The sequence below is a fragment of the Microcaecilia unicolor genome, chromosome 8 (genome assembly GCF_901765095.1).
Source record: "Microcaecilia unicolor chromosome 8, aMicUni1.1, whole genome shotgun sequence".
In the NCBI taxonomy this organism is placed as follows: domain Eukaryota; kingdom Metazoa; phylum Chordata; class Amphibia; order Gymnophiona; family Siphonopidae; genus Microcaecilia; species Microcaecilia unicolor.
Window position 1 is genome coordinate 123,615,185 of NC_044038.1, and position 72,089 is coordinate 123,687,273.

Below are 72,089 nucleotides of genomic sequence, written 5' to 3' on the forward strand. Positions count from 1 at the left end.
TCTTAGTCGCAAAGGGATATCTTCAAAAATATGGAGAAGATTTTGATGAAGTGTTTGCACCTGTAGTGAAACACACGACAATAAGAACACTTCTGAGCATTGCAGTCTCAAAAGGCATGCAAGTCAACCACATTGATGTGAAAACAGCGTTTCTTCATGGAGAAATAACTGAAGACTTGTACATGGAACAACCAACAGGTTTCATAAATACAAAACAAAGACAGCTAGTGTGTAAATTAAACAAAGGTCTTTATGGATTAAAGCAAAGTGCAAAATGTTGGAATGATAAATTGCATGAAATATTGACAAATTTAGGATTTAAGCAAGGTGAAGCAGATAAATGCTTGTACACTAGGTGCACAAATGGACAATATGCATACATTTTAGCTTTTGTTGATGATCTGCTCATTGCAAGCAAAAGTGAGCAAGAGTACAAGGACATTGTAAAGTGTTTAAACCTCAATGTTGAGATAAAAGAACTTGGTAATGTGTCATACTATCTTGGTATAGAAATTGAGAAACAAAATGATGGTTCTTATCTTCTAAGCCAGAAGCAGAAGATAAATGAGCTTATTGAAAGTTTAGGTATGCAAGATGCCCAAGTTGTAAGCACTCCCATGATCACTGATTTTCTGAAGGATGAAACAGTAAGAGAACCTTTACCAGATAACATCCAATATAGATCAGCCATAGGTAAGCTTTTATATCTAGCTACCACATACAGGGCTGATATAGCAAATGCAGTAGGAATTTTGAGCAGAAGAGTCAGCTCACCTACCAAATCAGATTGGACTGCAGTTAAAAGGATGGTAAGGTATTTAAAGGGTACCATTGATTGTAAATTAAAGATTTCAGCCAATAGTAATCCAAAACTAATATGTTACTGTGATTCAGATTGGGCAGGGGATCATTCTGATTATAAATCCACAAGTGGATATGTGTTTATGTATGGAAATGTACAAATTTCATGGGCCAGTCATAAACAAAGTATTGTGAGTTTGTCTTCTACAGAAGCTGAATATGTGGCAGTATCGGAAGCGTGCAGAGAACTGATGTGGATTGAAAAACTTATGCTGGATTTCGGAATAGCTGAAAAGAGACCAATCCAGATAATGGAAGATAATCAGAGCTGCATCCGACTGTCACAGAATGACAAGGTTCAGTCACGCACCAAGCACATCGCAACGAAATACCACAACGTGCGAGAGTTGGTGAAAGAAGGGGTCATCAGTCTACACTATTGTCACACCAGTGAGATGACAGCTGACATCATGACCAAACCGTTACCCAGAGAACATTTTGTGAATTTGCGTATAAAGCTTGGACTTTGTATGAATAAATAATTGCATGACAGTTATGCATGAGAAGGGGTTTGTTGGAATGTAATTGTATTTTACATGCATTGCCTGTCACCTATTATTTCTCTGTGATTACTCTGTGACCTCTGATGTGAATTACTTAGAGAGGTCACACAGCTATGTAACTTCCTGTGGGGTTAGATGCAGCAGATACAGCACATGCAGCACATGGAGCACATGGAGCTCATGATCTCTCCTAACCTGAGAGGATCTATGGTGGTGTGAGCATCCATTACCATCTAAGCACATGGAAGGAGCTGATAATACAAATGTATAGTAATATGTATATATAAGCCTGTCTGATTATAATCAAACTACAAACTGTGAGTAAACAGATGTTTTGTTACTTCAACTTTAAAGTGACTCAGCAGTGAATTATTCAGGGGTGAATGAGAGAGAGATGAAGAAAGAAATTAACATTTCTAAAGCTGAAGCTGTGTGTACTAAAATCTGCTAATTATTTACTACAAATAATCCAACAATAAGAATCCAAGGGAACAGTACAGTATATGGGGTGAAGTGCATCTGTGTACAAAAGAAGAGAGGGACTTGGGGTTGATTGTGTCTGATAACCTTAAGGTGGCCAAACAGGTAGAAAAGGCGACGGTCAAAGCCAGAAGGATGCTTGGGTGCATAAGGAGAGTGAGGACCAGCAGGAAGAAAGGTGATAGTGCCCTTGTATAAGTCTCTGGTGAGACCCCATTTGTAGTACTGCCTGCCAGTGGCGTACCGAGGGGGGGGGTGGGGGCGGTCCACCCCGGGTGCACGCCGCTGGGGGGTGCCGCGGCGCGCACCTATGGGCTCCAAGTTTGCTACTCTAACTTCGCTTGTTCGCTGCTGCTCCCTCCCTCTGCCCCGGAACAGGTTACTTCCTGTTACGGGGCAGAGGGAGCTGCAGTGAACCAGCGAAGTTAGCGTAGCGAACTCGGAGCCCACAGACGCGCGCCGCGGCACCCCCCCCCCCAGTGGCGTGCACCCGGGGGGGTGTCATTTCACCGGGGGGGGGCGCGCTGCACCTGGGGGGGGGGGCGCATCGGCGATCTGCCCCGGGTGTCATCGAGGCTAGGAATGCCACTGCTGCCTGCAATTCTGGAGACTGCATCTACAGAAAGATATAAACAGGATGGAGTTGGTCCAGAGGGCGGCTACAAAATTGGTAAGAGGTCTCTGCTATAAACGTATAGGGACAGGCTTATAAATCTCAACATGTATACGCTGGAAGAGAGGCAGGAGAGAGAAGATATGATAGAGACGTTTAAATACCTCAGTGGCATTAATGTACAGGAGGTGAGCCTTTTTCAAATGAAGGAAAAGTCTGGAATGAGAGGGCATAAGATGAAGATAAGAGGAAATAGACAAGAGGAAAGGGTGGTGGAGACGAGAATTTAAGAAAGCATGGGATAGGCACGAGGGATCCCTTAGGAAAAGGAGGAGTTATTGGTTGCTGAGGAAGGGCAGACTGGATGGGCCCTTATCTGCCATCATGTTTCTGTGTTTCTTATAGTACAGGAACAAACCCAGCAAATAGAATGTTAGGTATTATTAGAAAAGGAATGGAAAACAAAAATGAGGATGTTATAATGCCTTTGTATAGCTCCATGGTGCGACCGCACCTTGAATATTGTGTTCAATTCTGGTCACCGTATCTCAAAAAAGATATAGTGGAATTAGAAAAGGTGCAGAGAAGGGCGACGAAAATGATAAAGGGGATGGGATGACTTCCTTATGAGGAAAGGCTAAAGCGGCTAGGGCTCTTCAGCTTGGAGGAAAGGCGGCTGAGGGCAGATATGATAGAGGTCTATAAAATAATGAGTGGAGTTGAATGGGTAGACGTGAAGCGTCTGTTCACGCTTTCCAAAAATACTAGGACTAAGGGTATGCGATGAAGCTACAATGTAGTAAATTTAAAACGAATCGGAGAAAATTTTTCTTCACTCAACATGTAATTAAACTCTGGAATTCGTTGCCAGAGAATGTGGTAAAGGCGGTTAGCTTAGCGGAGTTTAAAAAAGGGTTGGACGGCTTCCTAAAGGAAAAAAGTCCATGGACCATTATTAAATGGACTTGGGGAAAATCCACTATTTCTGGGATAAGCAGTATAAAATGTTTTGTACTTTTTTGGGATCTTGCCAGGTATTTGTGATCTGGATTGGCCACTGTTGGAAACAGGATGCTGGGCTTGATGGACCTTTGGTCTTTCCCAGAATGGCAATATTTATGTACTTACGTATGTATATGGAGCATAACATCCAAAAACAAGTGCTCAGTATTGTTATAAACAGCCCCCAGATAACTTGAGAACTTATATAAAAAGATCTTATGAAACCAGATTTGGTGAAACAAGTCTTAATTAATTTATTATTTCAAAATACACCCTTGCAAGAATGGGTGCCTCTGAGAACAAACAGGCACACCCTTCCTTAATGTTTACAGAGCATATACCCTTTCGTTTTGGTGTATCTGCTCCTAAGTTTCTCATTGGATATTGATCACATTTACCAACCCCCAGTACATCATTGCTAATTATCATATGACAGTCCTCTGAAAATTTTCCATCGCCCAAGCAGCTGAGCCTCTATCCATTGTTAGTTCTGCTTGGTTTGCATTGTCTTATCTTCAAACCTTTATGTGAGAGCTTTGCATAGTTTAGCACATGGCATGTTTCACCTTCCCCCTTTGTCCATAGTTTTACAACTTCATGGTCTCATGCTTAGATACCGTATTTCAGCTCTTTGGGCTTCTTACCCCCCTTTCTTCTCTCTCTTCCTGTCTCAGCACTTTTATCACTTTGGACACATTGCTTTAAACTAACAGAGTTCCTTCTGTTAATGATTTTAGAAAACTATGATATGGTGATTTCTGTTAGAGAAGGCCTACTGAAGTATAGTTATACTTTCATCCCTAAAGAGTTCCTTTCTACCAGGGCAATTATGTTAAATGAAAAAGCAATATATTTACACATTTCTCACAGTATGAAAGTAAGATCCATCAGGGGCTGAATAAAATGTACAATCCCAATTATGGGGACTTAACTCTCTCTCCACAAGTCAAACAAGGCCAAATTCTGAACCAAATCCCTCAAAGCTTTAGAGTTACTACTCCCCTCATGGATGTAAGCTCCTGTACTATCCAGCTCCAAGTACATACAACTATTAAATTCCTCCACCCCCTCCCCTCCGACTATACAGAATGTCACCATACTCCTCAGGTGCTTTAGCCTAACCCCTGGTAAGCCTTTCCTTGGCTGAGCTCTACCACCGGCTGCCTTTCAGGTGCTGTGGAGGACTTGCAGGTCATCTGCATATCCTTACAGCTATCTCTGGGGTGACTCCCAGGTCCACTCCAATCCACTCAGGGCCTCTGCTCTAGGTGCCAGCGCGCAGGGCATTTTCTCTTTATATTTATTTTTCTCCCAGTTACTACTTATAGTAACATAGTAGATGACTGCAGAAAAAGACCTGCACGGTCCATCTAGTCTGCCCAACAAGATAAACTCATATGTGCTACTTCTTGTGTATACCTTACCTTGATTTGTATCTGCCATTTTCAGGACACAGACCGTAGAAGTCTTGCCCAGAACTAGCCCCATTTTCAGGACACAGACCGTAGAAGTCTTGCCCAGAACTAGCCCCACCACCCAAACACCAGCCCTGCCTCCCAATCTCGGCTAAGCTTCTGAGGATCCATTCCTTCTGCACAGCATTCCTTTATGTTTATCCCACGCATCAGTGGCGTAGCCAAGGGTGGGCATGGGTGGGCCCAGGCCCATCCACTTTGCGTTCAGGCCCACCCAGTAGCAACACATCTATAATGTGGCTGGCAGGGATTCCCAAGCCCCACCAGCCAAAAACTTCCAACTGTCCCTCCTGCATACCTTTTAAATAGCAGATCTTTGCCTGCAGCAAGCAGCGACTGATACATACTGTTCGCACCGGCCCCGCAACCTTCCATCTGATGTATTCCCGCCTATGTGGAAACAGGAAGTTGCATCAGAGGAAAGGCTGTGGGGCAAGCATGCGCAGTGTGTATTAGTTGCTGCTCGCTGTTGGTGAAAATCTGCTATTTAAAAGGTATTCAGGGAAGGGCGGATGTTTGAGAGACCATATGGATGTAGGCAAGAGAGGGAGAGAAATCACTTGTGGGACAAGGCGGAGTTTTGCCCACCCATCTTGGGCCCAGGCCCACCCAAATTTGGGTGTCTGGCTACGCCCCTGCCACACATGCTTGAATTCCGCTACCAGTTTCATCTCCACCACCTCCCACGGGAGGGCATTCCAAGTATCTACCACTCTCTCTGTGAAAAAATACTTCCTGACATTTTTCTTGAGTCTGCCCCCCTTCACTCTCATTTCATGTCCTCTCATTCTACCGCCCTCCCATCTCCAGAAAAGGTTCGTTTGCGGATTAATACCTTTCAAATATTTGAACGTCTGTATCATATCACCCCTGTTTCTCCTTTCCTCCAGGGCATATAAGTTCAGGTCCGCAAGTCTCTCCTCATACGTCTTGTAACACAAATCCCATACCATTCTCGTAGCTTTTCTTTGCACCGCTTCCATTTTTTTTTACATCCTTAGAAAGGTACGGCCTCCAGAACTGAACACAATACTCCAGGTGGGGCCTCACCAACGACTTATACAGGGGCATCAACACCTCTTTTCTTCTGCAGGTCACACCTCTCTCTATACATTGTTGTGTAGGTCGATGTCTGGGAGGGGAAATTGGGGAATAGGAGCCCAAAAAACTAACTGGTGGGATGGGAGTGTAAGACTGAAGGTTTGCCTAGTTTGCCCAATAACCTTGCAGCAGCTCTGACCACACCTCTGTAGCTTTTGGTACTAATATGTACTTATAACAGCCTGCAGTGTTGGGTAGAATGGGTAAACGTACCATAATTTCTTTCAAAATGTAATCAATAGAAATCAAACAAAATTAAAACATGGAAAAGAAAATATTTTTTTTTTATTAGACATAACTTAATACATTTCTTGATTAGCTTTCGAAGGTTGCCCTTCTTCGTCAGATCGGAAATAAGCCACCGCCTTGTCGTACTGTTTCGTCGCCTTCAGATCCTCAGATACTATCACCCCAAGATCCCTCTCCCCATTCGTAACTATCAGACTCTCCCCGTCTAACACATACTTCTCCCGTGGATTTCTACTCCCTAAGTGCATCACTTTGCATTTCTTCGCATTGAATTTTAATTGCCAAACCTTAGACCATTCTTCTAGTTTCCGCAGATCCTTTTTCATGTTTTCCACTCCCTCCCCGGTGTCCACTCTGTTACAAATCTTAGTATCGTCCGCAAAAAGGCAAACTTTACCTTCTAACCCTTCGGCAATGTCACTCACAAATATATTGAACAGAATCGGTCCCAGCACCGATCCCTGAGGCACTCCACTACTCACCTTCCCCTCCTCCGAGCAAATTCCATTCACCAGCACCCTCTGGTTTCTGTCCGTCAACCAGTTCCTAATCCAGTTCACCACGTTGGGTCCTATCTTCAGCCTGTCCAGTTTATTTAAGAGCCTCCTGTGGGGACCCGTGTCAAAAGCTTTGCTGAAATCTAAGTAGATTATGTCCATAGCACGTCCTTGATTCAATTCTCCAGTCACCCAGTCAAAGAATTCAATGAGATTTGTTTGACACGATTTCCCTTTGGTAAAACCATGTTGTTTCGGATCTTGCAACTTATTGGCTTCCAGGAAATTCACTATCCTGTCCTTTAGCATCGCTTCCATCACTTTTCCAATAACCGAAGTGAGGCTTATCGGCCTGTAGTTTCCAGCTTCTTCCCTATCACCACTTTTGTGAAGAGGGACCATCTCCGCCGTTCTCCAATCGCATGGAACCTCTCCCGTCTCCAAGGATTTATTAAACAAATCTTTAAGAGGACCAGCCAGAACCTCTCTGAGCTCCCTCAGTATCCTGGGGTGGATCCCGTCCGGTCCCATGGCTTTGTCCACCTTTAGGTTTCCTAGCTGTTCATACTTATGGCTCCGGTACACTTTTTCTTCTTGGTACTGTCCCTTCCTAATCTGTTTCTCCATCTGAAACCACTGTACACTGCAGGAACACATGGTCCACCCTCTGTATTCATCTCACCATCTCTTTTTTTCCTCTTCCTTTTTCTCAGCTCTCAACCTTCAATATTTCCTTATTTATTTATTTATGTATTTATTTATTTGCTGCATTTATATCCCACATTTTCCCACATATTTGCAGGCTCAATGTGGCTTACAATATAATACAACAACAACATCACATTGATGGGATAAGGAAATCAGAATATAAATAACAAATAAGGTGCATGAGAATATCATGGTAATCATATTAACGGAATTTCAGCCTTATTGCAGTTAAGGTGCATAAGAGAATTCTGTATAAGAGAAGTGGATAAGTAGATAAAACATAACATAATGATAACAGGACAAGATATAATATTCAATAATTAGGGTGTAAGTTAGAATAAACGAATTTGAAAAGTTTTATTAATCTTGTATCTGGTGAATTTAGGTGCCTGTTTTTATGGGGATCTTTTTTGTACGTTTTTTAAACAAATAAGTCTTCAGTAATTTCCAGAAGGTCATCAGGTCATGTGTTGTTCTCAAGGTGGTCGGTAATTCATTCCATAGTTGTGTACAGATGTATGAGAAGCTGGCTGCATGTATTGATTTGCATTTAAGTCCTTTGCAGTTGGGGTAATGGAGATTTAAGTAAGTGTGTGATGAACTTCTGTTATATCAGATTTGACATATAAGAAGGGGCATCTCCATAAATAATTTCCTTCCTTTCATCCATCTCCTTTCTGTCTGAGTACATTTCACCTTCATTGCTGTCATCATACCTCTCCTACTCTTCTCCGTACTCTCTTGCTCCTTCTCCTGCTCTCCGCTGGGGACATTAATCCCAATCCTGGTCCTCCACATCAGCTCTAATCCTGTTTGTGCAGTTCACACCGTGATATCTCCAATCTAATTTCTATTCCTCTCCTCCCGCCTTCTTCCCTGCCTTTCTCTTGCGCTCTGTGGAATGCCTGCTCTGTCTGTAACAAACTTTCCTACATCCATGACCTCTTTATCTCTCGTACTCTCCATCTGCTTGCCCTAACTGAAACTTGGCTTTACCCTGAAGACTCTGTTTCAGTCACGGCCCTATGCCATGGAGGTTATCTTTGCTGTTTTTCTTCCTTCAAAGTCCACTCCATCCATCTATTTGCTCCTCTGCCTCTCCAAATAGCAGTCATTTATCGACCCCCTGATAAGTCCCTTTCTTCCTTTCTCACTGACTTTGATGCCTGGCTTTCCTTCTTTCTTGAACCTTCATCTCCTTCCTTCATTCTTGGAGATTTTAACATTCATGCTAATGATCCCTCTGACTCTTATGGTTCGCAGTTTCTTGCTTTAACATCCTCTTTCAATCTTCAACAGTGCTCCACTGCCCCCACTCACCAGAATGGCCACTGTATTGATCTTATCCTCTTCTCAAACTGCTCACTCTCCAGTTTCTGTGCCTCAACCCTTTCTGACCATCATCTGATAATTTTCACACTTAAACACCCTCCTCCCCAGTCCCGTCCAATCTTAACCAATACATTTAGGAATCTTCAGGCTATTGACCCTTCTACTCTGTCCTCCAGTGTTTCAAATCTCTTCTCTACCACTATGTTATCCAAGTCTGTCAATGAGGCTGTCTCTTCCTATAATACTATTCTCTCCTCTGCTCTGGATACTCTCGCTCCTCCCATTCCCTGTTCTGTAAAACATACCAAACCCCAGCCTTGGCTGACCTCTAGAATCCGATACTTACTTTTCTGTGCCCGCTCTGTCGAAAGCCTTTGGCTGAAATCCCGTGCCCATGCTGACTTCATACATTTCAAATTCTTGCTGACCTCCTTCCAGTCTGCTCTTTTACTTGTCAAACAGGACTATTACATCCAGTTAACAAATTCTCTTGGCTCAAACCCTCAACGTCTCTTTGCCACACTGAACTCTCTCCTCAAAGTGCCCTCGCCTCCAACTCCCCCTTCACTTTCTCCCCAGACTCTGGCTGAGTACTTTCATGATAAGGTTCACAAGATTAAACTTGAATTCTCAACCAGGTCACCTCCACCTCTCCTTCCCTTAGTCCATTCTCTCAGCCTTCCAACCCCTGCCTCCTTTTCTTCCTTTTCTGAAATCACTGAAGAGGTAACTACACATCTTCTTTCCTCCTCTAAACTAACTACCTGTTCCTCTGATCCTATTCCCACCCATCTACTTAACACTATTCCTCCTACTGTCATCCTTTTTATCTGTCATATCCTCAATCTTTCACTTTCCACTGCAACTGTTCCTGATGCCTTCAAACATGCCGTAGTCACACCACTCCTTAAAAAATCTTCATTGGACCCTACCTGTCCTTCCAACTATCGCCCCATCTCCCTCCTTCCTTTCCTATCCAAGATACATAGTAACATAGTAGATGATGGCAGAAAAAGACCTGCATGGTCCATCTAGTCTGCCCAAGATTAACTCATATGTGTATACCTTACCTTGAATTTGTACCTGTCTTTTTCAGGGCACAGACCGTATAAGTCTGCCCAGCAGTATTTCCCGCCTCCCAACCACCAGTCCCGCCTCCCATCACTGGCTCTGGTACAGACCGTATAAGTCTGCCCTCCCCTAACCTAGCCTCCCAACCACCAACCCCTCTTCCCCCCACCTGCTCCGCCACCCAATTTCAGCTAAGCTTCTGAGGATCCATTCCTTCTGCACAGGATCCCTTTATGCATATCCCACGCATATTTGAATTCCATTACCGTTTTCATCTCCACCACCTCCCGCGGGAGGGCATTCCAAGCGTCCACCACCCTCTCTGTGAAAAAATACTTCCTGACATCTTTCCTGAGTCTGCCCCCCTTCAATCTCATTTCATGTCCTCTCGTTCTACTGCCTTCCCATCTCCGAAAAAGATTAATTTGCGGATTAATACCTTTCAAATATTTGAACGTCTGTATCATATCACCCCTTGTCACGTCTGTGGCCGTGACCACCCTCATACTCACCCTGTTTCTGGGAGTCAGTGGCTGTGCTGGCTTCTGCTTGTCTCTGTGTCTGTCTCTGTCTTAGTTTCTCTCTGGCTCTGTGTGCTGATTGCCCTACTGAATCTCACCTGTGTGGGCTTTGCCTCTTCCAAGATGGCTGCCGCCTCTTCGTCTCTGCCAGTATCCAAGATGGCTCCCGCTGTTACTTTCTATGGGATGCCTGCTCTGAGTGTCAAGCCTCTGTTTGGTTGCAAGGTGATTGCTGCACCTGTGGCTCTGGTGTTGAGGGGCTTTATTAGTGACTTGGAAACTACAGTCCTGGCCTTTGCATTGCCATTCTCTCCGCAGTGCTTTAGGTCCCGAGGTTAGTGTGCTGTTAGCACCGTTTACTTTCCTTGTCTTTTGCTCTGGGGGTTTTCAGCCCTTCTGTGTTTAAGGTTCTGTGGGCTTCCAGCCCTTCTGTGTTTATTGCTCTGTGGGTCTCCTACCCTTCTGTGGGTTTTCAGCCCTTCTGTGTTTATCGCTTGTGGGTTTCCGGCCCTTCTGTGTTTATGGCTCTGTAGGGTTTCAGCCCTTCTGTGTTTATTGCTCTGTGGGTCTCCTACCCTTCTGTGGGTTTTCAGCCCTTCTGTGTTTATCGCTTGTAGGGTTTCAGCCCTTCTGTGTTTATTGCTCTATGGGTTTCCGACCCTTCTGTGTCTAGCTCTGCTAGTTCTCTGTGTTTGTTTCCTGTGTATGACTTGTTAGCTTGGGCACAGCTTTGTTGTTAGCTGGTGTATAGCTTTACTAAGTCTCCTGAGTTTGCTCTGTGTATGTTTCCAGTGCATGACTTGTTAGCTTGGGCACAGCTGTGTTGTTAGCTGGTGTATAGCTTTTCTAAGTCTCCTGAGTTTGCTCTGTGTATGTTCCTGTGTATGACTGGTTGCCTGGGTATAGCGTTCCTATTAGCCTGGGTACAGTCTACTAGTCATTGTGTTGATTCCTGCTGACTGCCAGAACCCGGACAGTTCCTGCTTGTCTGCCTTGCCTTCTCCTAGGTGCCGGGGGGCACTCCTGGATCTTCATTCCTGCTGTTCCTGTAAGTCCTACCGGCTGCCAGAACCTGAGGGCTCAACCCGAGGGGGAAGGCAGTCAAGTGTAGGTGAAGCCTAGGTCCAGGGTGTTCCAGTTCCGCTCCAGTGTGTTCCAGTCCAGCGGGTTTCACTCCTGTATGTTCCTGTCCAGTGGGGCCACTCCAGTGTGTCCAGTCCAGCGGGCCCCACTCCAGTGCGCACCTGTCCGGTGCGTTCCAGTTCCGAGTGTTCCAGTGTAGAACTCCAGTCCGGAGTTCCGGTCCAGTCTTGTCTTATCTCTACCTTGTAGGTGATCTTGCCTGCCACTGCCGCTCCACGGTAGTGGTCCAAGGACTCACGAAACCAGTGCTCCCGGAGAAGAAGCCTGACAGTGTGCCAAGGTCCCCGTGCACGTGACAGAATGCAAAGGCCATGAGTCCGGCAAGATCAGCCGTCCAGGTTGGCTACCTGTCCACAGCTTCGTTCCCTGTGGACAATCCGGGTGCAGTTTCTGATTTTGACTCTGATCTTTATGTCAGCCCAGTTTCTTTTTTGGGTCCTTTTATGACGCTTCGGGAGTACCGAGATAAACTTTTGTCTGATCCAGCCCTGAAGGCTACTCCTGAAGCAGCAGCTGAAAGAAAGCGTCTCTGGTGGCGTCTGGTCCGCCGTAGCCCAGTCTCTGACATGAATCCTGCTATCTCGCTCTGTGAGTACCGCCTCAGACTCCTGGAGGAGCCAGCTCTGCGGGATACTCCAGAAGCTGAGGCCGAAAGAAGACGCCGGGGAATTCCTCCGCTCTGGTCTCCTCAGCAGAGCAGCCTGCGGTACCATAGCGGGTTAGTTCCTATTCGGGATTCCAGTCCACCGGCGCTGAGTCCAGTCCAAGGAGAGTTTCAAGTGGAGCCTTCAATTCCGGTTCGAGTGAAGCCGCCAGTTAAGCCTCTGAGTTCGTTCCGAGGGACGGTCCTGACCAGGTCTCTGAGGACGGGCCGAGTGAGGCGTCGGACCAAGCCCCTGACCCCAGTTCAAGTAGCGCGGCCGCTTAAGAGCCTGAGTCCAGTCCAGGGGATGCTTCATACTGAACCTCCAATTCAAGTCCAAGTAACGATGCCACTTAAGGCTCCGAGTCCAGTCCGAGGGAGGCTTTCGATGGAGCCTTGGATTCCTGTTCGAGTGGAGCTCCAGGTCGAGCCTCCAGTCCTCGTTCAACTGGCACGCCCTCTGAAACCTCTGAGTCCAGTCCAGGGGGTGCTTCTGACGGAGCCTCAGATTCCTATGCAAGTGGCGCTCCAGGTCGAGCCTCCAGTCCTCGTTCAAGTGGCACGCCCTTTGAAGTCTCCGAGTCCAGTCCGAGGGAAGCCTTCGATGGAGCCTCAGATTCCTGTGCAAGTGGCGCTTCGGTTCAAGTCTCCGGTTCTTGTTCAAGTGACCCGTCCAGTCAAGCCACTGAGTCCAGTTCGAGGGGGGCTTCTAACCAAGCCTCCGATGCCAGTCCACAGGGTGGTTCAGGTGGCACCTCCGCTTCCAGTCTGGAGGGTACCTCCAATCAAGCTCCGAAGGCCAGTTCGAGTGGCGCTTCCGCTCGAGCCTCCGATCCCTGTCCAAAGGGTGTGTTCTGTCAAGCCTCAGTTAAAGTCCAGTTCGCGGGGCGCTCCCAGCCAAGCTCCTGAGTCCAGTTTGAGGGGCCCTGCCAGTCAAGCTTCTGATACCAGTCCGGGGCCCGGTCCCGGTTCAGCTCCTGTTCAGTCCGAAGCAATAGCTGAGAGAAGATGTGTTCAACGGCTTGGGGCCCGGAGAAACCCATTTTCTGCATTTCAGCCTGCTAGCATGCTCTGGGGATCCCAGGGCCGTCTCCTCTTGAACCCTGCTCGGCAGACGCTGCCTGAAGCTAATGTTAGAGAGACGTCCCAGTCCGGCCAGAGGGGGGCATCCAGCCTTGCAGCTGAATCTCTTCCAAGTTCCAGCCAAGATGCTGCACCTGCTCCGAGTTCCAGTTCCAGCCAAGATGCTGAGCCTGCTCCGAGTTCCAGTTCCAGCCACGATGCTGAGCCTGCTCCGAGTTCCAGTTCCAGCCACGATGCTGACCCTGCTCCGAGCTCCAGTTCCAGCCAAGATGCTGAGTCCGTTCCAAGTTCCACCTCCAGCCAAGATGCTGACCCTGCTCCGAGCTCCAGTTCCAGCCAAGATGCTGAGTCTGTTCCAAGTTCCAGTTCCAGCCAAGATGCTGACCCTGCTCCGAGCTCCAGTTCCAGCCAAGATGCTGAGCCAGTTCCAAGTTCCAGTTACGGCCAAGATGCTGACCCTGCTCCGAGCTCCAGTTCCAGCCAAGATGCTGAGTCCGTTCCTAGTTCCACTTCCAGCCAAGATGCTGAGCCTGCTCTGAGTTCCAGTTCCAGTCAAGCTTCTGACGCCCGCCTGGGTCCCAGTTCCGGTTTGCTTCTTGACTCTAGTCCGGGTCCCAGTCCCGGTTTGCTTCCTGAGTTCAGTCTGTGTTCCCTCAGAGAAGGGTCCCTTTTGAACATGGTTCCTCTTGATGCATCCAAGTTCCTGAGTTGGCCCAGCGGTGATTGGAAGGAGCCTCCTGTTGACAAGTTCCGCTCCTGTCTGCCAGTTTTGAACTTCTTTGTGACTTCCAGTCCAGTGATCCATGTCTGGGGGTTGAAACCGATCAGAAGGTTTCACCACAGTTACCCCTGGACACCTGACCTCCTCAGGGAGACCGAGAGGGGGGTCTTGAGGAGGGGGTACTGTCACGTCTGTGGCCGTGACCACCCTCATACTCACCCTGTTTCTGGGAGTCAGTGGCTGTGCTGGCTTCTGCTTGTCTCTGTGTCTGTCTCTGTCTTAGTTTCTCTCTGGCTCTGTGTGCTGATTGCCCTACTGAATCTCACCTGTGTGGGCTTTGCCTCTTCCAAGATGGCTGCCGCCTCTTCGTCTCTGCCAGTATCCAAGATGGCTCCCGCTGTTACTTTCTATGGGATGCCTGCTCTGAGTGTCAAGCCTCTGTTTGGTTGCAAGGTGATTGCTGCACCTGTGGCTCTGGTGTTGAGGGGCTTTATTAGTGACTTGGAAACTACAGTCCTGGCCTTTGCATTGCCATTCTCTCCGCAGTGCTTTAGGTCCCGAGGTTAGTGTGCTGTTAGCACCGTTTACTTTCCTTGTCTTTTGCTCTGGGGGTTTTCAGCCCTTCTGTGTTTAAGGTTCTGTGGGCTTCCAGCCCTTCTGTGTTTATTGCTCTGTGGGTCTCCTACCCTTCTGTGGGTTTTCAGCCCTTCTGTGTTTATCGCTTGTGGGTTTCCGGCCCTTCTGTGTTTATGGCTCTGTAGGGTTTCAGCCCTTCTGTGTTTATTGCTCTGTGGGTCTCCTACCCTTCTGTGGGTTTTCAGCCCTTCTGTGTTTATCGCTTGTAGGGTTTCAGCCCTTCTGTGTTTATTGCTCTATGGGTTTCCGACCCTTCTGTGTCTAGCTCTGCTAGTTCTCTGTGTTTGTTTCCTGTGTATGACTTGTTAGCTTGGGCACAGCTTTGTTGTTAGCTGGTGTATAGCTTTACTAAGTCTCCTGAGTTTGCTCTGTGTATGTTTCCAGTGCATGACTTGTTAGCTTGGGCACAGCTGTGTTGTTAGCTGGTGTATAGCTTTTCTAAGTCTCCTGAGTTTGCTCTGTGTATGTTCCTGTGTATGACTGGTTGCCTGGGTATAGCGTTCCTATTAGCCTGGGTACAGTCTACTAGTCATTGTGTTGATTCCTGCTGACTGCCAGAACCCGGACAGTTCCTGCTTGTCTGCCTTGCCTTCTCCTAGGTGCCGGGGGGCACTCCTGGATCTTCATTCCTGCTGTTCCTGTAAGTCCTACCGGCTGCCAGAACCTGAGGGCTCAACCCGAGGGGGAAGGCAGTCAAGTGTAGGTGAAGCCTAGGTCCAGGGTGTTCCAGTTCCGCTCCAGTGTGTTCCAGTCCAGCGGGTTTCACTCCTGTATGTTCCTGTCCAGTGGGGCCACTCCAGTGTGTCCAGTCCAGCGGGCCCCACTCCAGTGCGCACCTGTCCGGTGCGTTCCAGTTCCGAGTGTTCCAGTGTAGAACTCCAGTCCGGAGTTCCGGTCCAGTCTTGTCTTATCTCTACCTTGTAGGTGATCTTGCCTGCCACTGCCGCTCCACGGTAGTGGTCCAAGGACTCACGAAACCAGTGCTCCCGGAGAAGAAGCCTGACAGTGTGCCAAGGTCCTCGTGCACGTGACACCCCTATTCCTCCTTTCCTCCAGGGTATACATGTTCAGGTCAGCAAGTCTCTCTTCATACATCTTGGAATGCAAATCCCATGCCATCCTCGTAGCTTTTCTTTGCACCGCTTCCATTTTTTTAACATCCTTCGCAAGGTACTGCCTCCAAAACTGAACACAATACTCCAGGTGGGGCCTCACCAACGTCTTATACAGGGGCATTAAAACCTCCTTTCTTCTGCTGGTCACTCCTCTCTCTATACAGCCTAGCAATCTTCTAGCTACGGCCACTGCCTTGTTGCACTGTTTCGTCGCCTTCAGGTCCTCAGATACTATCACCCCAAGATCCCTCTCCCCGTCCGTGCCTATCAGACTCTCCCTGCCTAACACATACGTCTCCCTTGGATTTCTACTCCCTAAGTGCATCACTTTGCATTTCTTCGCATTGAATTGTAATTGCCAAACGTTAGAGCATTCTTCTAGCTTCTTCAGATCTTTTTTCATGTTTTCCACTCCCTCCGGGGTGTCCACTCTGTTGCAAATCTTGGTGTCATCCGCAAAAAGGCAAACTTTACCTTCTAACCCTTCGGCAATGTCACTCACAAATATATTGAACAGAATCGGCCCCAGCACCGATCCCTGAGGCACTCCACTAGTCACCTTTCCCTCCTCCGAGCGAACTCCATTCACCACCACCCTCTGGCGTCTGCCCATCAACCAGTTCCTAATCCAGTTTACCACTTCGGGTCCTATCTTCAGCTCGTCTAGTTTATTTAAGAGCCTCCTGTGGGGAACCATGTCAAAAGCCTTGCTGAAATCTAAGTAGATTACGTCCATAGCACGTCCTTGATTTAATTCTCCTGTCACCCAGTCAAAGAATTCAATGAGATTCGTTTGGCACGATTTCCCTTTGGTGAAACCATGTTGTCTCGGATCTTGCAACTTATTGGCTTCCAGGAAATTCACTATCCTTTCCTTCCGCATGGCTTCCATCACTTTTCCAATAACCGAAGGCTTATCGGCCTGTAGTTTCCAGCTTCTTCCCTATCACCACTTTTGTGAAGAGGGACCACCTCCGCCGTTTTCCAATCCCTCGGAACCTCTCCCATCTCCAAGGATTTATTAAACAAATCTTTAAGAGGACCCGCCAGAACCTCTCTGAGATCCCTCAGTATTCTGGGGTGGATCCCGTCCGGTCCCATGGCTTTGTCCACCTTTAGCTTTCCAAGTTGTTGATACACAGTCTCTTCCGTGAACGGTGCTCTATCCATCTCATTCTCAGGTGTACTTTTGCCAGTCCCTCTCGGTCCTTCCCCAGGATTTTCTTCAGTGAAAACAGAACAAAAGTATCTATTTAGCAAATTGGCTTTTTCTTCATCATTTTCTACATAGCGTTTCGCTGTATCTTTTAGTCTCACAATTCCCTTTTTAGTCTTTCTTCTTTCACTAATATACCTGAAGAAGTTTTTGTCTCCCCTCCTTACATTTCTAGCCATTTGTTCTTCCACTTGCACCTTCGCCAGACGTACCTCTCTCTTGGCTTCTTTCAGTTTCATCCGGTATTCCTCCCCGTGTTCCTCCTCTTGAGATTTTCTATATTTCTGGAACGCTAACTCTTTAATCTTTATTTTCTCAGCCACTTGTTTTGAGAACCATATCGGTTTCCTTTTTCTCTTGCTTTTATTTACTCTCCTTACATAAAGGTCTGTGGCCCTGTTTATTACTTCTTTCAGCCTGGACCACTGTCCTTCCACTTCTCATATGTCCTCCCAGCCCATCAGCTCCTTCCTCAGGTATTCTCCCATTTTGTTAAAGTCAGCTCGCTTGAAATCCAGGACTTTGAGTTTAGAGTGGCTGCCATCCACATGAGCCGTTACATCAAAACAAACCGTTTGATGGTCACTGCTTCCCAGGTGTGCAGCCACTCGGACATTTGACACACTATCCCCATTCGTGAGCACCAGATCCAACGTGGCTCCCTCCCTTGTGGGTTCCATCACAATTTGTCTGAGCAGAGCACTTTGGAAAGCATCCACAATCTCTCTACTTCTTTCCAATTTTGCAGACGGCATCTTCCAATCTACATCCGGCAGATTAAAATCTCCCAACAACAGCACCTCTCTTTTCTTCCCCAACTTTTGAATATCAGCGATCAGATCTTTATCTAGTTCCTCCAATTGTGTCGGGGGTCTATAGACAACACCCACGTGGACTAAGGTTCTATCCTCTCTTTTTAAGGTGATCCATATCACTTCTTCCTTTCCCCAGTTCCCTGTCATTTCAGTCGCTGCGATATCATTTCTCACATACAGAGCTACTCCTCCACCTTTACGTCCCTCTCTATCCTTCCTAAAAAGATTATAGCCTGGTATGTTTACATCCCATTCATGGGAACCATTGAGCCATGTCTCTGTGACTGCAACTATGTCCAAGTCAGCCTCCAAAATCAGGGCTTGAAGGTCATGAATTTTATTGCTTAGACTGCGAGCATTTTTGGTCATTGCTTTCCATCTACATTTCCTAGTATGTGTTTTGGTTTTAGTGATTTGTGAGGGTGTTTTCTCTTTGGGTACCTTCTCATCTTTTTGTTCCCCCTTCCTTGCTTTTTCTTTTTTTTCCGCTTCAGTTTTATTTTCAGGAACATCACAGTGCTGTAGTGGAGCAAAAGAGTTTTGTAGTTGCAACACTTGTGCGGGCGGATGCTTCTGTGTCACATGACGAAGTCTGCCTGAGCCTACTGTGAACCATCTGTTCTTATGTGGTTTTATTCTTTGAGGCAGTGGTGAGAAGTTATGATTTTGCACAGTCCTATAAGTTGCTTTAATTGCGTCTAATTCTTGCATTACTTTACAGAGCTCTTGTTTTAAAGTAGATAGCTGAAGACAGATAGGACAAGCTTTAAGTCTCCAGATGATTGGCCTTGAAACTAAAGCACCACAATTATTGCAGAGAATAAAAGTCATCCTGATTGGTTGAAATGGGGATGAACAGGTGTACTATGTTGGAGTAACAGCCTGCAAGACTGCCTGTGTACGATTGAGGAGTAAAGTTAATGAGGTTTGGTTTGTCTATAAATGAGTGGAAAACCCTGGGGTGGGTGGGATTATAAGTCCCAAAGTGTCAGCTAAATGCTGTTATCAAGGGAATTCTCTAGCTGAATGGACCCAAATGGTACAGTCTGGTCAAAGAATTTTCAATTGATTTAACTTTTAAAACTGCCCTAGATATTACTAACTTTCCTTTTAAATAAATCTAAATATTCCCAATAATTATAGCAGTTTCAGTAATGTAAAATGCCTCTCCTCTCTATCAGAGTTTGGCAGGAACAGAAAAAAAGAAAGAAAAAGAAAGAAAGAGAGGTTTCACAGTGCTAATTAAAATTATTAAGCAATAAGCATTAAAATTAAAGAGATTATCAGATATCTCACCTAAAGCCAGACAGTTGAGAAGTTTGGGATTTAGAGGTCAGAATTAAACCTTTCCTTTGCAGGAGTTTGGTTCAGTCCCAGCACCTGGAAAGTTAGAAATAAGTGGTATGCCCTTTTGTTTGAGCCCAACCCTGCCTCCAGCTGTGGGGGTGCTTATCTCTTGAACGTGCTGTTCACCGCCGTTGCCTTGACTTTCTTTCATCTCAAGCTATTCTTGATCCACTTCAATCTGGCTTTCACCCCCTTCATTCAACTGAAACAGCACTTGCTAAAGTCTCCATTGATCTGTGCCTGGCCAGATCCAAAGATCTCTATTCTATCCTCATCCTTCTCGATCTATCTGCTGCTATTGACACTGTTGATCACAGCCTACTCCTTGATACGCTGTCCTCACTTGGATTTCAGGGCTCTATTCTTTCCTGGTTTTCTTCTTATATCTCCCAGCGTACCTTTAGTATACTTTAGTGGATCCTCCTCTACTTCTATCCCACTGTCAGTTGGTGTACCTCAGGGATCTGTCCTGGGACCTCTTCTATTCTCCATCTATACTTCTTCCCTTGGTACTCTGATCTCATACCATGGTTTTCAGTATCATCTTTATGCTGATGACTCCCAGATCTAGCTCTCCACACCAGAAATCTCAGCCGAAATCCAGGCCAAAGTATTAGCCTGCCTGTCTGACATTGCTGCCTGGATGTCTCAGCACAATCTGAAACTAAACATGACCAAGACTGAGCTTCTTATCTTTCCCCCTAAACCAACCTCTTCTCCTCCCCCATTCTCTATTTCTGTGGATAACACTTTCATCTTCCTGTCTCATCAGCTCGTAACCTTGGGGTCATCTTCGACTCCTCCCTCTCCTTCTCTGCACATATTCAGCAGACTTCTAAAACCTGTCGTTTCTTTCTCTATAATATCGCCAAAATTCGCCCTTTCCTTTCTGAGCACACTACCAGAACCCTCATCCACACTCTTATCACCTCTCGCTTAGACTATTGCAACTTGCTTCTCACAGGTCTCCCACTTAGCCATCTCTCTCCTCTTCAATCTGTTCAAAATTCTGCGGCACGACTAATATTCTGCCAGTGTCTTTATGCTCATATTAGCCCTCTCCTCAAGTCACTTCACTTGCTTCCTATCCGTTTCCGCATACAGTTCAAACTCCTCTTATTGACCTATAAGTGCATTTACTCTGCAGCTCCTCAGTACCTCTCCACTCTCATCTCTCCCTACATTCCTCCCCTGGAACTCCGTTCACTGGGTTAATCTCTTTTATCTGCACCCTTCTTCTCCACCGCTAACTCCAGACTACTTTCCTTTTATCTTGCTGCACCATATGCCTTGAATAGACTTCCTGAACTGGTACTTCAAGCTCCATCTCTGGCCGTCTTCAAATCTAAGCTAAAAGCCCACCTTTTTGATGCTGCTTTTAACTCCTAACCCTTATTCACTTGTTCAGAACCCTTATTTTATCATCCTCACTTTAATATTCCCTTATCTCTTATTTGTCCTGTTTTTCTGTCCTAATTAGATTGTAAGCTCTGTCGAGCAGAAGCTGTCTCTTCATGTTCTGGTGTACAGCGCTGTGCACGTCTAGTATCGCTATAGAAATGATGAGTAGTAGTAGTGCTCATAAAATGCCCACTGACCTGCATTAGGAGCAAATATACTAGATACTGTGTACACCTCACTATTCAAATTCACCCGAATCAACAGGTATCTCACTTCTAAATCCCTTTTAACCTGCAAGATCTGAGCCAGTATAGCCAAAGCTATCAAGATAGCCACTCCCTGTTTAATACATTTGGAACTATCTGAAGCAAACAAGGTCATGTTTGTCCTGCAGCAACTGTTCATCATGATCCTTTTTTGAAATGAATCTCCTTGACGTGTACTCTGGAGGAAAGGAGAGACAGGGGTGATATGATACAGACATTCAAATATTTAAAAGGTATTCATTTACAAACAAACCTTTTCCAGAGATGAGAAGCTAGTAGAACTAGAAGTTGCAAAAGGGTGGGGGGGGGGGGGGGGGGAACTCAGGAATAATGTCAGGAAGAACTTTTTCACGGAGAGGATGATAGATACCTGGAATACCCTTATCGTGACTGGACAGAACAGATTCAGCTTCTGTAACTGGAGAACAAGGCCCATGCTGGGCAGACTTCTACGGTCTGTGCCCTGAAAATGGCAGAGACAAATCAGGATCAAGTATACGTATCATACCTTATACTATGAGTTTAACTTGTTGGGCAGACTAGATGGACCATAGAGGTCTTTATGTGCTGTCATCTGCTATATTACTATATGTTGCTTCTGACCTGGATTGGCCACTGTTGGAAACAGGGTACTGTCCAGCTTATTTTCGAAAGAGAAAAATGCCTATAGTGCGACCTAAATCGGGAGATAGACATTTGTCTCGCAAAGGCGCCCAAATCGGTATAATCGAAAGCCGATTTTGGGCGTTTTCAACTGCACTCCGTCGCAGAAACAAATAAAGTTGACGGGGGCGTGTCGGAGGTGTGGTGGAGGCGGAACTGGGGTGTGGTTATCAGCTGAGGAGAGATGGACGTCTTTAGCTGATAATCGAAAAAAAAAAAAGGCGTTTTTACCGCGATTTTGGGTCACTTTTTTTGGACCCTTTTTTTTCACGAACAAGTCCCAAAAAAGTGCCCCAACTGCCCAGATGACCACTGGAGGGAATCGTGGATGACCTCCCCGGACTCCCCCAGTGGTCACTAACCCCCTCCCACCAAAAAAACCCCACTTTAAAAACTTTTTTTCCAGCCTGTATGCCAGCCTCAAATGCCGTACCCACCTCCATGACAGCAGAATGTGTTCGATCCTGTCACAGCCTTTCCCTGGGTCAGATGTGGCTCTCGGGTGCACTACAGGGTCACATCAGCATTGCATTGTGGTGGGTGTAGGGTATTGGGCTCCGTGATTTCATTAGCTTGTGTTACAGTCTCACAATGTTGGTAGTTGGTAGGCTTTTCTCTCATAGTGCTTTTCCCCCTGCCTACTGGGTCAGAGTGTGCCCTGTTGTAGTCCATGCGGTAGTGGCCATTTTTGTAAGCCAGTTTTAGTTCCCTTTCCTGTGTTAGCCACGTTACAGAACTTAGTTCTTACCTTGAATGTGGCTGAAAGAGGGCATTGTACAGCATTCTGCCAGCTCTGACCTACTGCTCATCTCAGTACCAGGGAGACTCGTTGCCAGTGGGGCACAACCTCTGATCTGCAGTTAACTGTGAGTAAAGGCGGTTATTCCAATAAAGGACGTTTTCGGAGAGATTAGTCTTCAGGTGTCAACTGGTGTGCCAATGTTATATAGCAGCAACCAGTCCTAGAGGCCTGCGTGTATGCAGGTCCCTGGAGCACTTTTAGTGGGTACTGCAGGGCACTTCAGCCAGGTAGCCCTAGGCCCATCCCCCCCACCTGTAACACTTGTGCTGGTAAATGGGAGGCCTCTAAAACCCACTGTACCCACATGTAGGTGCCCCCTTCACCCCTAAGAGCTATGGTAGTGTTATACATTTGTGGGTAGTGGGTTTTGGGGGAGGGGGGTTGGGAGCTGAGCACCCGTGGTAAGGGAGCTATGCATGTGGGAGCTTTTTCTGAAGTCCACCGCACTGACCTAGGGTGCCCAGTTGGTGTCCTGGCATATCAGGGGGGGCCAGTGTACTACCAATCCTGGCCCCTCTCACGACCAAATGGCTCGGATTAAGACGTTTTTGAGCTGGGCGTTTTTAGTTTCCATTATCGCTAAAAAAAAACAAACGCCCAGCTCAAAAACATCCATTTTTTCGAAAATATGGTTCGGCCCGCCCCTTCACGGACCTGTTCTCGGAGATAAACACCCATGGAGATAGGCGTTTCCGTTCGATTATGACCCTCCACGTATGTTACTATGTTATACTGCTGAAATCAGATACCTCATCTCCTTGGGAAACGAGAAACTGTCTATCCTGCTAAAAAGAGGTGAACCAACTCAACACCTTATTTGAGATGCCAATTGATTGTAGTCTGTTCAATAATATGGTATGACTACTTGTGTGAAATGCTGCAAAAATGTCTAAATTGCAAGCAAAACGTGTTTATGTTCAATAAAGCCCATACGTATCACATCAAATAAATCATGATTAGAATGAAAATCAAATTGATTTACATCCAAAACGTTATTTGTTTCCAGAAAATCCAATAATCTGTTATATACAATTCTTTCCATTACCTTCACCATGAATGGCAGTGAAGAGAGAGGCCTAAAGTTCTCAACTTATTATTTATTTGTGACATTTATATCCCACATTATCCCAAACAAATTTGAGTTCAACATAGCTTACAATAAACAGTATAGGATACATATCAAAGAATAATGCATAAGAAAGTAATAAATAATTGTAATATTACAATACAGTATCATAAACTGTAAATAATAAACACGGTTATGCACCCTGGAGTACAGTCAAAGGGCAAAGGCCATAAATCGTGAGGCCCAGGAACATATGATCTGATATGATATCCTTACAGGCAAACAGGCCTGGGAAAGGAGGAAGCATAAACAAACATGGGAATGTGGTTTAGCTGGTGAGTGAAACCAGATGACTTTGAAAGAAGGTAGGATGATCCTGGGTAAGATAACTTGTTGAGGCATTATAAATCATTGTTAAACACAAGTGTATAAAAATAGCTGTTTCAGTCCAGTATGTTGGAGCGATAGATACATCCAGCATATTTATGCAGTAGTTCTATCCACCCATGAGAAAATTAATTGTATCAATACTTGGTAAGTGAATAAATTACCTTTCTCATATGCATGTAGCATTGGTCTTTTATCTCTGCAAATCGTGGGTAACTTATATATGAAGGTTTGGAGAGGTGGTAAAAAGACCTAAACATTTAGGGAGGTTTAATTCATTGGTGACTTCCCGCCATTGATTAGAGGGGAGCTTTACGGTGCTTGGATTCAAGCTGCAGGAATCCCGACACGCTGACTGTGTTGTTTAACACAAAAATTGATAAGTGACATCTTTAAATTATTTCCTGTTATTGCTGCTAGGTCCTAGGTCTGAACTTTGCACACAGGCTAGGTGCATTTAAAATAGCATTGCTAGGTCCTATGTCACTTTTGTCTGACTAGGTGTTTTAAAATAGCAGAAACCTCTGATAGGTCCTAGGGTCTGATCAGCCTTAGGTGTGAGTAAAGTACCGGGTTTAGAAAACAAGTCCTAGAAGGTCCTAAGTCTCGTTTGTCAGAATAGGTGATTTAAAATACTAGGTTTTTAATATAATGGCTACGCTAATTAAATCCTTTCCTCTAGAGAAAAAAGAACTTACTAAATTAAATCAAAAATGGTTTAAGTGGAACCATCAGCAAAGTAATTTTTGCTGAACATCATTAATAAATGGATTTTGGTGGGTGAAAACTTGCTTGAATTCCAGAGTCTACCTGACTCCTCTAAATTTCCACTACCACCACATTGATAGGATTACACATGATTGCCCCAATAAAAGAAGCCTGGGCTATCCCTGCAGCTGGTCTGTGGATACTTATCAATAGCTCAGAGAAGGGATCCTCTGGAGCTGACAAATTGAGAAGTGGAATTGAATCCTGTGGGGGAAGGCCACAGGGTGTGATAACGTTCACTGGCATAAAGCGGTGAGAGGTACAGACGTCGCAGATATACTTGAAAGTGTGCGTGTAAATAATTTTCAAGCCGGCAGCTGTAAGTATTGCTATGTTTTTTTATTTAGATTTTGAGTAATTCTTTATTAGAGAAAGAAGTTGTCAGTGATTTGTGGAAGAGGGAGTTGTTACAGCATTTATTACTGCTTGAATTTTGGAATAAAGTGAGAAACAGTGCTGGTGAGTTTCTTGTACAGAGAGGTTTCTTGTGATATCACTTAGCAGAGAAAAGAGGAATATTTTTTTTTTAGTTGCAAACAGTCTGTATTACTTGCGAGCTGTTTTGTGTGCTAAAATGTTTATTTTTTGGCAGTTGATCTGGGGATAGGAAAGTAATATCTTTTTGAATATTTGTTTCCTTTCTTCCTGGCACAGCGTGTCTGGATTGAAAGCAATGATCATTTCTTTCTTTTGCTATCCTTCATAAGTATGTGTGGGCGTGAGTGAAGTCCAGTTTGTGCTTTCTTTCAGGGAGATATCAGCTGCCTGTATATTTAGCCATGTTCTTTTGTTAATTGCCTTGTTTTAAGTTACGTGACAGAAACTTTACTTTGTTTGAGAGCACTAACTTTTGCGTTATAAGAGATTCCTGAACTTTATTGTACAGAGACTTTTTCTTTGAAATAAACTGTTTTCTTGTATTTCCTTTTGCAGTTTTCTTTGAGCTGTGCACATTTGTTTTTCTCATCAGTTATGTCCTGTATTGAACTTCCTCTGGGACAGTGCCCTTGTTTCCGTTATGATTTTTTTCTCGCTCAAGTCTTATGGGATTATTCGGCTGCCCCTATTATGGCTGATTTAATTGCATTTTATATTTAAATTACATTAAATTTGTTTTTCTTTTACAGTATGTAATACCATTCTTTCCCACTGCTTTTTGTTTCAAGGCCCAATTCACACCGCAGAGGAGGAATGTGATTTATATTTACAATACAATACAATCTTTAATTTCCAAATTTCTTCATAAGACTTGCACACGTGCTATTTCTTGCCTGCTCTATGAATCTTGTAAAGGTCAGCCAAGGGTGCACCTTTGTCTACCTCATTAGGATTTGTACTTTTTACTGCCATTAATTCTTCTGAATTCTCTGTTGTATGTTTTATAGCTAGGTAGCTTTTACATTAGCTATTAGATTTCCTGACATGCTCATGCCAACATTATTTTTTTCCTGTTTTGTCTATATGTTGCAAACAGTTTTCTTATTTCCAGATGGTTACAGTTGCTTGGATTGCTAATTTTAGTTGTAAGCAGCGTCTTTCTTTTTCTTCTGAGAGCATAGATGAATTGTTTCTTTTGTCTGGAATGAATGGTTTGTGTCTCTGTCATGTTTACTTAGCAACATTCCTTTGAAAATAACTTTGTCTTCAGTTAAATGATAAACTGGTTTTTCCAGTCTGACTTTCTCTTCGTATGAGCTTTGAAATTCAGCACTACTGATAAGGATTAAATTACTTTTTGTTCTTAGCCCAAAGCAATTAACTGCTGCCCTGGTGTCACGTTTTCAAAGCTGGAAACTGGGTTTGTGAGCCCTTGGGCCACTGCCGAGGAGCGGCAGTGGCAGGCAAAACCACCCCATGCTAGAGACAGGGCAGATCTCTGACAAACAGTTAGGCTTCACCTGCACCTGGCCACTTTCCACCAAGAGTTGAGCTCAAGGCTTCAGGTGGCCGGCAGGACTTACGGGACAGGGCAGGACTGGCTAACAGCTAGGCAGCACAGGGACAGCAAGGCAGGGAAAGGATAGGCTAAAGGACAGGACTGAAAGCTGCAAGCAGCCACTGAAGCAGGGAACAAACACAGATAAACCCAGAACTAGACAAAGACATACAAACAAGACAGAAGACTGGGAAACAAGCAATACAGTAAACAAGCAATACCCTAAACTAAACATAGACTAACTAGAACAGGCAAGACTTCAGGCAAGAACTAGAGCAAGGAAACAAACTCAGGCTGAAGTGCAAAAGCACCAACATACCAGGGCCTTAGACACAATGCAAAGGCAAAGCAGCAAGGTTTCAGAATGGCTAATAAGCCCAGCAGCTCCTGGAGCTCAGCTGCAAAAATCACCAGGAAACTACAGGTGCTGTGTAGGTTCAATCTAAGCAAGCAAGTCTGGCAGCCCGGAAGATCCGGACCGGACTGGGCTGAAATCTGGAATGGGTGACAGCACACAGACAATCTAATGCAGCCAGCACACAGAGACAGAGACAGAACTAACTCACAAAGGACAGAAGCCAGCTCAGAAGCTGACCACATGAAATAAGGTGAGTCTGAGAGGGGGCATGGCCACAGACGTGAGACCTGGCATTTCCTCTTTCTATGTTTTCTTTAGTATATAATTCTATTTTAATGTTTTATTTTGTGTGTATGATTTCTAGATAACAATTTTGTTTCCCTGCTAGGCTTGCTAAGAATTCTACAGTTTTACTTTCAGGATGTTTAAGCTATTAGGAAACGTGTCCACATTCCAGTATGAAACTTTATGGTATTTTTTCCCCTGCTTGTTTTAAGAAACTATGAATGAAACATGTACATGTGTATCCTAAAAATAGCTAGACCAGTGGAATATAAAGAAATATTTTCTTTCTTTTTAAATTATTTTAATGCACTCCACCGAGATTTCACCGAGCTGCAGAGATACAGAATCTCAATGGAGCAGTTAAACAGTATTATTGTACATTTTTCCTACCTCTGGAGTAGCTATCTCTTTGTCTTGCTAACTGTGATTTGTGCAAGGAAACGTTTGTCTGCTGAAGTACTTAATCTGTTTAGTTCATCACTCTTATGATAAATATTATTGTACCCCAGATAATTGAGATTCCAGAGAAATTACCCCACAGGAAAAGTGAATTTAAATGAATGTTTAGATTAAAAAGTTAAGATATTTTGTGTACCTTGAAAGACAATGTTTTATACTATCCCAGAACAAAGACCTAACCTTTCTAAGCGACTGCCTAGTTAGAGATTTAAACATTATGGCTTGAACTTTATGGAATAATACAATTGTGCAGAACTTATAAGCATTCTCTCATTCAATTTTGGAAATTTTGAGGGGCATAATCGAATGCGAACGCCCATCTCCATGGGCGTCTATGTCCAAAAACGGGTATGTGAAGAGGCGGGACAGACCGTATTATCGAAAAAGATGGGTGTCCATCTTTCGTTTTGAAAATACGGTTTGGACGGATCAAATGCCATGGATTTAGTCCCTTCTGAGAAGGGTGGTTTTTTATTTTTATTTTTTTGTGATAATGGAAACTAAAAACGCCCAGCTCAGAAACGTCCCAATCCAAGCCATTTGGTCGTGGGAGGGACAAATGTACAACACTACCATAGCTCTTAGGGGTGAAGGGGGCAACTACATGTGGGTACAGTGGGTTTTAGAGGCCTCCCATTTACCACCACAAGTGTTACGGGTGGGGGGGATGGGCCTGGGTCTGCCTGCCTGAAGTGCACTGCAGTACCCACTAAGAGTACTCCAAGGACAGGACTTGTTGCTTGTGTATAACCTTGGTACAGCAGTTGACACCTGAAGACTAATCTCGCTGAAAACGTCCTTTATTTGAATAAGCACCTTTACTCACAGTTAACTGCAGATCAGAGGTTGTGCCACACTGGCAACGAGTCTCGCTGGTACTGAGATTAGCAGTAGGTCCGAGCTGGCAGAATGGTGTACAATGCCCTCTTTCAGCAACATTCAAGGTAAGAACTAAGTGCTGTAACGTGGCTAACACATGAAAGGGATCTAAAAGTGTCTTACACAAATGGCCACTACCTCATGGACTACCGGAAACAAAACAGGGCACACTCTGACCCAGTAAGTAGAGGGAAAAGCACCATGGGAGTAGAGCTTACCAACTACCAACATCGTGAGCATTTAACACAAGCTAGCGGAATCACGGAGCCCAATACCCTACACCCACCACAATGCATTGCTGATGTGACTCTGCAGTGCCCTTAACAGAAAAGGTGTCACACTCACCCGAGACTCACATCAGAACCAGGGAAAGGCTGTCAGAGGATAGAACACATTCTGCTGTCATGGAGGTGGGTACGGCATTTGAGGCTGGCATACAGGCTGGCAAAAAAAGTTTGTAAAGTGGGATTTCTTTTGGTGGGAGGGGGTTAGTGACCACTGGGGGAGTCAGGAGAGGTCATCCTCGATTCCCTCCAGTGGTCATCTGGTCAGTTGGGGCACTTTTTCGGGACTTGGACCTGAAAAAAGGGTCCAAATAAAGCGGACCAAATTCTCGTCAAAAACGCCCTTCTTGTTTTGAATATCAGTTCTCTCCTCAGCAGATAACCACACCCCAGCCCCGCCTTCACCACGCCTCCGACACGCCCCGTCAACTTTGTCCGTTTCCACGTTGGAGTGCAGTTGAAGACGCCCAAAATCGGCTTTCGATTATACCGATTTGGGTGCCCACGGGAGAAAGACGCCCATCTCCCGATTTGGGTCGAAATATGGGTGCCCATCACTTTCGATTATAAGGCGGTTTATATACCAAGTTATAGAAATGTTTTAACAAATGAGAAAGTCTATTTGTAATAAGAACTGAAAATATGCATACGTACACTGAATCTAAGTAGAACTGTTTGTACAGGGACATGTATATGATTTCTGACATCATTTTTTTGATCAGACCAGTATGGCCATTGATTTTAATATCCTACATATACCTTGAACTGTACAAAGAATGAAATCTGAGAACACCCATCAGTTAATGACATGTTCCTCATGAATTGGACAACTATTATATGGACTGTTTACCTTTTTGGACACCATACGGCCCTCTAAATGGAAGTCTTCTAGATGCAACATGATGTCTGCCTGTGTGAGCCTCCCCACGGCATAATCTCTACACTGCACTACAACTTTCTAATCACATTTCTGTCTTGCATTTCACAGGAACTCAGCTTCAATAATGGTGTGTCCAATTGTGTATGCTAGAGACCACAGGATTCCTGTTTGAGCTGGTTTTTTCTTGACTTTTATGCACCATATTTGCCCCTTTACGAAGGTTTCAAATTAGCCCCTGACGCAGCCCTAGGTGGGCGAAACACAGCCTGTGTTGGGCAATTTGTTCATACACGGTATCTTCAATAAAATCTTTTTGTTGTGATATTGATCTGCTGGCTTTCTTTCCCATTTCACAGGAACTGCCAGACAGAAGGGGGGATGGTACAGCAAATACCAAGGCCTTGAAAATAGGAGATCTAGTACACCACAAAAGTTATAACTATACAACTTGGAAGGATCCTGTTTATGTTGGACCTTTCCGAATTGAGGCCCTGTCAGCCACAGCAGTGAAGTTACAGGACCGCAGTCTCCTACACAGACATCCTTGCCTCATGCAGCCCATTACCCTGAAACAACAGTGCCTGGAGCCACAGACTCTTAAGTTTACTATCTGGGGACTACTGTTTGTGGGCATAGCTGTGTTAGCCCCTGGTATTAATACTGCCAGAAAAACATTGTATTATCTTTTGTTAATTTTTCATATTGTATTATTTGTTGTTAATTTTTCTTTCTGTTTATGATTAGGGACTCACTGTTATAGGATTTATTATTAACCTACACCTTCCTATTAGCCATAATATTACTGTTATTAGAAAGGAACTGTATTATTTTTGTTTAGCATAAGCATTAATATGTATATCATCTATTGGCTTTTTATTATTCATACTTTTACATCTATCAGCACACATGTCTTCAATCTCCAAGACTTTTTTGGCAATAATAACTTAGATTCCCAAGACGTGGATAGGTACTACGCTCTGGGAAGATATCCGGTCAAGACCACAATGAAGTTAAATTTAACTGATGAGATAGTCACATTACAATTGGATGCACTTAGGGAGTAGAAATCCACGGGAGACGTATGTGTTAGGTGGTGAGAGTCTGATATGTATGGACGGGGAGAGGGATCTTGGGGTGATAGTATCTGAGGATCTGAAGGTGACGAAACAGTGCGACAAGGCGGTGGCCATAGCTAGAAGGTTGCTAGGCTGTATAGAGAGAGGTGTGACCAGCAGAAGAAAGGAAGTGTTGATGCCCCTGAGGTCCCACCTGGAGTATTGTTTTCAGTTTTGGAGGCCGTATCTTGCTAAGGATGTAAAAAGAATTGAAGCACTGCAAAGAAAAGCTACGAGAATGGTATGGGATTTGCGTTACAAGACGTATGAGGAGAGACTTGCTGACCTGAACATGTATACCCTGGAGGAAAGGAGAAACAGGGGTGATGTGATACAGATGTTCAAATATTTGAAAGGTATAAATCCACAAATGAACCTTTTCCGGAGATGGGAAGGCGGTAGAACTAGAGGACATGAAATGAGATTGAAGGGGGGCAGACTCAAGAAAAATGTCAGGAAGTACTTTTTCACAGAGAGAGTGCTGGATGCTTGGAATACCCTCCTGTGGGAGGTTGTGGAGATGAAAATAGTAACGGAATTCAAAAATGCATGGGATAAACATGGAGGAATCCTGTTCAGAAGGAAGAGATCCTCAGAAGTTTAGCGGAGATTGGGTGGCAGAGCCAGTGGTGGGGGCGGACTGGTGGTTGGGAGGCGGGGTTAGTGCTGGGCAGACTTCTACGGTCTGTGCTGTGAGGATGGCAGATACTAATCAAGGTCAGGTATACACAAAAGGTAGCACATATGAGTTTATCTTGTTGGGCAGACTGGATGGACTGTGCAGGTCTTTCTCTGCCATCATCTACTATGATACTATGAAACATAGCCAATTGTGGATCTTTAGACTGGCAACGATGGTATTGTCAACATCATGTTTATTTGTGTACTTATATTGAAATGAGTCAGTATACATCTCCTTGCACGACATGGGCTAATGTATGGTGGTATACTGGACCCATCTTTTCCATAGAAAAATACCAATTGGCTTGGAATAATCCCTTATGTTATAATATAACCCTTATCCGACAACCAGTAGACTGTAATACTGGTTCACTCAATCCCTTACTACCTCAAATTTCAGAAGCAAAGATTCCTATTAAGCTCCTCAATGTAACCAGCCTTAGGGAAACATTTGTTCTTGAGACTGGTTTCAGTGAAGCTAATGTGTGGCTAGACTGAATTTGGTATACTATCCAGAGTTTAAACGTATCTGATTGTTATGTTTGTTCTGCTTCTCGCCCTGAGCCTCAAGCAGTCCCTTTTGCCTTAAATTCGGTAAATGATTACAATGGAACCATGTGCATGTTAAAACTGCTCCAGGGTTCCAGTAAAACTATCGAACCACACTGCATTTCCCTCAGTCTACTGTTCCCCGACTTACCCAAGGGAGCAAAAACACCCCCGGTATTCAGACCACCAGTCCCTGGGACAATTTTTTTTATTAATTCATTTATATAGTTTACACAAGCATAAATCTTGTTACATGTAAATCAGGCAACAGAGAAAATACAATATACCAAACTCTTGGTATTTATCCAAAAGAAAAAATTTAAAGAGAAAAAAAATGTATTAAATTCCTTGTCCCTTCCTTAGACCACAAATCAATTGAAGGGGGGAGTAAAAGCAAAGATCAGGGAGATCTAATTTAACAACTAAATTATATAAAGCAATAAGGCTACCGCTCCACCAACTTATACTTAAATTTAAAGCCTTCTGATGTTATGACTTAGTTACTCTTTTCAAGTCTATGAAAGATCTCAATTGTTCTGGCATGAAGAAAACATATTTAAGTCCAAGATATTTAACTATACATTTACATGGATATGCCAATAGGAATGTAGCACCAAAGGACCTTGTCTCCTCTCTTAAATCCAAGAATTTCTTTCTTCTATCTTTTGCGACTTTGGTGACATCTGGAAATATCCATAATTTCTGGCCACAAAATATTTGGTGCATATTCTTAAAGTAAAGTTTCATTACTATGTTAAAGTCCTGTTCAAACACATATGAGACCAAAAGTGTGGCCCTATTAGTTACTTCGGTTAAAGAGTCCTCCAAGATCAAAGAAATATTTTTTAATTCGTCGGGTTTCTTATGTTTCACAGCCGCTTGGGTCTCTTCCTGGTATTTTGTTGGAAGGTAATATATCTTATTTACCGGGGGAAGATTTTGAGGCAACATTTTTAATATTTCAATCAAGTATTTTTTAAATAATTCCAGAGGAAGGACCCCAATTGGTCTGGGAAAATTTAGTATTCTTATATTCAGTCTCCTGTTATGATTTTCAATTTGTTCTATCTTTTGTCTAATATTTAAATTGTCCTTACCTGGGACAATTTTTGAGATCTGTCTAACCCGAGAGAAAAAAAAATCCTGAATCCTTACTCAATTGGTAACCTTTCACTATGTAACTATAACTTAACCTCTATCATTGACCTTCTGACTTTTCTTGTCCTCGGGCGGACAAATGGTGGTATTGTGGAACCAAAACATTATATTCAATGCTGGCCACCAATTGGCAGGGCAAATGTGGTCTAGTCCAATTAGTGATTCCACTTAAATAGTAACCCAATCAGTTGATAATCTAGTTCTTTCTAGAAAGAAGCGAGAAATCCCTGGTTCCTTTGATGATAGAATTTATATTGACTCTATAGGTGTACCAAGGAGGGTGTCAGATGAATTCAAGGCCTGCAACCAAATTGCTGCAGGTTTTGAATCCTCTTTGTTTTGGTGGTCCACTATTAACAAAAATGTTGATTGGATTAATTACATTTATTATAATCAAAAGCGCTTCATTAATTATATTCGAGATGCAGTTAAAGGTATTGCTGCTCAATTAGATGCCACATGAACTTGCCAAGAATTCTGGTAAAGACACCACTTGGACTGGGTGGATGACAATATTTTGGGGAAATGGAAAACTTTTATAGTATCTAGTTTAACCACAATGATAATTGTTATTGCTGTATTTGTACTTCTTGGCTGTTGTGTAATACCTTGTATCAGAAGCTTAGTACAACGTTTAATTGAAACTGCTTTAAGTAAGAGAGAACCCATAAGACACTATGTTCTGTATAAAAAACTACACATTAACACAGATTGAAGATGTATGTTGAAGATGATGTTTAAATCTTTTATGATTTCCTTTGCCTAGCATTGTTATCTTCCTCCGGGATCATTTAGATGAAAAGATAATGTAAGTAACATAAAGCCCGGGGAAGGTTAAAAGGGGGTAACTCACATCTCACTATAACCACATTGTCTTGTCACACTTAGCCCGATCCCTGCTCACGATTTTTCTGTGTGGATATGGAACATGACTTGTATCCATAATCTCCCCATGTACGATATAGGCCCATATGCTTCTTAATGCCCATACATGAGGTCATGTGGCCAGGACGGTTAAGACGGACCTTTTTCAGCCAACGGAATTTAAGTGGTTTGCAACCTAAGACAGCCTACGGCTGGGGCACTAACTATTGGGCATACACCTCATTTCAACCAGGTGAAGCCCTTACTCTCGAAAGGCCTTCAAGGGGGGACTGTAGATAATAAACACAGTTATGCACCCTGGAGTACAGTCAAAGGCAAAAGCCATAAATCATGAGGCCCAGGAACTTATGATCAGTGGTGTGCTGGTAAATTTTTAACAACAGGCTCTCTCCCCAGGTATAGCGAGCCCTGCAATTCTTTTTGTTGGGGGGGTGCACAGGCCCCAGTCTACCTCTGCGCCCCCCCCCCCCTAAATTGCAAGGCTGGCTAAACCCAGGGAGAAAGCCTGGGAGGGTGCCATGCATTACTCTCTCCAGAAAAAAGAAAGATTTTAAATGCTCCCAGGTTCCAATCTAATTCATGTTTAATGTGGGATAAAATGTGAAAAATAAGTAAATAGATAGATAGAAACTCTGAATATTGAGCACATGATTCTCATAATATGATGTCTGTTTTAGTGGACCTTTGACCAGGAGAAAAAAAATCTCTGCAAGTATATAATACATGCTAGGGTGTCCCTGTAACCAGCCCCTCCTCCAAATGACACACTAATTACGATTTATAACAAATTACTACTCTACCTATAAAAAGTCATACTTTCTCTAGTACATCCGTATGCTGCAGCAGCTGGCTGGTACGTTTGAAAATATAAATAAGATTAAATAAAAATGCTACCAACAGTTAAGCACAATGTGGTTGCAGCAGCTCTTATCCAATCCGATTTGCTCCGGCTCCCTCCATCTTCCATCCCCCATCCCAGACTCACACTTTCTGTGGCTCCTCCGGCTCCATCCTCTCTGGTGGCATTGCAGGTCCCTCTCTCCTGATGATCTGCTCTCTCTGACAATAAGAGCAGATCGGGAGGGGACCCGCCACCAGAGACACCTTCCATCTGATGTCTGTCTCCGCGCTGCAGCACAGCCAAGAGGACCAGGCAAGGCCACGTGAAAAAGCTGTGATCAGGGGGGCACAGAAACCACCACTAGCACTACCAGCAACAAGTCAAGAAGGCGCGCAAGCGAGCACACACTCGGCCACGGCGCAATCAGTTTTTTTAAAGCAGTGCTGGTATACATTGGCAGGGAACAAGCTACTTCAGCCAATCCCAGGAGCCTTCCTTCAGCCTGTCCCACCCCGGAGGGCTGAAGAAAGGCCCCGAGATTGGCTGAAACAGCCTGTTCCCTGTCGACGTATACCAGCACTGCTTAAAAAATATTAAGTGCTCTGCAGCCGGCAGTGCAAGAGGCAAGGAGGTGCAGGGGGACAAAATTTGAGCGCAGAAAGATATGGGGGGGGGGGGGGGGGAGAAGTAGGGAAAAAAGATGCCTAGCCTAAGCCACAGACATAGGGAAGGGGGACGCCGATGCCAGGAGGGTAATCAAACCCAAATTTTGGGAGCCGGTTGTTAAAGTAGCTACATTAACAACCGGCTCCCAAAATTCTTAAAAATTTAACAAATGGCTCTTGCAAGCCAGTGCGAGCCGCTCCAGCACACCACTGCTTATGATCTGATATGATATCCTTACGGGTAAACAGGCCTGGGAAAGGAGGAAACATAAACAAACATGGGTATGTGGTTTAGCAGGTGAGAGAAACCAGATGACTTTGAAAGAAGGCAGGATGATCCTGGGTAAGATAACTTGTTGAGGCATTATAAATCATTGTTAAACACAAGTGTATAAAAATAGCTGTTTCAGTCCAGTATGTTAGAGCGATAGATACAGCCAGCATATTTATGCAGTAGTTCTGTCCTCCCATGAGAAAAATAATTGTATCAATACTTGGTAAGTGAATAAATTACCTTTCTCATATGCACGTAGCCTTGGTCTTTTATCTCTGCAAATCGTGAGTAACTTATATATGAAGATTTGGAGAGGTGGTAAAAAGACCTAAACATTTAGGGGCGTTTAATTCAAAACATACTGGAATAACTATGGATGTTTAACATTTAGAAAATCTATTATGAATGAGAAATTGTACATGAAACAAAGAGAAAGTTAATGGTAAATAGAGTAATAACCAATTCAGGTAATAATTAATTGTTTTAAAATTTGGTTGTTCTTTGTCGGGGTTTGTTTGAATAGGAACAATTTGAGGATTTTGCAGCATCTAGTATATTTCTGTATGTTTCTTATTTTGGGTGGTAAGGAGGTCCACCATTTGCTTTCTAGGTAAGTGAAGTCTGTAGTGTGGATAGTTTTGTAGATTACTTTTTTGCAATTTGGAAGGTGTAGTCTGAGATAGCTTTTTGCCTCATATTTAGTGTTTCTTTGAGGTAAGTTTATTAATGGTACCATATAGTCTGGAGCTGTGCCATTTAGAATTTGAAAGATAAAGGTACACAATTTGAAGGTGATTCTTGCTTTGATGGGAAGCCAGTGTAAATTGATTAATAAATATGAGGCACTTTCAAAGCAAGAGATTTTATATATGAACCTGGCTGCAGTCTTTTGAGCTGTTTGGAGTTTTTTTGGACAGTTACTCCTTACAGCCAGCAATAATCAAATTGGGATAATCTCTATTCCCCTTTCTGTCTTTGAACACTACTGCTTTCTTCAGTTCAATTGGCATATTCCCAGAAGAAAAACTCTTGTTAAATATCTGCACAAAACCTGGAGCAACTATATCTTCAATGGTTTTTGAATAGCAGGCTGACACACATCTAGTTTACTGTTACTGACTTGAGCAAATGTTTTCTTCACCAAATTAACTGTTACCAAACAAAATTCACTCCACTGTACTTCTTCCCCCAACGGACATTCCAATTATACAGGCAACTGTGAGTAATCAAATTGTTTGACTATACTCTCTACTTTTCCAGTGAATCCATCTGCAAAATCATTACATGAAGTAGAAGAGGAAGGTCTACATTTGTTGCTCACATCCTGAGTTAGCCTAGAAGCAATAGCGAATAACTCTTTAGCACTAGAAGAAGCCTTCTCAAGCCACTCATTAAAATATACACATTTCACAGTGTTCTCTATACTCTGCTAATTTCTTCAAATAATTTTCTTTAGAACACCTAGAAGGATACTGTCTCCATTCCTTTCATTTCTTCTTAACTCTTATTCTAATAAGCGTAACTCCTCATTAAACCATGGTGCATTATTTCTCCTCTCTACTTTCTTCTTTTTCAAGGGCACATCATAAGAACATAAGAGTAGTCGTACTAGGTCAGACCAATAGTCCATCTAGCCTAGTATCCTGTTTCCATCAGTGGCCAAGCCAGGTCACAAGTACCTGGCAGAAACCCAAATCGTGGCAACATTGCATGCTACACATCCCAGGGCAAGTAGTTTTCCCCATGTCTGTCTCAATAGCAGACTATGGACTTTTCCTCCAGGAACTTGTCCAAACTGTTTTTAAACCCAGATACGCTAACCGTTGTTACCACATCCTCCAGCAAAGAGTTCCAGAGCTTAACTTTACATTGAGTGAAAAAATATTTCCACCTATTTGTTTTAAAAGTATTTCCATGTAACTTCCTTGAGTAACAATATATTATTCCATGTGACTTCTATAGATTCAACTGTATCTCCTTCACAAGCATGTAACATTTGCATCTTATTACCCAATGCTGATTTCAAGTCCGTAAGCTGAAAAGGTTTTCTTGTATTTACCCACACGGGTAAGCCATGCTTATCTAGATCCCTACCAAGTTCTATATTCACCAAAATGGATGTGTGGTCTGACCATGGAATAAATCATACAGAATCCACATACATATTTTTCCAACCTAAGAATCTAGAGGCAAATACTAAATCTAGAATATGGCTGGCTTTGTGGGTAGGTTGTGTAACCACCTGAGTCCAACCTAATGCCTCCAAAGAAGTTATAGCATTTGCAATCACATCATCTTCAGAACAAAGATCAACTTGCATATTGAAATCATTCAGTAATAGAGTTCTCGTCCAAGATAAATTGAAGGTCACTAAAAATTCCATAAGTCAAGACTGATCCTTATATAAATGCTGATCCCTCTCCCGGAACTCCTCCCCAGGTAACTGGCTTTGTGTTTGTCGCTAACCATGATATTCAGTGGCACTTAGCCAGTTAATTGCCACTGAATATTAGTGGCTAGCCCCAACCAGGTGATTTAACTGGTCAGCGGCTGGCTAAATCATTTTGAATATTGGGCCCTTAATCTTCGAACTGATAAAAGTCAGAAAATATGGAGAGTCTTTGAAGGAAGTTAAAAACACAGAATTGGTTCCCTCCATTTTCTAGCATGGTATACTACAAAGGAAGTGGTTATAGATGATAGTTTATTAAAACATTTTATAATGCATATACAGACTGGCAGATCTAAGCAGTGCACAGTAAGAAATAGAAAGTATAGCATTAACACACTGAAAAGAATACCAAAATTGGGATAGGAAAGATTACAACAAGTAAACATGATCAAACATATAAAATTAACACAGGTCAACAGTGTACTCGATCACCCAGACAAATCCAACTAGGGAAAGGTTGGTCCTTATGGTCACTCTGATATATCCTGCGCCTGGGATTTTTAAAGCAAGATTGAAAAAATAAGTCTTGAGTAAAGTCAAATATAGAGAATGATTGTTTATTACAAATAAGAGGAGGAAGATCATTCTATAGTTTAGGAGAAATGGAAAACAATGCTCAAAGTCTGATAGTTTTATAGCGTGCCATTTTTGGAATTGAATAAGGCTGTTGCAGTTTTCTCTGCAGTTCACAGTAGGCTGAAATTTAAAACCTTTCTTTTTTTTCTTGGGACTTTGCCCTTGTACAGATACAGTTGTGTCCTCCAGCTGCTGTGCTTGTTTGGACTACATCCTTACTTACCTCTTCAAACATATTGCAAAAGAAGGGGGAAAGGCACTAAGATGACGAGAACTCTCACAGGATGGACAGAGGCTGCTGCACTTCATGCAACAGAACCCAAATGTACTTCAGCAGGTAACCATAGCTTTCAATAGGGCTCACGGTTAATATAGAAAAAAAACCTTTTCTATAGGAAAGTCCAATTTTTTATCACCTTTTTATCCTATTGCCATTGTAGTTCCTTTCTAATTCTAGTGTTTTAGTTATTGTATATCGCTCAGATAGTGCATTTTTATGATGCTTATTCTTATATCAAGAATAAACAAAACTTGGAATATTTTACATTTTCTTATCAAGAATTCTCACATACTCAAATCTATTTATTTATTCTCCATCATGAAACTCTAACAACACTGAGTCTGGTTAATGGTAGTTATTTGAACAGGTCACTAATCTAGTAAACACACAATTAGATTTTCCTATGCAAGACAGTTCATTGCAGGAGTGAGACACCCCAACATGAAACATTTGTAAACTACCTTAAAGGTCTCACCATAGGACGGTATATCAAACTGATAATAAACTTGAAACATTTATAGAGATTAAATGGTTGAAGCCAATTGATCAGGTACTGCTCATTCAGTGTATTATAGAGTAATTTAAAATTACAGATGGGAAATAGTAATATGTATTTAACTCCTATGCAGATTAAGGGTGTACCTTTTGGTATTACAGAATCTAGGGAAATATCTTCCTGTGGTAAGGAGTACTTGTATTAGGGCCAGTGGAATTAGCACTCAGTTATCCAAAGTCCTCAGACAGAAAAGTGATTATTCCCAAACAAAATCAATTTAAGTGAAGAAGATAAAATACAAACAAAACAACACTCCAGATGTTTCAGTAGAAATGGAATTAAAGGATATGGGTTTTTAAAGATGCTTGAACAAATTGACAGGGATTTGGACTCCACAGGATCCTAAAAGTCTCAAAGACCTTATCAGAGGTTATTTATTTTCATTCAGATCTTTCAACACAGTCCCTGGTACAGCTGTTCACCTGAAAAGGACCCCCAACCCTTAGAACTGGAATGGTTGTTCCACTCCGTACCTTTGAGGTTTTCTTGGATGGTGTATTGAAATGATATGGTTGTTCAAGAAAAGAACCTGCAATCTCTTTTTCTAACTGGTCTCCAGGCCAGGGAAAGTGCCTCCCCCCCCCCCCCCCCCCCACACTGATTTCCATGATTCCTAGTCAATTTTTGAGCACCTCTAGATTTGGAAGAAAGGGTCCTCCTTCTGGTGATGTGCACTGTAGACAAATATATTCTTCTTACTGTACTCTTTCCCATAAACTTCCACATTGGTAAGAATCTGGTAAGTCTTCCATATATAAAGATTGTATTAGTAATATCACTAAGTTTATTTATTTTTTTGTTACATTTGTACCCTGTGCTTCCCCACTCATGGCAGGCTCAATGCGGCTTACATATTGTATACAGGTACTTATTTGTACCTGGGGCAATGGAGGGTTAAGTGACTTGCCCAGAGTCACAAGGAGCTGCCTGTGCTTGAAGTGGGAATTGAACTCAGTTCCTCAGTTCCCCAGGACCAAAGTCCACCACCGTAACCACTAGGCCACTCCTCTACTCCATGCTGTTCCCATGTACTGCAATTCACCCTTAGTCTTCCACATCCAAACTGTAGACACTTGTTAAATATAATTAGTGGTGTACAAGGTAACTACTTTAAGTAGGACCATGAGCTCTGTATTCATTAAAAATGTTGTATTTAGCTTGATATATTTGAAATTCTTTAAGTTATGCCCTTACGATCTCCCAATGTCCTTGGAGCACCTATATTCAGAATCCATCAGATAAGTTAAGGTACAGTACTACTATCACAAAACTGAAAGGGTAGTAAAAGAAATGTGAGGTTCACTAAAAGTAATTCCCAAATAACTGCTACCATCCCAAAGCTTCCAGTGAGAACTGTAGAATGGTTTATTTTTTTATTCTCATTTTCTTTACATTCACGAGTAAGTAACACTCTCCTTTTCAATAGATTAATTGTAGTCCCTTTGCAGATCATCAACAAACACATAAATTACACCAAATAAACTTAGAGCACTTTACATCAGTTTAAGCACTCCTTTCCAATTTTTAAAAAATTTTTAATTTATAAATTTATATTTTTTACAAGCGTTACAACTTGAACAGGAAAAATCAGACAAGCATAATATTAAGAAGCAAATCTCAATAAGGTATTATTTATACATCTTATATTAGATCACCGTAATGGGAGTGGGGAACCGTTATAAACTCAGGAGATGAGATTTAGACATAAGTTTTATATAAATAAGTAGAGGAGTGTGGTAGCCGTGTTAGTCCACTGTTAAGGTTATCAATAGAAATCAAACAAAATAAAACATGGAAAAGAAAATAAGATGATACCTTTTTTATTGGACATAACTTAATACATTTCTTGATTAGCTTTCGAAGGTTGCCCTTCTTCGTCAGATCGGAAAAAATCTGGAAAAGATCTGACGAAGAAGGGCAACCTTCGAAAGCTAATCAAGAAATGTATTAAGTTATGTCCAATAAAAAAGGTATCATCTTATTTTCTTTTCCATGTTTTATTTTGTTTGATTTCTATTGATATATAAATAAGAAAAGGCCTAACACATTATCCACCAAAATATCTATAATATTCATAAGTACATAAGTATTGCCATACTGGGAAAGACCAAAGGTCCATCAAGTCCAGCATCCTGTTTCCAACAGTGGCCAGGTCACAAATACCTGCCAAGATCCCAAAAAAGTACAAAACATTTTATACTGCTTATACTAGAAATAGTGGATTTTCCCCATCCATTTAATAATGGTCTATGGACTTCCTTTAGGAAGCCTTCCAAACCTTTGTTAAACTCCGCTAAGCTAAACACCTTTACCATATTCTCTGGCAACGAATTCCAGAGTTTAATTACACGTTGAGTGAAGAAAATTTTTCTCCGATTCGTTTTAAATTTACAACATTGTAGCTTCATCGCATGCCCCCTAGTCCTAGTATTTTTGGAAAGTGTAAACAGATGCTTCACATCTACCCGTTCAACTCCACTCATTATTTTATAGGACTCTATCATATCTCCCCTCAGCCGCATTTTCTCCAAGCTGAAGAGCCCTAGCCGCTTAAGCCTTTCCTCTTTCATGGATCATGATCATGTTGTTCCTGTAGGTCTCAAGAATTTTTTTTATCAATAAATTGTCTTAAGTGCTCTGGCATAAGAAAAACATACTTTGTTCCCATAAATTTAATATTACATTTACAGGGCTAATTTAAATTAAATAATGCTCCAAGAGCTATAGTCTCAGTCCTTAACGCCAAAAAACCTTTTCTTTTCTCTTGCGTTTGCTTGGTGACATCAGGAAAAACCGATATTTTTCCTCCATAAAATAATGTTTGTAGATTTTTTAAAGCTAATCTTCTCACTGCCTCTTGATCTTGTTGAAAAATAAATGAAACAAGTAAAGTTTGTCTCTCGGTTACTGATGTTAAAGATGTTTCAAGAATATCTAAAATATTTAACTCTCCTTGTTGTGGTAAAGTCTGTAGATTCTCTTTATTTTCTTTAGTAGGCAGATAGTATATCTTGTTCAATGGGGGAATTGTTTCAAGGGAAAATTTTAAATTCTCAATCAGGTACCGTTTAAATATTTCAAGAGAAGTATATACAGGCACTCGAGGAAAGTTAAGTAAATGGAGATTCAACCTTCAATTATAGTTCTCAAATTGTTCAATTTTATGATGTAGTAGAGTACTATCCTTTATCAGTTGTACTGAGGTTTCTTTAATTTTATTCACTTCTAAATTCATGAAGCCTATTTTTTCATTTACTTCAGTTTTCATCATTACAAACGCTGTAGATAAATTTTGAACAGTACTCACTAACGTCTCTATTCGACCAGCAGTATTCATCATGGTCTGATCCAAGTGCTGGAGTTTATCCCAGATGGACTTCAGCGAAACAGCCGTAGTTGTGGACTTTGCTGTTAGAAGTCCTGTCAAAAGAACCGCAACCTTGACCTCGGGTCCCCGACGCGGTGTACCTCCTTCCTCTGCATGGGCGGAAGTTCCGCCCCGATGGTCAAGTTTGGCTGGCTGCGGCGGTGGGAAAAGAGTCGGGGAGGACAATGTTATGTCCAGTCCCAGGGTCTCGGCTTCTCCTTGAGCCAAAGGCACAGCGGGAATCTCTCCAGCTTCAGGTATGGTGGATTGCTTCGTGGTAAATTTTTCTATGCTTTGTTGCGTGGGCAATGAAGTTCTGGTCGACGGGGTCCCGACCTTCACGGAACCTTTTCTTTTCATATGAGGCATTATGTTTTTGAAAAAAAAAGCAAAATGTGCATTTGAAATGCAACAAGTTCAGAAAGGTCATTCACGAGGAGCTCAAGGTGCCACCATCTTGCTCCGCCCCCCACCCTTTCTAATTTTAAATGAGTAATGCTTCACTGAAATTAAGGACTACTCAGTTTTTTTGTACTAAGTGCCTTGTCTTTAGACCCAATAGCGCTTGTGTGGAGTTGCGAGATCGGTGTTGGGAGAGCTGATTTGTTGGTTGCAGAGAGAAAGTTGAGTGTGTTGAGTACCTGGTACGTTCGTCTGTGTGGCCTGCCTCTTTTGTGACTGACCGTTTGACCTTTCCCTACTCCTGCTCCTTGCTCTATCAGTACCTTCCCCTTCCCCTCCCCCTATACCTCTCCAATCACTGTTCCCTCGTGTATATTGTATTCCCTGACCTCCGTTTGTCTCTGTGTTGCCTGTGTGAGTGGAAGAGGGCGTGGTGGCTGGCAGTGAGAGGTCTGTGTGTTGTGTGTGTGTTATTACTACTACTAATAATACTTGCACTGCTGGGAAAATGGATGCACTTAATGCACTGGTGTCTGGCATGGTAGAGGAAGAGGGCACACACCGCAGGACGTATGCACGGCCCCGAGTCTATAGGCCCCGCACCACCTTCCTACAACTCACTGACCAGCAGTGTCTTACAAGGTTCAGGTTTGATGGGGACACCATTGTGCAGCTTTGTGAGCAGCTGAAACTCCTCCTTCAGCCCCAGACCCGTAGGAATAACCCCATCCCTGTCCATCTCGAAATCACTTCCTCTCTCTCTGTCCTGGCCACTGGGAGTTTTCAATCTGTATTAGCTGCTAACACAGGGCTCATCCAGGCTTCTATTTCACACTGTCTCACCCAGTTCCTGCATGCCTTTCTAACTCACACCTCTCACTACATCACTTTCCCCACCACCCCCCAGGCCCTGCACACCAACATGGCTGCCTTCTATGCTGTTGCTAGATTCCCCTCAGTCATAGGTGTGATTGATTGCACACACATCGCCCTCAGACCCCCCAGGGCACACGAAGCCACCTACAGAAACAGGAAGGCTTTTTATTCCATGAACATGCAAGTTGTGTGTGATGCCCAGGGGGAGATATTAGACGTGTGTGCCAGGTTCCCCGGTTCCACCCACGATGCATACATCCTACAGCACTCGGGCATCTACCGCAGATTTGAGCGAGGAGAGTTCACCGGTGGATGGCTACTAGGTAAGTTCAACATGGATGGACCCATACCTATATCTCCTCCACTGGGCAGCCCTCCGCCCTGGCTTCCTCCACCTCACTCCACAACCCACTATCCTTATCCTCCCTTCCCCACCCCCCTGTACCTGCTCCAAGCAATACACACTCATCTATCTCATTCTGCTTTTCTCCAAAGGTGACCGGGGCTACCCGCAGAGGACGTGGCTCATGACCCCCATGGTGCATCCACAACCAGGCCCACAAGAAACTTACAACAGGAGACATCGGAGCACCCGGGGGATCATTGAGCGGACTTTTGGAATGGTCAAAAACCGGTTCCGCTGTCTGGACCGGTCTGGAGGGGAGCTCCTCTACAGCCCTGAAAAGGTGGCCAAGATGTTTGTTGCCTGCTGCATGCTGCACAATTTGGCTCAGCGCAGAGGACAGCCTCTCCCAGAGGAGGCACAGCCACCAGAGGAGGCCCCAGATGAGCAGGAAGAGGAGCCCCCTCCACCCCCAGCCCACAGAGCAGACCTCAATGCTTACCAGCTTGGCATAAGAGCAAGACAAAGACTCATTGAAACAAGTTTTGCGTGAAAGTAAGTGCACATTTATTGTGTATAACTGCATAAGTGCATGGGTGTTCAACCCTCCCCCCCTCACCCTCCAGCATGTGATGACATCACTTTCCCCGTCCCCTCCCCCATCCTCTCCTACCCCTCCCACGGATTTCCTGTGCAGCTGGTGCTGCAGGGGAAGTATCTTCACTCTCTGATGTGCTGCTCCCACTGTCCTCCTCCTCGGTATCCACAAAGGAGCCTGCGGCTTGGGCTACGGAGTGGAAATCTGGCCACTTTGTTGGGTGTAGCCTGGCCACAGGACCCAGAATGGGAGATGGTTTGATGGTTGGTGCTGCAGTAGTGGGTGCGGAGGCGGCAGATCGCAACGCCCACCTCTTGGCTGGTGGTTGCTGCCCACTGGAGGAGGAAGTGGAGGGCAGGTCTTGCTGCTGCAGCACGGCTGGAGTAGGTGGTGGTGGGCCCGGAGGGTGCAGCCCTTCAATGGTGTGCTGCAGCTGTTGGAGTTGGTGCAGCACCTCTTGGTGGGCTTCCTGCTGTGCCTGGAGCACCTCTCGGTGGGCTTCCCGCTGCGCCTGGAGCACCTCTTGGTGGGCTTCCCGCTGCGACTGGAGGGCTTGCCGCTGCACCTGCAGTGCTTCCCTCTGCAGCTGTAGTTTTTTCTGGCGGTACTCCTCCAGGCGCACATTGTGCCTCAGCAACTCAGTGGCCAGCCGCAACAGTTGCCTCCATTGGCTGGATGGCCTGTGACGAGGAGCTGGCCCCCTATAGGCATACTCATCAGCAGAGTCAACCAGTGGTGGAGGTGCCGCCTCTGCTGGTGGTGCTGGTGGAGGTTGAGCCTCTACTGCTGGTTCAGCTGCAGGTGGTGGTGGTGGTAGAGCTGTACTGGTGCAGGTGGTGGTGGTGGTGGTGGTAGAGGCTGTACTGGTGCAGGTGGTGGTGGTGGTAGAGGCTGTACTGCTGCTGCAGGCGGTGGAGGGTGAGGCTGTGGTGCTGCTGTAGGCCTTGGTTGGTCTTGCAGGCCACTAGGGCCAGCCTCCTCAGAGTCATCACCTGTATAGCACAAGGGTGAGCAAATGTTGGTGAAAATAACCCACTTTTGTCTTTCAGCATTCATATACATTGGCCCCCAAACTGCTGACCCAGCAAAGAGATGGTGATGAGGAAAGGAATTGACAGCGATGTGAAAGAGAGCCCCACAGCCAGCTGGGTAGAGGTGGTGGACGGCCAGCCAAGAGAAGGACACCGCTCACAACTTTGTGGACAAGCTGTTTGTTGTATATTTGTCAAAATGAAGGACATTTCAGCATGTCTTCTGTTACTACGGACTTGCTAGACTCTCTAGAACTGCATTATCACCCCCATTACAGGCTCCTTAAGTTGCGTGCATGTGGCCCACACTCAGTAGAGCACAGAGGTGATAGAAGGAAATAGGCACGGTTTGGTGATGGGAAAATAGGAGGGAGTAGTAGGGAAGTGTTAATCGCATCTCCTCCCTCCGTAGACCCCCGTGGGATCCGTCCACACGGAAGTGTAAAGAGGGTTTGTGCTTGCACTATTTGTTGGAATGCCTCCCTGAATTCCATTGATATCCCTTCCCAGGGATATCTCTGTTGTGCAGGCATCAGAAGGCGGAGTTCAAAACTTATTCCCATAACCACAATTTCCTGTCTATGAGGATTTAAGTGAATCTTTGGCCATTTATGCTCCCACATATATTCTATTGAAAATCTACTCAAAGTAGTTAGGGTCTTGTGTGTGGTTAACTTTGTAGAATAAATGACAGGTAAAGAATGATTAGAAATAAAGACAGAGTTTAGAAAGAGAGTTAAGTTTTATTTCTTACCAAATGTAAATCTTCAATTCAATTCAGTACATTCATCAGATTCTGGGTTCAATTGGACAGAGCTCTGCCGTCGGGGAAATGTTCCAAAAATCTGCCCAAATCTTCTCTCTTTTATAGGCACAAGTCTTAATAGAATTCACTGTTTATTGCACAACCTCTGCATTAATTTTTAATTCCTATCCGGTCAGGTGCACATCTCAACCCATCTGTTCTTTCCCTTTTTAGCTTTTACAAGACTTTGCAACATCCGGTCAGATGCCCATCTTAACCCATCTGTTCTTTCCGTTTTAGCTTGTACAAGACATTGCAACCTTTCCGCTCTTGTATACATCTTGTTTTTCTTTTTTTTTTCAAAAATATCCTAATATCTTAATATATCAGTTTCACTTCTCATAATCTGTGTGCCATCACATAGAAAAACAAACCCTATTTTAAAAACCAAACTTTTATCCATTTTTATCCATTTTTCCTACATTATAGGTGCTACATTCTATCAGAAACTTGTACCTGGTTTTGTCAAGACTCATCATTCAGACCTGCTTTTGCAGACTTTCAAATGTGAGGCCATTAGCTTGTTATCAGGCCTTGTCAGTGCTTTTCTGCTGTGTAAAGCTATGTAGCTTCGCCCACCACCATTCCAGTGGATAGGTCTCAAGCTAGAACACATATTAACATTCCCCTCTTCACCCTATCCCATAGGGTGACAACAGGGTTAATGTACCATGGTACCATCCATTCCAGAAGGTATTCTATAAAGCTATCGAATTTTCAGAGTCTTAAATGTAAACCGATACAATCAGATCTGTTTGGTGTGAGATTACCATCTTGGCACCAGTTCTATTATCTCCATTCTTCTTATCTATATCTATGGTTAAACAACAACCTATAATTACAGAAGGAAGGGTCCCAAAGTAGTGCCACAGTAGTACTCTACATACACCCATAGGAGCCAACTGTTATGCATTATTGGGGGTGAAGCCGAGTGCACAAAACTCCACCCTGGACACCTACAGTGGGGGAAATAAGTATTTGATCCCTTGCTGATTTTGTAAGTTTGCCCACTGACAAAGACATGAGCAGCCCATAATTGAAGGGTAGGTTATTGGTAACAGTGAGAGATAGCACATCACAAATTAAATCCGGAAAATCACATTGTGGAAAGTATATGAATTTATTTGCATTCTGCAGAGGGAAATAAGTATTTGATCCCCCACCAACCAGTAAGAGATCTGGCCCCTACAGACCAGGTAGATGCTCCAAATCAACTCGTTACCTGCATGACAGACAGCTGTCGGCAATGGTCACCTGTATGAAGACACCTGTCCACAGACTCAGTGAATCAGTCAGACTCTAACCTCTACAAAATGGCCAAGAGCAAGGAGCTGTCTAAGGATGTCAGGGACAAGATCATACACCTGCACAAGGCTGGAATGGGCTACAAAACCATCAGTAAGACGCTGGGCGAGAAGGAGACAACTGTTGGTGCCATAGTAAGAAAATGGAAGAAGTACAAAATGACTGTCAATCGACAAAGATCTGGGGCTCCACGCAAAATCTCACCTCGTGGGGTATCCTTGATCATGAGGAAGGTTAGAAATCAGCCTACAACTACAAGGGGGGAACTTGTCAATGATCTCAAGGCAGCTGGGACCACTGTCACCACGAAAACCATTGGTAACACATTACGACATAACGGATTGCAATCCTGCAGTGCCCGCAAGGTCCCCCTGCTCCGGAAGGCACATGTGACGGCCCGTCTGAAGTTTGCCAGTGAACACCTGATGATGCCGAGAGTGATTGGGAGAAGGTGCTGTGGTCAGATGAGACAAAAATTGAGCTCTTTGGCATGAACTCAACTCGCCGTGTTTGGAGGAAGAGAAATGCTGCCTATGACCCAAAGAACACCGTCCCCACTGTCAAGCATGGAGGCGGAAATGTTATGTTTTGGGGGTGTTTCTCTGCTAAGGGCACAGGACTACTTCACCGCATCAATGGGAGATAATGGATGGGGCCATGTACCGTACAATTCTGAGTGACAACCTCCTTCCCTCCGCCAGGGCCTTAAAAATGGGTCGTGGCTGGGTCTTCCAGCACGACAATGACCCAAAACATACAGCCAAGGCAACAAAGGAGTGGCTCAGGAAGAAGCACATTAGGGTCATGGAGTGGCCTAGCCAGTCACCAGACCTTAATCCCATTGAAAACTTATGGAGGGAGCTGAAGCTGCGAGTTGCCAAGCGACAGCCCAGAACTCTTAATGATTAGAGATGATCTGCAAAGAGGAGTGGACCAAAATTCCTCCTGACATGTGTGCAAACCTCATCATCAACTACAGAAGACGTCTGACCGCTGTGCTTGCCAACAAGGGTTTTGCCACCAAGTATTAGGTCTTGTTTGCCAGAGGGATCAAATACTTATTTCCCTCTGCAGAATGCAAATAAATTCATATACTTTCCACAATGTGATTTTCCGGATTTAATTTGTGATGTGCTATCTCTCACTGTTACCAATAACCTACCCTTCAATTATGGGCTGCTCATGTCTTTGTCAGTGGGCAAACTTACAAAATCAGCAAGGGATCAAATACTTATTTCCCCCACTGTACATGATAGTTGCTCAATATTGGGGGTGTTGAAAAACCCACAGCAGCCACAGAGTGTGCTCCTATGACACACCACTACTCAAAGAGAGCTTACAATGTAGTTAAGATGCACACACAGGACAAGTAAGAGGGAAGGTAAATGAGTACGGTAGGGATAGAGAGTAATGATACAGAGCAAGTGAGTAGGGGTAGGTAAGAAAGTCAGCACAGCATCATTAAGATGGTCATTTATTCTACATATTAGCACACCCGCCTGAAACTCCCTCCCACTTCCCGCTCACCCCACTCCCCACCTCCCACCTCCTGGTCCCAACTTGTATAACACAGTTTAGTGCAGCGGAACACATAAGCGCAGCTTCATAAAAAATGGTCAACCTACCTGAGTCCTCAGCCTGTGCAGAGGTGTCAAGGGACCCTATTCCATGGATGCCCTCCTGGGGTAGGAGGGAGTGGACCATCAGCTCCAGGGGGGTGAGGTTGGCAGTATCATGTGGTGGGGGATGGGCACCAGCCTTGCGCCTCACATCCCTCCGGAGCTTGCGCCACTTGCGCTTGCAGTCCTCCACGTCCCTTGCACAATGGAAGACTGCATTGACGCTGTCACGGACCGCCTCCCACTCCCTCTGTTTCGTGGTTGCAGCCAGCCTCTGCCCTGTGGGAGCAAACAGATGTTGGTGGTGTTGCTGGATCTCCTGCACCAGTAGCTCTATCTCTCCATCCGTAAAATTACCCTTCCGGGTTGGGGGCTGACGTGGCGGCATTGTACCAATGGGGTTTTCGAAAATACGGAGTGGGCGATTATATAGTCGCCAAGAACGCCCATTGACACGGGGGAATAGGCGTGTCTGATATGGGCGGTTTTTTTTCAATTATACACATAATTCCTAAGCGTGCCCAGCTCAGATAGCGATTTGGAACACATGATTTCGATTATGGGTAGATAAGTATGGGCGTCCCCACCTGCCTTCCCTTTCTTGATTGCCATTTAAACCGGCATTTCCTGCGCTGGGACGTTTCCGGTTGTTCGTAACATGCGTTGACAGGGTTTTACCCTCACTTATAATAAGGTTTGTGTTTGCCAATGTATGCTTGGGTACACCTGTGTATTTGGGGGGGGGGGTTGTGATTAGTGCTGGCCCTCAGCCACCACGCCCTCGGTTTCCAGTCTTCCACATCCCGTGAGCCTCCCTTACTTTCTCCCATTCTCTCTGGCTGGTAGTAGCAGGCAGTCTGTGGGAGCGGAGAGCTTGGTAGAATGGCACCAAAGGAAGCACCCATCTGTAAGGGTCATTTCACTGATGCTGAAATGGAGCTCATGGTCCAGGAGAAAGAAGCCCCAATACACAATGTTGCAACACACGTTCAAGGTAAGCTCAGTCTGCTCAGCCACCTTCTCTTTCTGCTCATAATCAAGGAGTGTCCATTCACTGTATGTAGTCTGCAGTCAACTCTTAGCTCTCTTTTCACCAGGTTCCTTTTGCACTGGTTGGAGGCCATCAGCGCTGTACTTTGTGGGGTTGCCAGGTCCTGAATGGTGTGGGCCAGCTGTTGGAGCTGCTGTATTGGTTGCTGGTAGGTTCCATCTTCCTTGTGTATGTGGTGAACCCCAGTCCCCATGTATGAAGTGGGCACCCATTCTCAAGGTCCATAGGAGGGGGAGGGGGAATAATATATGCAATGGATGTGTGTAACACATTATTGAACACCTTCCTCCTAAAATCCTCCCTAGTTAGGGAGCAAGAACATTTCTAACATTTGGTAGCCTGGGAAGTAGGCTGAAGGTGGCTATAGGTACTGCCTACTGAGCCCTTAAGACGTGGTGGTGAGGGAGAGGGTTCTGTGCACAGGTACAAACCCAAATTACCTGCAGGTGGCTACAGCCTGGTGGCTGATGTGGCCTAGTGGTTAGAGCACCAGCCATATAATCACAAGGTTGCTGGTTCAATTCCCACTGCTGCTCTGTGTGATCTAGGGCAAGTCACTTCAGTGGCAGTTGGCTCAGGGACAAACTTTGAGTCATCCTGTGACAGAGACACACCCAGAATACCTGAATGTAACTCACCTTGAGCCACTACTAGAGGACGTGTGATGAAACCTCCAAATAAGGAGCACCATATTTATTTGTGCCCTTCTGTAACTGTTGTATTATATTGCTACTGTGATGAAGTAAAGTAAGCAGCCATCTAATGGGTTTCCCATTGTTATCCCTTTTCTCCTCAGCACTATATACCATTTCTGATGTATTGAATGTGAAAAGATATTGCCAGCTGTTTGTAGGTCCTTCGTGGGCCTGCCACCAATGTGGCTTGTGGGTAAGGATGTGTGGCCATCAGAGAGCAAACATCGTCTATGTGCTACCTAGGATGATGTACAAGTTTCTACTTGGCAGATCACAAGTGCTAGACAACAAATGTCTTATTGATGGCACTCTGTGTTGTGGGTCAGTATGGTGGAGGGGAGGGAGGGAGAGAGGCTGGCTGGCCATTTGTGTTCATGAACACTAATATCCATCCAGCCTCCCCCCCCCCCCCCCCCCCCCCCCCCCCCTGCACATGTGGCCATGCAGGTTGGAATGAACAGGTGGCCTTCTGTATGGGCAACATTCTCAGACATACATCAACTTTCTCATTCACACTGCACATTTCATGCTATGAATATTGCTGCCTCCTTCCTCTCAACTCAACACCACCATTTGCTTATATGTAATGCACAAGGGAGAGAAACACACAGACAACCCTGATAGTTAAAGTGTAACAAAAACATTTATTCCCCCCCCCCACCCCTACAAAACAACCCCCAACAATGCCCTCCTCCCCCCCACAACTCCCCACAACCCCAACAGTTCCTCCCCCCTCCACACAGAACCCCAACAATTCTCTCCCCCCACACAGAACCCCAACAATTCCCTCCCCCCCACACACAGAACCCCAACAATTCCCTCCCCCCCCCAACTCCCCACACCCCCAACAACCCCCCCCAATGTACGTCAAGGGCGGGCACGCCCTCTGAGTAAGGCCCTCTGTAGCAGGGCAATGAGCAGCCCCAGCAGTACCCTTAGTGGGCCCTGGAGCTGCTCATTGCCCTGCCGTAGGGCTCGGACCTCCTGCAGCAGCTGGTGCTGGCCATCTACCAGCTGCTGCTGGCCATCTACCAGCTGCTGCAGGAGGGCCATAATAGCACCTGCACCAGGCGCTGGAGCTGGGCCAGGGGATGGCGCAGGGCCAGGGGATGGGGCACGGCCAGGGGATGGAGGAGGCCCAGGGGATGGAGCTAGCCCAGGGGCTGCAACAGGGCCAGGGGAAGACCTTGGGGCAGGTGATCGAGGTCCTGCCTCAGGGGATGAAGGTGGCCGAGGGGAGGGAGAGGGCTGTGATGGTGGTAGAGGTGGGGAGGGGTCCTCCATATCCTCATCGATAATGAGGACCCCCTCCTCTGAGGCCGACTCCTCCTCCTGCTGGGCCTCCTGTGTTGCCGCAGCCTCCTCCTCCTCCTGCTCCTCCTCCTCCTCCTCCAGGTCACCCTCCTGGCCTGGCTCCTCCTCTTCCTCCTGCAGGTGGTGGCCCTCCTCGTCCGCCTGCTCGTCTTGCTGGTGCTGGAGGCCTGTGTATGTAAAAGGAGTGTGATAGAGATCAGCACATGCAACATGGCTTGCATAGTGCAGTAGCTCGGTGGCCTGAGGCGGGGGATGGGCCAAGGTGTGGTGAGGCGTGGCCTATGCCCATGGGGAATGAGATGCATCAGATGACATGACAAGGAACCCTGGAACCTCCTCTGACACACACCACACAGGACATGTTGGCATACCACACTCATTGCTGACCAACATGTTTGCATTGTGAGATGCGACGAGGGGTTGATGGCCAGTTGTTGTTGCTTTTATTGGGGGGGGGGGGGGCCCAGTGGGAAAGGGTGTTGAGCACATAATTTGTATGTGAGTGAGGCCATGACATCCACTAAAAGTAGGGCTTCAGGCAGGTCTACCAGGAACCACTATCCACCCACCCCAGAAAGGGGGATAGTAAAGGGAGGCATGTCATCTCATTCATCTCAGGGGAATGGTCGGTGGAAGTTGCAAGCACAATAATGGGAGGGCACCTGCAACCTATGTCCTTGCTGTGGGACAGATCTGTTATTACTTACTACTTGGCTATTTGCCACATGGAAATTGATATTGTACAGGACATTAGCATTACTCAATAAATACATAGACAAATCAGTACAGGTGTCCTGTATTGAAAACGTACGTCGAGCCCTGAGGTGCCGTCGCACTGCCCTGATGACATCGGGCCTCTCCCGGCGCATGCGGTGGAATCTCCTCCGCAGGGACTCGAGGTCCCTGTGTACTCCGAACCGTCTGTAAGATATAAGTTTGTAGAGCAGAAGTCAGAGGATGGTCCTTCTTGCCCTCTACACACACATTCATTTGTCAATCAAATAGCAGAGAGGGTCAACACTGTTGGGGGGGGGGAACCACTTCCATTGGTACTGATTCATAGGAGCCAGCTTTTTTGATTATTGGAGGTGCTAGCCCCAGTGGAGATAAGCCCTCCCTGGACACATACAAGGAATTTAATGAATATTGGGGGTGCTGAAGCACCCACAGCAGCCTCTGAGTTGGCTTCTATGCAGATGATGGCATACAGGTGGCCATGAGGCCATTAAGTACCGTTTGTATGCATTATAATTAATGGTTGTTAAACTACTTTATATGTGTTCTCATGACCATGTTATCAAGTATGCAATATATTTATTTTTGTTACATGTTTCCACTATTCATGATGTATTGTAAGCCACATAGAGCCTGCAAAGAGGGGTGGGGAAATGTGGCCTACAAAAGCAACAAAGACTTATAGACAGAAATACATTATTGAGGGATATGGGAATGGTTGTGGCTTCAAATACATACTTTTAATTACTGATTGTGCATGTACCCATATTACTCATTATCCTTGCATGCACACTCCAGTTACTGGTTACATAGATGATGGAGCTATTATATGTGCAGGTACGGGGGGGGGGGGGGGGGGGGGGGGGGGTGGAGGGGGACAAACACATACCTCTCAAGCCGCTCCCGGATGCGGGACCAGGCTGTCATGGCCTGGATCCTGGGGGGCAGGTGGTGGTGGCTGATGAAGAGCCTGTGCCGGTGCCTCATGCACAGCCGCACCAGCAGCAGGCTCTCCCGCTCACTATAGTTTGGCTCACGTCGCATGTGCGCCATATTTAGGAGTGAGCAATAGGGGTTGGAAAACAAGCGCCTTATATGGACGCCCTTGCGTGACGGACGTCTTTTCGTGCACAGCTCCATATATGGATTCCCAACCCATATATGGGCCTCTCAGCACGTGGACGCCATCGTTATCATAGACGTGCGTGACGTGCATGAATGGTTGTTCTGCGTGTGGGCCCTTCTTGCGTGCGGAACTTGCCTTATATAGATCAATATGAAGCACGCTACCCTTTTCCCATATACAAAATAATATAGGTGCATCTTCAGTAGGTACAGTGCATGCAGTTCCGGACATGCAGATAGGGCACATATGAGGAATATTGGGTGGAGCAGCAGGATGTTCCTGTATTTGATGTGTATGAACGTCTCTCATATTTGCTGTACCTGGATGAGCGGAACAGCATGCACTGTACTTGCGGTACAAGTAATGTATATTGTTATACACGCTTTCTGATTTGGTCGTTTTAACCAGCGATAATCGAACGTGTTAGGGCGCCCAATTTAGTCAAGCTTATGCGCTCCTCGTTTGATTGTTTTGATACAGGGATAATAGATTATCGAAAAACGCCCATACTATTTTCCGATTATACATGCCTATTTTTGGACGTCTTCGTAAGAACGTCCTAATTCGTACGTGGACAATCTTTCAATTATGCCCCTCCATGTAAACCGCTTTGAATGTAGTTGCAAAAAAAAAAAAAAAAAACACAGAAAGGCAGTATATCAAGTCCCCTTTCCCTATTTAATAACATATATTCTGCTTTTGACAAGGGTAAGAGAGTCCTCCTGGTATCGCTGGATATAGAAGTTGTGTTTGACCTGGTAAGTTATTCTCTCCATCGCTTGCGGTTGGCCAAAATATGCATATCAGGTATGGTACTGAAATGGTTTCCTCTTTCCTGTCTGGTCACACATGTCAGATTATTCTTCCCGATCTGAACCCTACCCTCTCTCATGTGGTATTCCCCAAGGCTCATTTCTCTCCCCACTCCTTTTTAATATCTTTCTGAGCCCTCTAACTATTCTGATCCAGTCTCTCGCAACTAAATTTTTTTACATAGATGACATTCTCCTGGTTTCCACTCTTTGTCCTGTTTTGCATTCAGGGGAAACATCAACCACAGGGAGATTAAGGGGGTGACTTCACCTAATCCTTCCAGTGGAGTGCTGCTCAATATGAGTACTTTTCTAAAACCTAGATATCCTGAGTAGTAGGAGTAAATCTCAAAATCGATCATTTTGGACACAGACCTGAATTCCTCTTAGGAAACAGTTTTAGACATGTACATCCCATCTTTGTAAAACTGGGATTCAGACATCTAAATACCAGTTTATGCGTGTCTAAAATGCGAATGGTGCTTCTAAAATACAGACCTTAGTGTTCTATGTAGCTGATTCTCCATATATGTTCATTTCTCAAACATTGTGAAAGCATCTATATATGCAGTATTGTGTCTGTTTACAATATCTGTAAAATATAATACAATTTTGAATCATTTGTAATTTGCTTTAAATCTATTTATTTACTTACACTTAAACTGCCTTCTCTACATTAACCCCATTATATTCTTCCAACAGAAAGGACTTAACAAGGATCTGGGGTTCCTAGCCCATTATAAACCATAAAGCTGTATGTCTCTGTTGATCACCCTCCCCTCACCTATCCACACCCATCCTGTTAGAATATCAATGATATGCTTTGATGTCCCCATGCATACTTCCTACCCACCCCCCTCCTCCCACCCTGTCAGACTGTCATAGTAATGCTTGAATGTTTTCACTTATATACACTGTCAGCTAGCACATTTGCTTATTTCCGATCTGAGGAAGAAGGGCGACCTTCGAAAGCTAATCAAGAAATGTATTAAGTTATGTCCAATAAAAAAGGTATCATCTTATTTTCTTGTCCATGTTTTATTTTGTTTGATTTCTATTGATAACCTTAAGAGTGGACTAACACGGCTACCACCCACCCCTCCTAGAAATTCCAAGAAGTCGTCCCGTACCTATCTCAATCTCCACTTTCCTAACTGCAGGAACTTAAGATACAAACTACTCTTTGCCTCCTCTTTTAGCTTTATGTGTCCCCGTTACTGGAATGCTCTACCATCATCGTTAAGGGAGACAGCCAATCACAGTCTGTTCAAGAAGTCCCTAAAGACCTACCTCTGTGATCGTTCATACTCCTCTGCTGCTTGATCTCTTGCAATCCCGCATTCCTTCTCCTGCTGTTTCCCTCCCTCATCTGCCTTATTCTCTGTTTTGTACTAGAGTTATTATGTAGTTCTTTTCATCAAATGTTGTAAGCCACATAGAGCCTGCCTTGGTGGGATTATGTGGGATATAAATGTTCACAATAAATAAATAAATAAAATATAAAGCTAGTGGAAGATTGGGCATTTGCAAATTATCTTAACACACAGAAGACAAAACTTTGAAGACTATCAAAACGTTTCGTTGGAAGTAATAAGTCTTTCTTCAGGTATATCTCCAAAGATTGATTCCAAATCAAGAATTCTTGGAATAATTTTAGATTCTAGACTTACTTTTGAGTATCAGATTAATGCCTTAGTAAGAAAATGTTTTGTTCATTTGAGAAAACTTTGAGCAGTTCAATCATTAAGCTCTACAAGATTCTGAAAGGCAAATTAATGAGGAGAGGGCTCTATGAGCTAGTAGATTTAAGAAAAATGATAGAAACTAAACTAGGATTAAAATAGTTTTATTAAGGATGTGAGTAGTCTGTTTGAAAATTGGAATAATACTGTTAAAGACACGTTAGATGAAATTGCCCCCTTTGAATCGCGTAAAGTATTGCACATAAATCATGTACCTTGGTATAATGATCAGTTGAGAATGAAAAAGCGTCAGCTTAGATGAGCAGAGAAGGCGTGGAGGAAATGTCCTTGTTGTCCTACTTTAGAAGAGTATAATCTTCAGCTGCACTCTTATTATACACTAAGAACAGATGTTCAAAAATCCTATTATAATAAGAGAATAGCTGAAGCCCCTTCATCAGCAAAAGAATTGTTTGTAGTGGTAAGGTCATTAGCATTAGTTTCTCAGTCATCATTCGATCATTTCTCCACAGGATATTGCTATTGGTTTTTGTCAGAAAGTTGACAAGATTGACAGTTCGGAAATAATCCTCTTCCTGTTGAAATCTATATTCCTTTAAGTGATGAAAAACTGTGGTCTAAATTTGCTATAATATCATAATCATTAAAAAAAAATAATGATGACTGTCAATAATTCTTTCTGCAAATTAGATCATCTTCATTCTTCTGTTGTGAGAACATTAAAAGCCCCGTTTTTACCCTTGTATACTCAAATGGTTAATGCGTCTTTACAAGGGGGCATTGTGCCATTGGTTTTGAAATTGGCAGCTGTGAAGCGTTTGCTTAAAAACAAAACTCAATCAGACACAAATTGATAATTATCGTCTAATTTCTTCATTACCTTTTTTTTGCAAAATTGATTGAACATGCTGTGTTAACAATTTGATGAATTTTTACAGCAGCATGAAATTTTAGATCAACATCAATTTGGGTTCCAAAAGGACCATGATACTGAAACATTATTAATATCTTTGTTAGACAGTGTCAGGACAGGTTTTGATAAGGGTACTAAGTTTTTCTTAGTTACCCTGGATATTTCTGCAGCTTTTGATACCATTGATCATTCTATTTTGTTGAATCGATTACAATCGATCGGATTATCTGGCTTTGTATTATGTTGATTTAAATCTTTTTTGAAAGACAGGAAGTTCCATGTGTTTGAAGGAACAGAGAAATCGGAGTCTCTGGCCTGTTTGAGAGGTGTCCTGCAGGGCTTTCAGCGGTGTTATTTAATCTCTTTCTTTTACCTTTATGGACATTGTTGAGATGTTTGGGGGTGCAATACAAGTTGTATACTGATGACATACAGTTTGTATTGCCTGTCGAGAACTCTTTTGAAGATACTTTTGTTAAATTGAGAATTGCAATGGATGGAGGGAAATTGTTTGAAATTGAACATTTCAAAAACTCAAATTCTTTTCCTCTCTGGTACAAAAGGGGTGAATTGTCCTAAGATTTTTAACATTGACTCTGTTAATATCCCCATTGTCCATCAGATTAGAAATTTGGGGGTGCAACTTTACACTACATTATCTATGAAAAACCAGGTTGGAAATATAACATCAAAGGTATTTTATAAATTAAAAATTGTACGGCATATTAGATCTCTGGTTGTCCAGTCTGTAGTTTGTCCATTGTTAGATTATTGTAATGGTTTGCTAATGGGGATTACCGGTAACACGCTAAAAACGTTACAAGTAGTTCAAAACACTATAGCCCGAGTGATTAAAGGCGGTTCTCACTATGATCATACTACTCCAATTTTGAAATCCCTGCATTGGCTCCCTGTAAAATTTCACATTGAATTTAAAAATTTATTGTTAGTTTTTAAAATATTGAACAGTAATACTTCACCAACTCTTAGTGGCACTTTAAGATGTTATCAACCTACTCGCTCTCTGAGATCATCTCAGAAACATCTACTTGATGTGCTTTCATTTCATCAAGTTTATTTGGAAGAATGCAGATCATCTATTTTCTGCATCAATGGTCCGAAATTATGGAATGCATTGCCCAAGCAATACAAAATATGGACCAGTTTAAAAAAGAGTTGAAAACTCATTTATTTTTTCAGGCTTTTAGTTCCTCTGATGTATGATATTATTTTAATACCATGTAAATTACTGTATATTTCAATTTTAAGGTAATATAGTAATTTTTGTATAGTTTGTTCAGCAAATAAATCATTTTTAATGTTCTGTCCTTTTATATTTTGTATGTGATTTGTTCCCTTCTTATACTTTTATAGATATAGTGGGTTATAAATAAAGTTTTATTAATTATACTCCCATGAAACAGCAAAGCAGATAATCCGCAAACTCCAAAGTGGAACCAAAGAAAGCAGATCAGTGGTAGATGTAGGGCTGGTGCTAGGGTTCCTGGCACCCTCCTGCAGTCTATTAGTTGGTGCCCCCTACCCATATTAGGGGCAGAGTCACTATGGCTCCACCCCTAAAGTAGCCACACCCTGCAGTAGCCACACCTCTTTTACCGGCCATGGTGTCATTGCAAATATTACACCAGTATAGGAGAAGAAAAATAACTTGGGGTTTTTTTCATTATAAATAATTTCTGTAAGTTGTTACAGCTCCAGTATACTCAAAATGACCCAAACCAAATTAGCATACAGACCAGGAATTAGAACAGTCTTATCAAACCTGATAACAATATGTTATCAAAATCTCAGAACCTAACAAACAGATCCCTATTCAGACACTTGGCCTTGTAGTCACACATGCAGAACAGAGATAGCCCCACTTCAAATTTTAACCTGAAATCCTAAGAAGCTAGACTCTGCATGCAGCACAATACCAGAAAAACAGAAAGAAACACATTACTATACGTTGCAAAATAAAACAGCAGATGTAAATTGTCAAATTGGACATATTCCAAACACTAAAATGAAAATAAAATGATTTTTTCTATCTTTGTTGTCTGGTGACTTTGTTTTTCTGATCATGTTGATCCCAGCCTCTGAATCTGCTGCTCGCTATCTGTTCTCTTAACTCCGTTTTGAGGGCTTCCTTTCCATTTACTTCTTTACTTTCCTCCTTTCTTCTTCGTCATGCTCTACATCCATAGGTAAAAGCTGGGTCCTCCGCGGACTTGACTGGAGGAGTTATAGAGTGGATCCAGCTTTTGCCTATTTTCTTCATGCATGTGTAGTTTTCCTCCTCTTTTCCCTTTCCATCATCTCTGTTCAGTATGCATCTCTTTCCTTTTTCTTCCTTCTCCTTCATCCATTCCAGCATTTTTCCTCTCCCCCTCCATCCATGTCCAGCATTCCTCCTCTCTCCCTTCCCCTCCATAAGTGTACATCTCCTTTCTGTCTTTCCTTCCCTCCATCCCTGTCCAACATTTCTTCTATCTTCCCTGCACTGCACTCCATCTGTATCCAGCATTTCTCCTCTTTCCCCTCCCCTCCATCCATGTGCATCTCCTTCCTGTCTTCCCCTCCTCCATCCATGTCCAGCATTTCTCCTGCCCTTACCTCCCTCCCTCCATCCATCCATGTTCAGCAACTCTCCTCTCTCCCTTGCCCTCCCCTCCATCCATCCATGTCCAGCAACTCTCCTCTCTTCCCTGCCTTCTCCATCCATATCCAGCAATTCTCCTCTCTCCCCTGCCCTCCTCTCCATGTCCAGCGATTTCTCCTCTCTCCCCTCCCATCCATGTCCAGCGATTCTCCTCTGTCCTTCCCTCCCATCCATGTCCAGCGATTTCTCCTCTCTTCTCTGCCCTCCCCTCCCATCCATGTCCATTGACTTGCCCCAGCCCCCACCTGCCCCCCTTTTCAGCCCCCAAGTTCCAGTTCCATTCCCAGCCCTCACCTGCCTGCCCTCTTCTCCCACAACAGCTCTCCTTTCCTTCCTGCTACCCTGCGTTTAAAACTTTTATTTTACTTCGTTGCAGCGTAGGCAGCAGTGAAAACAGCAGTCTTGACTCCAGCCTTCCCTTCCCTCTTGGTGTCCCTCCTGAGGTCGCCCCCCCCCCCCTTCCATGCTTACCGCGCTTACCGGGTTGCGCCAGCCCTGTGTAGATGTACTTAAATTTTAATAGTAAAGTTGCCAACAAGTATATTGCCCAACACAGGCCGTGTTTCACCCAGAAGGGCATGCGTCAGGGGCTATGTTGTAATCTTCACAGTCAAGAACGTGTGAAAAGGTGTGTATATTATTCTCCAAAATAAAGTTTAAAAAACCAAAAGTCGGCCATACCATAGTAAACAAAACCCCCAAAAAACAGCACTGGGACAATTCAAAACGCCAAGGTAAAATCTGATAGCTTTATGTGACTAATTTGTTTCTGAATGTCATCACCACCAATTTTCTAAGCCCGACTGTAGTACCAAGATACTATATGGTGTGGCTGACTTTTGGTTTTTAATACTTTATTTTGGAGAATAATATACACATCTTTTCACAAGTTCTTGACTGTGAAGATTACAACGACACAGCTCTTCTGGGCGAAACACGGCCTGTATCGTGCAATATACTTGTTGACAACTCTACTATTAAAATTTAAGTACATCTATCACTGATCTGCTCTCTTTTTTCCACTAATTATACTTCCATTACTTGGTTACTATAATTCACTATATTGTAGTACAAATAAACAGCAGATGTGTTGGCTTCAACTTCTCCAAAACACAGCAGTTCGATTGATTTTTGGTTTAGGAAAATTAGTGAAGTTAGTCCTCTGTTAGATAATTTGAATTGTTTAAGATTTGACTCTCATATCCAATTTATAAGTGAACTTATGGTATGAACTCTGTTATGGTAGGAAAATTTCCAGGAATACAAGATTACCTGAGGAGTTACACAAATTTGATTCCTGATATTCCATCTATGAAGAAAATGAAGTTTAAAGCTGTTTGGAAACATTCTTTTGTATTTCAGGGTCCAAGAATCTGGAATAGCTTGCCAGTGTTAATACAGTTGATACCTGATTATAGTCTTTTTTGTAAAATTTTAAAATCTTATCTGTTTTTTTTAGTAATATTTCTTCAATGAATACATTAATCAATTTAAATTGTATATCATTTCAAAATGAGATATTATTGTTGTGAATCGCTTTGAAATTGTGGTTAAAAGCGGTATAGGAGAAGCGGTGTTATGGTTAGTTTTGGGCCTATAGGCTATAGGGAAGTTAGTTAGGCTTTGCTTCCTAGCTGACCAGACCAGGCCTGAACTGTGTTTTTAGGAGAATTAAGCTGTCAGCATTATTGATTCAGGATGATGTACCAAAGAGCATTGCAACATGGAGCTGGACTGTTTACTCTAGGTGAGATCATGGGGGACACAAGAACCATGGTTCTAGATTAGTAGGGTCACAATGATCTCGGACAAATATGCCCGCACATGAAGGTGGTCATAGAGGAGGTCTGTAGAGACTTCCCTTTTGGCCTATAAAAGAACGGGTTGTGAATGCTTAAGCTGACAAGGCCTTTGCATCATAGGACCAATTCCTATGAAAGAATTTTCATTAAGCTGGATCAATCATGAATTGCTAAGCTCCATTACTTTCATATTAGCCTGTCAATAGTCAACAACAGGACAAGAGTGGAGGAGTGGCCTAGTGGTTAAAGCACCAGTCTTGGCATCCAGAGGTGGCCAGTTGAAATCCCATTGTTGCTGCTTGTAATCTTGGACAAGTCACTTAACCCTCCGTTGCCTCACAAACAAAATTAGATTGTGAGCCCTCCAGGGACAAGGAAATACCCAATGTACCTGAATGTAACTCATCTTGAGCTACAACTGAAAAAGGTGTGAGCAAAATCCAAATAAATAAAATATAAAATATTATTAATGGCTATGGAAACTAATCCTGTATAATTTGGGATTTCTTGGATATGAATTAGAGAGAGAGAGAGAGAGAGAGACAGTGAGTGAATTGGAGTATGTGAAAAATGATAGACTCCAGCCCAGCAGAAGGACTGGAAAGATGTGCCATGGAGAAAGATGTCTCACCATTGGGGAGAATAAGGATCTCTCTCTAGGAAAAAGTGAGACATTTCTATTCAGATTGAACCAATATCAGAAATGCTGCTACAGTGAAATTCTGTTTTAAAATCAGACTTTTTTTTTTTTTTGGAACAGTACTGGCCTGACAACAACTAGCTAAGTCTAAGTCCATTAACCAAACTGGGGGTAAGCTAGAGTTAAATACATGGTATTAACTCTATGTGGAAACAGTAAACATAACATCTTATTGAAACACAGAGATAGTAAGTTTCCATATATTTCTTTAATCAGACCTTAATTACATTTATTAATTAATCAGTGTACCTATTAATTTCAGCTAAATAAAAGCCGTACATTAATTCCCAAGCAAAGTTCTATTTGCTGAGCACCTCTTGCTTATATAAAGCATGGGAGGGTATTCAGGTAATGCCTAATAAGGTATAAACAGATCTTCTAACAGCAGAACAGAATAGGTAGATCTGGTGAAAGCCACGGCTTATCCTTGGGATTAAATAGGATGAAACCTTGCCAATTTTTTGGGACTCAAGCAAGTACCCAGACTGGCCACTTTTGGAAACAGGATACTAGGCTAGATGGACTCTTAGTCTGAATCAGTAGGGCAACTCATGTTCTTAGGCTGTAGTACTTAAACTCCTTCTCAGCAGTCCCCCAACTATGGATGTCCAGGTTTGGAGGCGTCCCTCAGCTACTGCTACAGAAGGAATGGAGGCTACCTTCAGTCATCAACAGGGCATGGGAGTCTTCCCTCAACTCCCTTCTGTGACTCTCCCATGTTCAGAAGGTTTATTCTCCCTGATCTGTTATTAGAGCTTTTTCCTTTAACCCTTTAGTGTCCAATGTGCTCGTAATAAGCTATATGGGAACAAATTGATGGGAACATTGGACACTAATTAATTAAGGTGTGTTGAATTCTTCTCTAGCCCTCCCCTCTTCCCCACCTGGTTTCTTGTAGATAGGATTGAACAGCATAGGCATGGCTAAAACTCCTGTATTAAGGAAGTTAAGGGCCACAACATGGTGTGTTGATTCCATAGTAACATAGTAGATGACGGCAGAGAAAGACCTGCAAGGTCCATCCAGTCTGCTCAACAAGATAAACTCATATGTGCTACTTTATGTGTATACCTGACCTTGATTTGTATCTGCAGTTTTCAGGGCACAGACCGTAGAAGTCTGCCCAGCACTAGCCCCGCCTCCCAACCACTAGCCACGCCTCCCACCACCAGCTCTGCCACCCAATCTCTGCTAAGCTTCTGAGGATCCATTCCTTCTGGACTGGATTCCTTTATGCTTATCCCACGCATGTGTGAATTCCGTTACCGTTTTCATTTCCACCACCTCCCGCGGGAGGGCATTCCAAGTTAGTTGCTGTTGAGACTTGGAAGGAGGAGGAAGTGCTGCCAGAGGCTCTGCAGGCTTCCAGGGGGAAGGGAGTGAGGCCTAGCTCCTTCCCCAGAAATGAGGAAGGTCCCTGGGGAGCAGTCCTCAGGAAAGCCCCAGGCCAGGGGGTCTCCTGGGGCCAGGGACCAGAAGGCCAGGAGAAGTAGTTCCCTCTCTGGCAGGACTCCAGAGAGGAGGGAAAGGAGCCCTGTGGATCGAAGAGTGCAGGCTTCCATGGGAGGAACCCAGACCGGTACCCCCCTCACAGTGGCACGCCATCTAGCAGGTGAGGGGGGGAGAGAGCTGGGGGAGGCCCAGAGAACAGCAGATCGGAGGAGAGAGAGGGGAGAGCAGAGGTAATGGAGATCTGCCGGGAGGCCCTACCGGTGTCAGAGGAGGAGGACAGTGACTCCTCAGAGGAGGAAGATTTCACAGACTATAGTCAGGATCCAGAGGACCCGACCAGTGGCCTGATTCAAATGGTGAGAAAAATAAAAAGCACAGAAAAAGAGGTGGTAGAGTTGGGGAAACGGGTTAAAATGGCAAAAGCCCTGTGCAAACTAGCCCCAGTGGAGCACCGCAAGACTTATACAAAGGAGGTAACCCGTTTACTCAAGCTTCTTCAAAAGAAAGAACATTTGCTGGGGGCATTGAAAAAGGGCCCTAGGAACCCTCTGAGAGAAGTTTACATCAACAGAGAAAGAATGGCCTTGGGGGGAAAAGCCCTGACAACCTTCAAAAAGTCACAACAGCAACAGAGAAGGAGAGTAGGAGCTCAGACCTTGGACCCCAGAACACCCAGGGGCCAAAGGAGCTTCCTGGGCCCAGTACCCAAAAGACATTACAGTATATGCAGTACCTTGCTAGTCAGTCTCTGGCAGCTTCTGAAGCAAGCAGGACTGGAGGTGGGGCTGGAGAGGCATGCTCGTTAAGGGAACCTGAGGTTGGAAAAACTGAACAGGAAAAAAGTTTTAAAACCCAGACTTTTCATCTTGTAGAAACAGGGGCTGGAAGTTCAGGAGAGAGACTCTTTTCTACACCAGTGGAAGCAGAACTGAAAAACTTACTTGAGCAAGAAGCAAGAGGTCAGCAGAGGCAGTTGCAGCCACAGGTTTTGTGCCCATTGCCTGCAGCAGGAGTTGAGAGCAGCAAACAAACACTGACTCCATTGCAGCTGGGGAGGCCCCGCCCACGCAGCACTGAGGGGCTGGAGGTCACGGCCAGGCAGGCTGCAGCACTGCCAAAGACTGAGAATGGTGAGGTTTTAGCAGAGGAAAACCTGGTGACAGAGAGTGCTGCAGCTGGACAAACAGCAGGTGAAAAGGAGGGGTTCTCGATAAAGAAAGCACTGGAGGATCAGGAGTGTTTGCAACAAACCAGCCTGGCAGCAGAGGCTCCAGCCAATCGGGCTGTGGGAGCAGGAAAGACTGCAGAACAGCTACAAAGGCTGGCAGGGGAAATAGCTGCAGCGCCAGAAGATTCCCCATGTGTGAGAGGGCAGGCACTTCTGGAGTGTGGGAAGCCTCATCCGCTTGGCGAAACAGCGGGGCTGGAGGATCCGAAGGAGCAGAACGTTGGAGGAAAAAGGGACCCGGTCCAGAGAGCAGGTTTTGGGCGGGAGGGAGGGGTGCTTGCCTTGCCATGCGCACCAGAAGTAAACTTAACTGGTGGTACTAGGGATTCTGATTCCGGCCAGGCAGCGGGGTGGTTGGCTCTGGGGGGAGGGGTTGATTCGACGGGAGGGGGGGCAGGGGCACTGGGAGGGGACCAGTTATATAGGGGAACCTGCTCTCAAAGTTCCTATCGATAGGGAGACAGGCAGGGTTCTGTTGCAGGAGGCATTGAACTGATGGACACTGTGACTACAGGGGATACGAGTGCTCGGGGGGTGAGGGGTGCAGGGGACCAAGGTTTGCTGGTTGAAGGGGTACAAGGCATGTTGGGGGGAGGGATAGGGAGGGAGGGGAGGGAGGCTGAGAAACGGGGAAGGCAAGAGAAGGAGGATATGGTGCATCAGGAGCGGGGGGGGTCCCCGCGCTGCAGAAGGGGGGGGACGGTGGGGTGGGGGTCCGTCCTTTGCGGCGGTGGTGGGTGGAGGAGGTGGCCGCAGGGGAACTAGGGGGGTAGGGGGCAGCGGGGAAGGATGGGGAGGGGGGTGGGGGGGAGGCCAGGTTCCCAAAGGAGGAATGTGGTACAATTGAGATGGGTGGGGGAGGGGGGGATGCCAAGCAGGGATGCGGTCCTGAGATTGGTCCTTGGTCTAGGATTCCTCCCAGAGGACCTCTATGCCTGTATTCATCCGGTGAATATACCAGAATACGATGTCAGCTTTCTAACCCAGCGAGGCATGGAGGTCTTCTGGGAGAGATACGAAGGGGTACGGGGGAGAGGGGACTGGAAGAACTACCGGGCCGTACCGATCAGCAGACCCGACCTGGTGCAAGTAACCCTTCTTGTTCGAAATGAGTCTCTATCAGGGGCGGACCTGGCCTTCTGGCTACAACGGTACGCAGAATTGCGTACCCCCTTGTCCAAACTCCCGGACCCCAGTAGGGTGTGGGCTGGAGGTTGGGGTGCGCAGGTTAGGCTGAGGCAGGCAGGGCATGTCACCCAGCACATTCCCTCCTCGGCATTCATCGGCAGGGATCGGATTCTCTGCTTTTATAAGGGGCAGCCACGGCAGTGTCACAAGTGCGGGTCGTTTAGACATTTTAGTATGTCATGCCCGGTTGTGCAGTGTGGAAAGTGCGGGTCTAAGGAGCATCCCACGGAGTCCTGTATGTCTATTCGGTGCAACTTGTGTGGGGGTCTGGGGCATGCATTTCGAGCCTGCCCTTGGGCCTCCCATAATGGGGGTGAGGAGGAGATAGATAGGGATGGTTCAGGTCAGGGGGAGGGGGGAGGGGAAGCAGACCATGATCAGGTTCCCGGGGCGGGAGGGAAAGGGTCCAGGGAAGGACAGGGACAGGTAGAGGGGGGGGGCTTGGGGGAGGGTCGGAAGCGGCAGGAAGGGGAGGATGAGGGCTGGACGCGGGTGTCCAAGAAACAGCGGAGAGGAAGGGTGGGAAGGGGGGTGGGAATGGGGATAGAAGTAGGGAATAGATTCAGGGGTTTGGAAGAGGAGGGAGGGGTTGAGGAACTGGCTGGTGAGGAGGTAGAGGATGGGGGTAGCCGGCAGGACGGGTTGGGAGGTAGGGGAGAAGGAGTGAAGGGAACAGCGGGTAAGAGGAAAGAGAAACGGGAGGGGAGGGTTTTGAGGGACAAAGAGGGGGGAAGGGGAGGGGGGGGGTGGGTGGATAGGGGGAGGTGACGGCTGATGCAGGGAGGGCGGGAGAGGAAAGGAAGGTAAGAAAGGATGTAGTAATGCAGGCCCGTGAGGGGAGGGAGGAAGGGTCGGAGGCGGGATTGATGGGAAGGGTGGAAGAAGAGGAGGTAGTAGGGGTGGAAGAGGGAGGAGAGGAGGGGGGCAGGTCGCTTGATGATCCCCAGGGAGGGAGGGAGGTGGGTGAAGACAAAAAGAAGATAGGGAGGAAGAAAGCAAGGGTGGGGGAAGGGATGTTTAAGCTAGGGGTCCGGGATTGGGCGGAGGAGGAAGAAGAGGGTGGAGGGGAAGGGACCACGGATGATGGTGTGGAGAGAAGGGAAGGCAGCCAGGAAGGCGGGGGGTGTGGTAGCGAGGACTGATGGCGGGACTGCTATTGGTGTTCGCCACACTTAATGTGGCTAGTGTCGCCTCCCAGAGGGCAAGAAGCTTGGCATTTGATGGCCTCTCTGCTGTGGAGGCGGACTGTTTCCTCCTCCAGGAGACCCGGTTGCAGACGCTAGAGGACATCCGGCGGGCAAAGAGGGCCTGGAGATGGGGACCCTCTATTTGGGGTCTGGCCGGGGAGAGGTATGGGGGGATAGGCGTCCTCTTTAAAACCAATAAAGTAGAGATTCAGAGGGTGGTGGAGCTGGGTATTGGTAGGTGTTTGGTGTTGGACGTAATATTGCGGGGGGGTGGCCTTGCGGGTGATTAATGTGTATGGACCGCAAAGCAAACAGGGAAGGTCTGCACTGTTCAACAAAATTAAGCCTTACCTATACACTTCAAGGCAGTTGGTGTGGGGAGGAGACTTCAACACTATCTTACGGACAGAGGATAGTGGGGGGGCGGGCACCACAAGTACGTTATGATGGGGTTCGACTAGCGGGGATTATGAAAGGAGCAGGGCTGGTGGATGTACATATTGCACTTGGTGGTGGGAATCAGGGTTTCACCTTTTCACGGGGCACCTGTAGGAGCAGAATTGACCGGTTTCTAGTTCGGGAAGGGGCATGTAGGCAGGCACCTAGGGTGGTGGAAGTAGATTTCTCTGACCACAGGATGGTGATGATAGAGTTGGGGGGAGGGGGGGCGTGCAAGCTAGGGAAAGGGTTGTGGAGATTGAATCTCAAATGGTTGAAGGAGGGGGTGTTGCACCAGGAGTACCTGGAATTCCTAGCAGACCAGGTGTCCGTTCAGGGTGTCTTCCCTTCCCTCAGGGACTGGTGGGAAGTACTGAAACACCGCACCAGAGGGTTTTTTTCTCCGTCAGGCAAGGCGGGAGGGAAGGGAGGCCACCCGGTTGGGGATCGCCCTGAGAAAGCGACGGGATAATCTAATTTCCCGGGGGGGGAGGAGGGAGGATATTGAGGTACTGCAGCAGGAGGTTGAAAGAGTACAGTACAACCGCTACTCTTCCCTCGTCTACGAGCGGGACTTCGGGAAGCTGCTTGGTCCGGACCCGTATGACTGCTGCAAGGAACGAAGGGAGAGGAGGGTGGTGGTGGGGTTTAGGGATGAGGGGGGGGTGCTCCAAGAATCCAGGGAAGGTATTTTGCGGGTGGTGGGGACGCATTTGGGCGGGTTTTCTCGGACCTACAGTTGGGGACAGAGGCCATGGGAAGATATATTGAGGGGACCCCGGGGGTGGGTAACTGGGGGCCCCATCTTCAGGTCTTAACGCAGCCGTGGACGCTGGGTGAGGTGGAGGAGGCCATTGGGGCCTTGCGGCGCAGAACAGCGCCGGGGCCGGATGGACTTCCGGCGGAGTTTTACCAACGGTTCAGGGACCAGCTGGCGCCGCTCTTGCTGGAACTCTGGGAGGAGGCGCGAACAGGAGGATCCTTGCCAGAGTCTATGGGAGGATCAGCATTGGTCCTCCTTAGCAAAGGCAAGGATCCTCAAGACGTGGCGAACTGGCGACCAATAGCACTATTGAACAGCGACCGGAAGATCTTCGCCCACATGCTTCATGCTCGCATGAGGAAGGTCTCCGGTGAAGTGCTAGCAGTCCCGCAGAGGTGTGGGGTCCCAGGAAGGGGGGTGCTGGAGGCAGTAGCCTGGGTGAGGGAGGGCTTGGAACATAGCCGGGTGGGAGATGGTAGGTTGGTCGTGGCCTTGGACCAGGACAAGGCTTTCGACCGAGTGCAGTGGGAGTTCTTGTGGAAGGTCCTGGATCACTATGGCTTCCCGGGGGAGTGGATCGCACAACTGCAACTGTTGTATGCTGGGGCGCGATTTTTTCCCCTGGTGAATGGATGGAGGGGGGCGGAGGTGGGGGTCACGGCAGGGGTACGGCAGGGGTGCCCATTGAGCCCCCTGCTGTACGCTTTTGCCATAGATCCCCTGGTGCGGAGGCTGGGAGGGGGGGGGGGGGGGGGGGGGGGGGGCTCAGAGGGGTAGAGGTTGGCAAAGGGAACGTATTGAGAGTCATCGCTTATGCAGACGATGTCACCGTTTGGGTGGCAGACCAGAGGGAGGGGAGGATGCTGCGGGAGACCCTTGAAGAATATTCCAAGGCATCGGGGTCACGGGTAAACCTGGGTAAGTGTACTAGCTTGTGGGTGGGTCCAGAGGAACGGCGATTTAACCTAGGGGGGCGGGTTTCCTGCAGGGATTGAAAGAATGCGGGTGTTGGGAGTGTATTTGGGGGGGGGGGATTACGGGCGGGAGAGTTGGGAGCAAAAGATATCGGAGGCAAGGGAAAAGGTGGATCGTTGGAAGGGGTGGCGGATGTCCATGGCAGACAGGGTCCGGTTGTTGAAGACCCAGATAGTCCCCATGTTTCTCTTCTTGAGTTACATCTGCCTTTTGCCGGAATGCTGTTTCACTTCATTGTACAGCGTGTTTTTTTCAACTTTTGTGGGGCAACAGGATGAACCCGGTAAAACGCAATATTACTTACCGGTCACGGGAGGAAGGGGGGGTGGGGATGGTAAACCCTGTCCTGCTATTCTCCTCCCTGTTCATCCAGTTTAACCTTGGGCGGGGGGGAGGGCCGGAGGCCCCAGGGTGGGCACAAAGTGTTGTGCAGTGGTGGGAGGGATTTTGGGGCCCTTGGTGGGGAGGGGGGAAGGTGGGGAGGTTGCGGAAGGGTTTCCCGGAGGGGGTAGGCTACTACAAATCCTTAGTAAAGCTGGTCCGGTTGTGGGACATTACATGGGAGGAAATAAGGGCGGGGCAGAGGGAGAGCTGGGTGGAGCGGGTTCGCTCCCAGCATTTCTCATCTCCCCTGACTCTTAGGGATGCTCCAGGGCCCGTGCTGAGGCAGGGCCTGCGCTTTATTTCATCTAGACGACTCCCGAACAAGTACAGGGACATTGCCTGGCTGTCCCTTCACGGTAAATTATATGTTAGGGCAAATATGCACCGAAGCATGCAGGACCGAAACTGCCCGAGGGGGGAGTGTGCTGGTCAGCTGGAGACGATGGACCACTTCCTTATGGTGTGTCCATTCTCCAGAGCAGTTTGTGGAAGAGTGGCCGCCTTGTTGGCCATCCCCAGCTTCACGTCCTACACCTATGCAGACTGGGTGTACGGGAGGCAGCAGGGGACGGGGCGGCTGGAGCCAGGTACCGCCTTCCTCATATCAGTCATTATCAGGTACTGCCTGTGGGTGGCTCGATGCGGGGTGTCTATGCGCCAGGAGTGCAGGTCGGCTGAGCAGGTTTCCTGGGACATTGTCCGAGCCGTCCAGGAATTGGCACGCTGGGAAAAGGTGGAGGGGGGGGTACATAATTTTGGGGTTTGGTGGAAGCATGTCCGCTTGAAGTTGATTTGAATGTATGGTGTGGGGGGGATTTGGGGGGGACGGGTTTTATCGGGTTTGTATTTTTTGTATAAAAGTGTAGTGGGGCTGGTTTTACAACGGCATGATGTAATGTCTTGAATATTGGTTTTTTCCGTTTTATTTAATAAAGGAATTCTCCAAGTATCCACCACTCTCTCTGTGAAAAAATACTTCCTGACATTTTTCTTTGGCGGAAATGGTGGCATCTAATT